This window comes from Salminus brasiliensis, chromosome 13, assembly GCF_030463535.1.
Source record: "Salminus brasiliensis chromosome 13, fSalBra1.hap2, whole genome shotgun sequence".
Classification (NCBI taxonomy): Eukaryota; Metazoa; Chordata; class Actinopteri; order Characiformes; family Bryconidae; genus Salminus; species Salminus brasiliensis.
Genome location: NC_132890.1, coordinates 35608540 through 35680628, shown reverse-complemented (window position 1 = coordinate 35680628; position 72089 = coordinate 35608540). Strand labels below are relative to the sequence as shown.

The following is a 72089-nucleotide window of genomic DNA, read 5'->3' as shown; positions in this document are numbered from 1 at the left end:
GCCCAAACGATGCTACTTAATAGCCAAGCCACATTCAGAAGCCTCTTTTCCACTGTAGGCCACGGAGGGGGATCACATCTGGGAATCAAGAATTGGCATGGTTAACTAACCCAGTGCGGCAGAACTGTTGAGGTGAGACGGCTCAAAAGGGACCTCGTCATTTCTGCATAATAAAATCATCCAGAATATTTCATCACAGGGGTTTGATATGCTCTAGAGCAGTGGTTCTCAACCCTGGTCATGAAGAAACCCTGCTCTGCACATTTTAGGAGCTTCCTGCTCTAACTTGCCACCGTCAACTCAGGAAGGGCTGGTTAGTGTAGCTGATTAGCTGGATCTGGTGTGTTGGAAGGAGGGTGAACACTAAAATAATCAGGCCAGGGGGTTCTCCAGGACCAGGGTTGGAAACCACTGTACAAGGGGAATGTTCTCATTCTCTGAATTGTTCATAGAGGTGGGGATCGGGACCAGATGTCTAAAGTGTCCATGGTTATTAAGGCTTCCTCAAGGAATGTTATTACAGTGGATTGTCGCTAGTATGTTGCCTGAGACACTGTTTTACACTGGTTTTGAAAGATAGTAGCTAAAGTAGCTGATGTAAGCTATCATCAGCATGCAGCATTATGTCTAAAACCTCAGAAGACGTGTGAATGTTTACAGACTGTAATTAAAATGGCTAAGTTTGCGTTGACGACATTGAGACATCTCGTTCCATGCACCACCGCCGTGAACAGATCAGTGTCTACAGTGACATTTCACACCAAACCACATTTAATTACTGTTTATATCTGAATGACTGGATTATGCAGAAATTCGGGGGGTCTGGACGTCTTGCAAAATCAATACAGACACAGTCAGACGGTTGATTGAGCTACACCATCATTCAAAAGTTTGGATTCTCAGTTTTTTAATATAAATCTCTGGGTTTTTTTTTTTTTGCAAAAACACTACAAGTGATCTGGCGAACTTCATTTATAGGGAAAAATTAAGTGTCTAGAATAAAAAACAGATCAGCAGCACGGCATCGCATTCTAAAAAATTGCTTCTCGGGTGGCGCATCATCTCCCATCATCACTCTACCTGCCCGTCCAGGTGTGAGTTAATGGACATTACAGCATTAGCTGTAGCATTAGTAACAGCAGTAGTAGGAGTAGTAGTAGCAGAAGCAGAAGTAGTGCATTAACATAACATGGATGTCCCTAAAACTTGCAATATTGAATACCACAGTGTTATTATAACAGTTATTAATATGACAAGTTGTTCCAAACTTTTGAACAGTGGTGTAAGCATGGTATAATCTAAACTGTAAAATTAATTAACCCTTTCGTAAGTACGGTCCTACCGGTGGGACCTGCTTTGGCTGGTCCCTGGTTAGTATGGTCCCACCCGTGGGATTTGAAAGTTCGGCGTAGATCCAGAGTCAGCTTCTCCAGCAGACAGCGTGCCTCTAAAGCACTGCCCGAAACACAGCGGCACCTGTAATCTGTGCAATCTGAGTAAAGTGACACAAATGTACCTGCCCTGCACATTTAAGCTCCGTGTGTTTTAAGGAAGCATGCTCAAAATACACTCCTGCGATGTCTTACCTTCATTATTCTCTATCAAAACAGCGCAGAAATGTTCCAGCTGGTGGTCCGTGCTCCCATCACATCCCTTTTCTGCCATCAAATTCAAGATTTAGGTCATTTTTGATACTCTAAGCAAACCTGGCTGTACCAACGAGGCCGAAGTTATTTCTTAGCTTCTTACAGTAACTTTCCGTTCCACCTTAAGTGGCGCATAAAGCTGCGGTCACTCTGGGGTTTGTCCGTGAATGTATGCGTGCGAAATTCCAGGCATTTCCATGAGATTCCCCACAACAGACGAAATTCGTGTACATGACAAATTCAAATTACATTTGCGTCCCGACCAATAGCGCTGCTGCTCAGGCTGTGTGACCAATGGCGTGCTCTCCGCCTTGCCTGAGCCAACATGGAGGAAGTGCTGATTGTTGCAGTTTCAAAATAGGACCTCTTATATTTAGAATTAGATGGGAGGATATATTATCCTCTGGGGTTTGTATTAGCTTTGATAGCACATTAGCTAGCTAGCAGTGTGAAACCACGTACACTGCTGATTTCCAGCCCTAGGAGACGCCGCGAAATGCGAAAATCCAGTGTGACCGGGGCTTAAGGCTATGCAGGCACCTGAATGTAACTGCGGAACTAATTTAAGGTGGAACGTCAGGAGCTATGCAGCTATGGGAAGTTGTATGAAACGTCACCTCTTATTAAAAAACAGTTAAATTATGATCTTGTCAGTATGTGTAGATTGCTCTGCAGGTGATGTAGAGCCAATGCTGTGTAAGGGCCGCGACTCCAGCTGAGTGCATGCTAAAGAGCGCTGGATTCTTTACAGACCGCCAGAACTTACTTGCGAAAGGGCTAATCAGTGATCCAGTGGTCAACACTATTACACCCACCGCACATCACATATGGGGTTAAAAAAAAAATAGCCGTCAACAGAATTACATGTTTGGGGTGCCGCCACTGTTTTCCCAAGTCTGCACTGACATGGCTCAGCCCTACCATGGAAAAGAGGCTACAGTGGACCTTTTGATTTTTTTGTTCAGTATATGCATAAAAACATTACTCTTACTTAGGGAAAAACAAAGGTAACTTCACAGCTACAGTGCCTGTAAAGCTGTGGCATAAAAGTGCCTAATTAAAGACATTTATTCTAATTCAAAGAACTAGAATGTGAAAGTATTACAGGAATTTGAACGTGAGCTACCACAGTCAGTAAAGTTTGCACTCAGAAATTACGGATCTCAAGCAGAGAGCAAAACTAGGTGCTACAAAGGATTCTTTCCTAGAAGATGCAATACATCAATGCTGTAGAAAAAGCACTTCCACTTCCCTGAAGAAAAGGAGATTTGTGAGCGTGATGAACCTTTTAAATGTGTAAAGATCCTTCCTGTGATGCTCTGGGTTTAAAATCTGAGGAGCCCCAATCCTGGTCCTGGAGATCCACCAGCCTGGGGTCTTGATTTTAAAGGAGAGCTCAGCAGCGTGAGTCGTGCAGAGTGGTTTGTTGTGAAATGTTAAATGCATTGTAAAGAAATGAACTGACCTCTTTACTGATTTCTTTACAAAGGTGCTGACAGGAACCAGTTGTGATGCCCACAAACCAAGTGCAGGCTTTGGTAGCACTCTGCAGTACCTTATGGGGCCAGCTGGTCCACATTTATAGTAACTTATATATAAACTAATATATCTTATTGGCTACTTACAGTATCTTATTCTACATTATACCTGTCAGCTTCATTAGATATTTCTTAATACAATTCCTTAAGGGCATTAAACTCTATAGTGATCTGGTTCCTATTATCTTCACTGTGAACTTTGCTGAGCAAGTTTTTTTTTACAGTGGAGCGTTTCACACCAATCCACCCTGCACTACTCATCTTAACCATGAAGTCTGCAGATGTTATGAAAATTTAGGACCTCAGATGGTTCACAGGTCACTTTATTTGCTGGATCAGGTCTGTTAAAGATTGGGGTTAAAGGTCAAACTCTGCAGTTGTTGTTGTGGACCACCCAGACCAAGATTGGGCATACAGTAGGTTTAGTGCCACCTGTAAAGAATGCTGCCAGAGTACAGTATGAGTACAAGCATGCAGCCGGTCAGTATTCCTGAAGTACTGGAAGTATCCAGAAAAGTCAAACGGTTGGTTGGTTCTTCAAGGGTTCTTGAAGGTTCTTGAGTAAAGGCAATGGTTTAGTGTACAATCTTGTACAATCTTGACCACTTGTTAATGCATTGGAAATTGGTAGAATATTAAAAAAACAATGGGTTTGCATGGCACCAAAATGGAAACCTGGGAGGAACCCTTTTTCAATACTTAGAGTCTGGCTGTAATTAGTCATCTCATCTTAACATTGCTAGTATGAACCCGGCTCAAGGAGATGGTAGAGATTGGGCTGGAGTTCAGGGCGACTTGAGGGTATATATATCTATATAGGGCAGTGGCGGAGAGGTTTGGGTTATTTGAGGTGTGGAAGGTTCTTCACATACACACATTTTAGGTATACTGTCCAGTACAGGCCTTTTTTATCAGAGTCGGACGTGGTTCATCTGTAGCATCGTGACAAATAACCCTTTCTGGCACCTTTAGTTTTACAAGAGCATATCCAGCATGAACAGTACTGTATACATTCTGCTTGCACTCTAGTTCTCTGAGGCTGGTGCATATTACAGACAATGGTTTTCAGAAGCTCGAAAAAATAAGACTTTTGTTTAGGGACATTTTAGTGATGCTAATACTAATGATGTCGATGCTGGATGTATTTTAAGCACCTTAAATTGATGAGAAATCATCCAACTAAGCAATAATACGAGCCAGTCTTTTTTCAATGTATTACATCACCATTATTAGCTCATCAAGTCCATTATTTAAAAATATCAGAATTTTTACAATGGTTACTTGATGGCAACTTCTCACTGATGTGTGGTGCTACTTGAAGACTACACGGCATTGTCATGTTGATCTCGTGAGAAGTTTTCTTTTGTTTGGGATTGGTATTCTGTGAATCTAGAAACCAGGCCAGCTTTCAGCTCCAAATAGTGAGTTTTCCAGGTTATGATTTAGGTTATGATAATTCAGGTTATGATTTTTTTTAAATTCAGTTAACACCATACGAATGTAAACACTGCTTAGCTACTGTAGGAATACAATGGCTTGTTGTGATATGCTATTCCTATTAAGCTAATTTCTAAATGAATTTAAAGATAGTTTCAGGGAAATTAATTCAAGTTAATTCATTAATAAAGTTAATTTTGATGACTTTATATGCTAAACTTTATATGATAAAGCTTAGAACGTGATGAGACCAGTGTTCCAGTCTGTGTTAAAACATTACGGATTGCACTGTGCTTTCAATGTTCTCATTTATGAACCTCTTTGTTTTTGTGTGTTTATTTTTTACATCTACAAATATATACAGAGTATTCAAATAAAGTATTTAAATCATACAAAACATTTGTGCTTTTTTTTTATGTAATACTGGCAAACTATGTCTTCTAAACTATGTTATTTGAAATGGAAGGAACCATGCAGTATTTGTGAAGTGTAAAATACACAGAAATGTATTTATTTAATTCAATTCAATTCAAATTTGTTGGTACATCACAAAGCAGCTTTACAGAATTCCAGTATTAGGAGAAGATATCAACAAACCATAAAACATTAACACCCCTCCAAAGGGCAATGACTCAGTGTACAATCTTGACCACTTGAAGAACCATTTAAATGGTTCTTTGCCTTGTTAATGCATTGGAAATTGGTAGAAACCCTTTTTATATGGAATATTAAAAACAATGCCTCAGCATGGCCCCAACATTGATTCCTCTCATCAAGAGAAACAAGGGAGGAACCCTTTTTCAATACTAATACCCTAATTAGTCATCTCATCATCTCCAGGGCATGGTCCAACTTATATGAAGGTTATATGAAATATGAAGGTTCTTCATATCCACACACATTTCAGGTATACTGTCCAGTACAGGACTTTTTTATAAAGAAATTTCATTTAATTAATTGAATTCCTTTCGAATTTGTTGGTACATCACAAAGCAGCATTACAGAATTTCAGCAAAAGGACAAGAAGTCAACAAACCATATAACATTAACATCCCTCAGAGCTGGAGGAAGAAACCTTGGGAGGAACCAAGACTCACAAGGGGGACCCGACCCATCTACCCTCCTCTGATCAGGACTATTGATAAATTATTGATAAAAGTTACCAAACCACCTAAACTGCTCGGGTGTCATCATGATACATATATATATATATATATATATATATATATATATATATATATATATATATATATATATATATTTAAATATATATATATATTTAATCACAATAATCATGGTGTAGTATAACTTAACGTGATCACAGTAGTGATGGTTAGAGTAATGAGAGTAATGGTAGTTGATGGTGCAGATCAGAGTGATCCCGGCAAGAGCAAAGCGTGGAGACAAAAGGACCCTCTTTGATCCTACGAGCAGTTCTCTTGGTCTCTTCTAGACCTCAACTTGACCTCCATCATTCCTGTTAACTGACTTTTTTTTTAGCTACATCACTAAGTGAGAAAATCCTGCTTTGTGGACAATCGCCAGAGTGTTCAGCAGCTGCTTGGAGGAGCCCATGGCTGCTGATTGTTGGAACAGTATACAGGAGCTTTTTCCGTAGCTGTAGCTGTAGCTGTAGCCATCACAAGCCAATCAAGGTGTGAGAACTTGGTAAAGTTCAATCTCTTGGGGTGCTTAAACATTTGCATGGTGTTGCTTTCATTTTTTCCTTACTGAAATGGTTTAAAATACATTTAAAAAACATATAATTTTAGCATTTTCCCTTTTCCCTTCTACTCAGCTATTATTTTAGTTCATAAAGGTCATGAAGTGGACAGTAGAAATACAGTCTCAGAGAAATAAGAAACACACACCCAGCTGCAGTAGGATTCTTCTGCCATCATAGTCATAGTGCCTCTGTAAGTGCCTCTGTAATTCTGTAATTCCTTCTTATTGATATGATTTTCCACACAGTTGATTATTGTGGTAAACCCAGGGATTGCGTTAAACTACATACAGTATAATACATAAAATGCTGTGATCTGATTTTACTGTAGTGTGAAACATATTCATAACAGATTGATATTGATATTCATACCAATAGATTTATTTTCTATGTTTTTAGAGCTGCCAATCATAAATCCTTAGAACTGCCATTCTCCCTTCCCGCATCCTTTAGACTAATGCAGTATCCTGATATTCGCTTTATTGATGTATACTGACTGGCCTGACCCATTACAGCTACAGTTGTGGTCAGACATATTGGCATCCCTGCAGTTTATTCATAATAAATAACTGCCCACAAATAACTTGAGTCTGAAATCAAAGGTTTAAAAAGAGCTGATGCTGCTTTTGTGGAGTAACTGTCTCTACTGTCCAGATAAGAAGACTTCTGAGGATTTGATTGCATTCAGCAACAAAGAAGTCTATCATGGAGGTCGGGATGTTGGATGTTCACCACCTCCCCAGTTCATCCCATTCAAAAGTACTGGATGGAGCTCCTCCACCATCATTCCAGAGAACACAGTTCCTCCACTGCTCCACAGCTCCTCAATCCTGGGGGGGCTTTATACCCCTCTAGCCCACACCCGGCATTAGGCAGCATGGTGCAAATAGGTTCATAATGTTGATCTGCTCCAGAGAGTCCTATTTTATTGGCAGTACTTCTCTACAGGGAATGTCCCATCCCCCCACCCCTGTTTTTAGAGCAGACAATATTACATGCTGTATGACCACACAACTTCAGTGCTGGTCGCACTGGAGCCATGAATTCAGATGTCCAGACAGTAAAAACAAGTCATGACATGGCTTGGGCCCACATTTAAACACACACACACACACACACACACACACACACACACACACTTGCTTACCAGACCCTGCAGTCTGGATGGGGGAGCCAAGCCAGCCTTTTAGTCTGCCAGCTGTAGCCGAACAGTCTGAATGGAAAGCAAAAGTTTTTTTCTCATTTTAACCAGAAAACACGCAATATTAACTTTTCTTGTTTATTTTGGCTCAGTCTCACCTTCTGCTCCTTCTCGGAATATCTGCCAATCTCTTCTCTGATATAGAAGATAACAGGATCACTGACATACGGCTTCTCTCAAACCTATACTATATGTCCAAATGTTTGTAGACACTTTTTGCACCATGCATAATGCCAGGCATGAGTTAGAGGGGTTGGCATTGAGCTGTGGAGCAGTGGGAGAGCTGCGTTCTCTGGAATGATGGATGGTGGTGATTCATCCAGTATTCTTGGGATGAGTTGAGGAGTTGGGGATGATGAGGTGGGAAAGTGATCATCATCGTCCAACATCCTGACCTCCTTAACATTCTTGTTGCTGAATGCAATCAAATCCTCACAGCAATGCTCCTCCAAAATCTAGTAGAAATGTCAGAGGAAGCAACGAATGAGCAGGTGTCCCAATACTTTTGTCCATTAATGTGCTTTGATCATTAGCTGTCTGTGGGAGTCCCTCTAGGACAATCTCACTGTCTCAGGACATGTCCTGCTCCCCCAGCTTTCACTGAGGGTTCAAACATCTGTTCTGCTTCCCCACGTTCCCCAGGTTCTGCTCCGGTTCTGACCAACATGCTGGGTCTAGTGATGCCCCTGTTTCCCAGTAAAGACCCCACAGCAGAAACATGTAAACATGACGGCTGTGTCACAGAATAAACAAATGCCTTCCAGGTGCATCAGGCCAGGTGGACTGCAGTTGCATTAACTATATTTGATTAAACTGAATTTGATTAAACAAAAGTTTGTGGACACCTGCTTATCCAGTGTTTAACCCAAAATCCCAGATGTTGAAGTAAACTTCTGCTGCGCTATCTGTCGAGGAACGCTTTCCAGTTTGATTGCAATCAGCCACAAAAGCATTAATGCTGTGAGGTACTAATGTTCTGAACACAAATGCCACTCTCACACCTCATAGCGGAGCTCCATCACTTCAGAGAATGCAGTTCCTCTGCCCCACAGCCCAAAACTGAGGGGCTGTATTACTCTTTAGCTGGAATTGAGCATTATGGGCCATATGGCATGTGTGAGCATCCCATCCCATTGGCAAAACTGGCCTATGAAGATTATACAAGCTGTCTCTTTGGCAGAATTCTGGTTAAATAATAATAATAATAATAACAAAAATGTAATAATAAATGTATCATTAAATAATTAACTTAATTTTGAATAAATTAATAAAATGAAGCATGAATTAAACCCTCGGAGAGATATGCGATCTTGCAGAGGTGAAAAATGTTGAAAATGTTCCAAATAATTGAGAACAGCTCAGCGGAATCATGCACGACTGCTCAAGTGATAATACAAACGAACCGCTCACAGACCTGTACTGTTCTTCCAGACACACACCTGTAGCCGCAACCCAGTATCTCATTATCACACTCCACACTACGCAAACCCTTCCCAACAATTACGCAACAACAGCTCAGGTGTGCACCCCATGCCCCCGAAACACACGATTGTTGAATCGCGCGATGAAAGTGAAACAGTCATCTGTACGTGGGTGAGGATCTTGATTGAGCTGGCGCCCAACAGCTATTACAGATGCTCTTTCATGTCATTCTGTTGTGAAACACTAATGCAAAAACAAAGAGGGGCCTGTTTTCCTCCAAAACAGGTAATGACATAAGAGTTAACAACTATCATAAACATGTCACCTCACCTCTCATCACTCTAAATGAACCAGAATGATTTATGTGTTTATTAGTAAAATTATATACTACGGCTCATGGATGGAAAACTGCCATTCTCCCCTCCCGCATCCTTTAGACTAATGCAGTATCCTGATATTCGCTTTATTGATGTATACTGACTGGCCTGACCCATTACAGCTACAGCCGTGGTCAGAAGGATTGGCATCCCTGCAGTTTATTCATAATAAATAACAGCCCACAAATAACTTGAGTCTGAAATTGAGGTCAGGATGTTGGATGATGATCATCACCACCCCACCTCATCATCCCCAACTCCCCAACTCATCCCATTCAAAAGTACTGGATGGAGCTCCACCTGCATCAATCCAGAGAACACAGTTCCTCCACTGCTCCACAGCTCAATGCTGGGGGGCTTTATTATACCCCTCTACTAGCCCACGTCTGGCATTATTAGGCAGCATGGAGCCAATAGGTTCATGATGTTTATCTGCTACAGAGAGTCCTATTCTATTGGCAGTACTTCTCTACAGGGACTAGACAAGCTGTTTGTGTATGTGTGCATTTGCACATCTGTGCAAAGTAGCTGAATGCATTAGTTAAAAGGGGTGTCCACAAACATTTGGACAGTGTTTGGACAGTTAAGTGTGTTTTCATCTCTTAATGCAGATGACTATGTGGCCACTGATCCCTGACAACGATTAGAGGGCCTACCTGGAGAAGATTAAACACCTGGAGTGGTGCCGAGATAACAGCCTCCTGATTGAGCTGATTGTGGAGAGCAGCGACAGGTTCATCAGAGCTGGAGTAAAAGAGTAGGTCATTTCCAGCAACTCACAGGACATGTGGGATGCTGCAGAACTTCTCAACCTGCATCATCAAAAGCATCTTCCCAGGGAACATCACAGCCAAAACAGCACAAAACAGGGTGGGTGGGCTCTCCTGAAGGTGGTGCATTAGGCTGACTGCATCATTTAGATCAAGCCTTTTGATCTGCAGATCATCTACAGCATGGCCGGAACAACAGGCTCTTATCTCCTGTCTCTGTTAAGGGCCGGGAAGCACTTTCGCTCTTTGAGGGCCAACCCCAAGAGAACGAGAAGGAGCTTCCTCCAGCAGGCTATTCTGGCCCTCAACCAGGACACACAGATACGTATAGCGCTGGACAATATAGTCTATATTTATAAACATTATCAAACATCATCTCCTCCATCGCACACTAAACTGCAATACATCAACCTTCTAAATCTCAATATTTTTAATATTACTCATAATATTTTCTAATCTTGATTTTTTTTATTTATATATTGCTGTTCTCATCTTTCCAATTTTCGTTGGTTTTATAACTGCTCTGATCTGACCTGTTGTCTCAAAACACCACATTTGAATATTAATCCACTGAACATTAATAATAAATAATACAAATATAAGACACCATTATTTCAAAACATTAAATGAATGAAATGTGTGGGAATTGCCCTCCCTGCAATCCCCTTGCACTCCACTAGGGGAGCGCACCTCCCAGTCTGATCTTCTGGTCCTGGAGAACCCCTGTCTCGCATATTATGGTGTGTCCCTGACCGTAAAACTGTGGATATTAATAAATAACAACACAAATATAATAAACATGTGAAGCCCAAACCATTGTAGGGTATCACTGAATCTCAAATCAGCCCCAAATAAATAAATAAATAAACAATTCTGTGTTTTCATTATTGTGTCCACCCCCTGTGTATAACCTGTTACTGCTATGCTTATATTAGCTTATACTTCTGTTGTCCTGTTGCTGGTCACTTTTAATGATTTCTGAGTCCTATTGTCCTGTTACTGGTTACTTTTAATGATTTCTGAGTCCTATTGTCCTGTTACTGGTTACTTTTAATGATTTCTGAGTCCTATTGTCCTGTTGCTGGTCACTTTTAATGATCTTAGAGTCTTATTGTCCTGTTACTGGTCACTTTTAATGATTTCTGAGTCCTATTGTCCTGTTGCTGGTCACGTTTAATGATCTTTCAGTCCTATTGTTTTGTTGTTGGTCACGTTTAATGGTCTTTGAGTCATATTGTCCTGTTACTGGTCATGTTTAATGGTCTTTGAGTCATGTTGTCCTGTTACTGGTCATGTTTAATGGTCTTTGAGTCATATTGTCCTGTCACTGGTCATGTTTAATAATCTTTTAGTCCTATTGCCCTGTTACTGGTCATGTTTAATGATCTTTTAGTCCTATTGTCCTGTTACTGGTCACTTGTAATGATTTCTGAGTCCTATTGTCCTGTTGCTGGTCACTTTTAATGATCTTAGAGTCCTATTGTCCTGTTACTGGTCACTTTTAATGATCTTAGAGTCCTATTGTCCTGTTACTGGTCATGTTTAATGATCTTTTAGTCCTATTGCCCTGTTACTGGTCATGTTTAATGATCTTTTAGTCCTATTGCCCTGTTACTGGTCATGTTTAATGATCTTTTAGTCCTATTGCCCTGTTACTTGTCAAGTTTAATGATCTTTTAGTCCTATTGTCCTGTTGCTGGTCACTTTTAATGATCTTAGAGTCCTATTGTCCTGTTACTGGTCACTTTTAATGATCTTAGAGTCCTATTGTCCTGTTGCTGGTCACTTTTAATGATTTCTGAGTCCTATTGTCCTGTTGCTGGTCACTTTTAATGATTTCTGAGTCCTATTGTACTGTTGCTGGTCACTTTTAATTATCTTTGAGTCCTGTTGTTTTGTTGTTGGTCATTTTTAGGGATCTTTGAGTCCTATTGTCCTGTTACTGGTCATGTTTAATGATCTTTGAGTCATACTGTCCTGTTTCTGACCATATTTAATGATCTTTGAGTCATACTGTCCTGTTTCTGACCATATTTAATGATCTTTGTGTCATCTTTTCTTATTACCGGTCACTTTTAATGATTTTTGAGTCCTATTGTCCTGTTGCTGGTCACTTTTAATGATTTCTGAGTCCTATTGTCCTGTTGCTGGTCACTTTTAATGATCTTTGAGTCCTATTGTCCTGTTGCTGGTCACTTTTAATGATTTTTGAGTCCTATTGTCCTGTTACTGGTCACTTTTAATGATCTTTGAGTCCTATTGTCCTGTTACTGGTCACTTTTAATGATCTTTGAGTCCTATTGTTTTGTTGTTGGTCATTTTTAGGGATCTTTGAGTCCTATTGTACTGTTGCTGGTCACGTTTAATGATCTTTGAGTCATACTGTCCTGTTTCCATATTTAATGATCTTTGTGTCATCTTTTCTTATTACCGGTCACTTTTAATGTTGTACGATTCCAATCTAATGAAGCTAATGTAGTCTAAGAAAACCTTAAATCTTTTGTTACAGGCTAACGCTAAACCAGGATTCCTCTGCTTTTCACTGTGTTCCAGGTTCTGCTCTTTCAGCATCAGCATTCAGTACTCTGAATTATTTTAATTTTGTTGGCAGCAATATGATTGTTTTTGTTTTCCTCCAAAAGGGGGGCGGCATCACTCGGTCGACCGAGAAGTGACATGTGGTTGCTGTCATCCGTTAGATGTGACAAAATTCACAAAGTTCACACAAATACAAAATTCACGGTCAATTTTAAAATTGTTTTAAAATTGTATTTCGCTTGTCTGATGAAATCCGATCACAGAAACGTATTCCACTTATACCACGCGATTCATGAGTGATTTGATCAGATTCTAATCACAGTGTGTCTTGGGGTGTTTATACCAGGCTTTTCATGTGGACACGTGAAATCCGAATGTGATCCGAATGGCGGACACAGGGAATTGTAGCACACTGAGATGCTGGAGCTGTCATCTCGCTGCTTGCACGCGATCACTCAGGTTTGTGGACAGTGGAGCAGATGGACACTAGAGTTTCAGGGTGCTCCCGTGTCTGTGTTACCTTCTGGCTCTCTCCTTTTAATCAGGCTGTTATAGTCAGACCTGCCGGAGTCGTCAGACACTCTCTGATACTGCTCAACATTCTCAGCTCTCCATAAAACCATCTCAGAACTAACTCTCTCTCTTTACTTTCTCTGAGTAAATGGCCACCCAGCCCGACCTGCTGGAAGATTACCTGCTGAGGTCCCCTCTACCTGCGTCAGACCAGCTGCCACCTACCAGTCCGAACATCAGGTCCACCACCCATGTGCCAGACCAGCGGCACAACCTCCTACCACTGCTACCTGTTTAATGACCATGTTAAAACCTAAATGGACTCTTAACTATCTGCATCTATTAATATCCCCACTATTAACTATCATTACTCTGACCATCACTGCCATGACTATATTAAGTTCTACTACACCATGATTATTATATTATGATCAGTTTAACAGTTTAGATGGTTTAATAACTTTTATCAATAATTTATTAATAGTTCTGATCAGAGGAGGATGGGTTTGGTCCCCCTTGTGAGTCTTGGTTCCTCCCAGTTGAGGAAGGAAGGAGTTCAGGGAGAGCATCCATTGCTTGATCTAATCTGAAATCTTAATGAGCTCAGCTTTGACGGAAACACCTTCTGTGCCGTGGGGAAAGAATGTTTCTCCACCCGGTGATGAGAGTCTTGCCCTCAGGACTTAACACACTGAAACACTGGAAACACTTACAGCTGGAAGGTGGTGTCCAAATAACAAACAGAGACTGCTGACATTCCTGACCATGACTGTACAGTTTACCTCTACATGTCTAAAAGTTTGTGGACACCTCTTCTAATGAATGCATTCATGCGCACACACATACACACACAGCTTGTTTAGTCCCTGTAGAGAAGTACTGCCAATAGAATAGGACTCCCTGGAGGAGATAAACCTATGAACCTATTGGCACCATGCTGCCTCATAATGCCAGGCGTGGGCTGGAGCATGGGTATAAAGCCCCCCAGCATTGAGCTGTGGAGCAGTGTAAGAACTGTGTTCTCTGGAATGATGGATGGTGGAGCTTCATTCAATACATTTTGGGCTGAGCTGGGGGGTGATCATTATCCAACATCCTCAAAGCAATCAAATCCTCACAGCAATGTTCCTCCAAAATCTAGTGGAAATCCTTCTTCTCTGAACAGTAAAGACAGTTACTCCAATGAAAGCAGGATAGACTATTTTTAATAACCTTGATTTCAGAAGAAACAGTGAATGAGCAGGTGTCCCAATACTTTTGTCAATAGAGAGCATCAAACAAGACCATATTCTCTTGCTTTTTGGCTGTTGCATTTGGCCACACACAGATGAACGCAAACACAAATATTTTGTGGGTGTATCACGCTTTTTTGAAAGTGTTTCTGTTTGTCCGGAAATGTCAACATATGAAATCTGTGTGGGGTGTATCGGATGTGCTGTGTCTCATCATTCTTGGGTGGTCAGCCATGATTAATGCAGCGTTCCAATTCAGCCAGCATGGCAGATTGTCTGAATACCATGCAGGATATTTCAGCTGGAACTGTTTATTTGACAGTTCCACTAATTCACAGCTCAATGCTGGGGGGCTTTTTTTTTACACAGTGACAGTGAACACACACACACTAGTGATTAAACACACAGTGACAGTGAACACACACACACTAGTGATTAAACACACAGTGACAATGAACACACACACTAGTGATTAAACACACAGTGACAGTGAACACACACACACTAAAGATTAAACACACAGTGACAAGGAACACACACACACTAGTGATTAAACACAGTGACAGTGAACACACACACTAGTGATTAAACACAGTGACAATGAACACACACACTAGTGATTAAACACACAGTGACAATGAACACACACACACTAGTGATTAAACACACAGTGACAATGAACACACACACTAGTGATTAAACACACAGTGACAATGAACACACACACTAGTGATTAAACACACAGTGACAATGAACACACACACACACTAAAGATTAAACACACAGTGACAGTGAACACACACACACTAGTGATTAAACACACAGTGACAGTGAACACACACACACTAGTGATTAAACACACAGTGACAATGAACACACACACACTAAAGATTAAACACACAGTGACAGTGAACACACACTAGTGATTAAACACAGTGACAATGAACACACACACTAGTGATTAAACACACAGTGACAGTGAACACACACACTAGTGATTAAACACAGTGACAATGAACACACACACTAGTGATTAAACACACAGTGACAGTGAACACACACACTAGTGATTAAACACACAGTGACAGTGAACACACACACTAGTGATTAAACACACAGTGACAGTGAACACACACACTAGTGATTAAACACAGTGACAATGAACACACACACTAGTGATTAAACACACAGTGACAATGAACACACACACTAGTGATTTAACACACAGTGACAGTGAACACACACACACACTAGTGATTAAACACACAGTGACAATGAACACACACACTAGTGAATAAACACACAGTGACAATGAACACACACACACACTAAAGATTAAACACACAGTGACAGTGAACACACACACACTAGTGATTAAACACACAGTGACAGTGAACACACACACACTAGTGATTAAACACACAGTGACAATGAACACACACACTAGTGATTAAACACACAGTGACAGTGAACACACACACACTAAAGATTAAACACACAGTGACAGTGAACACACACACACTAAAGATTAAACACACAGTGACAAGGAACACACACACACTAGTGATTAAACACAGTGACAGTGAACACACACACACTAGTGATTAAACACACAGTGACAATGAACACACACACACTAAAGATTAAACACACAGTGACAGTGAACACACACACTAGTGATTAAACACAGTGACAATGAACACACACACTAGTGATTAAACACACAGTGACAATGAACACACACACTAAAGATTAAACACACAGTGACAGTGAACACACACACTAGTGATTTAACACACAGTGACAGTGAACACACACACACTAGTGATTAAACACACAGTGACAATGAACACACACACACTAAAGATTAAACACACAGTGACAGTAAACACACACACTAGTGATTAAACACACAGTGACAATGAACACACACACACTAAAGATTAAACACACAGTGACAGTAAACACACACACTAGTGATTAAACACACAGTGACAATGAACACACACACACTAAAGATTAAACACACAGTGACAGTGAACACACACACACTAAAGATTAAACACACAGTGACAAGGAACACACACACTAGTGATTAAACACACAGTGACAATGAACACACACACACTTAGGATTAAACACACAGTGACAGTGAACACACACACACACACACACACACACACACACAAGTGATTAAACACACAGTGACCTGACAAGACCCTCCAGCGACTAGTGAGGATAGTTGATAAGATCATACGAGCTTCTTTCCCATCCATCATGGAGATTTACACCACCCACTGCATCCGCAAAACATACAACATTGTGGATGACCCCACCCACCCTTCACACAAACCGTTCTCCCTCCCTCTCCTGCCATCGGGAAGAAGGTATTGCAGCATCCGGTCCAACACGACCAGACTCTGCAACAGCTTCTTCCCACAAGCCATCAGACTCCTCAATCCCAGAGCCTAAATGGACGGACTCCTCCAAACACACACACACACACACACACACACACACACACACACACACACACACACACAATGTGAATTCCAGACAGTGTGAAAGCATTGCACTACATACTACCTCACTACATCACTGGACATTCATGTGCATAAATTGCACATTTCCTTTATTTCTAAATAGCTGCTAGAGGAGCGCACTAACCTGCGCTGCACTCCACTGTTTTTAACACAGTATGCACATTTTATTGCACAACCCTACTGATGTCCCACTACTGTCTCAGTCTCAGTCTCTTTATTTACACTTTGTAGTCTGCACTGTGTTGTGTTGTTATGTCTGTCTGCACTGTGCTGTGTTGACCCATGGTCCTGTATACAGCTCAAATGACTAAAAGCCTCTTGACTTGACTTGACTTGAGTAAGAACTTGACTTGCAATAACCTGTAAATAATATTGTTATTGCTTTTTAATTCTTATTTATATTGTGTTTATAGTGTAAATTATTTATCTACTTTTTTTGTAACTGAGTTTCTTGCTATCCCTTTCTGCTGTGACACTGAGAAATCTGTAAATAATATTGTTATTGCTATTTTCTTTTTACTTCTATTATTTATATTGTGTATATGTTGGTAATTTATCTACATGTTTGCATCATTTTGATTGTCTTGCTATCCCTTTCTGCTGTGACACTGAGAATCCCCCCACTGTGGGAAATACTAATAAAGGATTATCTTATCTTATCTAATCTTATAAAGGCCTACGTGGCACCATGGCACTGCTTCAGAAGTTCCACCTTAGCTTAAAAAGTAAGGAAACTTGTGTTTGGTAGATTTAGATGTTTTAACAGTGCTTCTCTCGAACCCACAACCCTGTCATCAATATCCCAGAGCTCTAACTGCTGAGCCACCACGGCCACAGTGCAATACTGTCAATAGAGAGTGTGTATAATGTGTGTGTGTGTGTGTGTGTGTGTGTGTGTGTGTGTGTATAGTATAAGTTAATGTGTAAATATGTGTTCTTCTATTTTTTTTTTCACCACTGTGAGGGACGATGCACCCAAGTTTTGGCCACTTCTGAGAATACATAAACTAAAAATATACATACAAAATATTAATAATAAATAAATGATGTCTGGTTCCTATCACCACTACTGTGAATGACTCTCTAATAAACTATAATAGTGCATTTTACACCAAAACTATTAGAAAAAAACTTTAACAGTAGAAACATTTTTTTTGTTGCAATTTTCTGAAATTTTAAAAAGGCGGTGAACTTCCCCTTTAATGAACGCGAGCTCCGTCCCGTCCCGCGTCACCAGGGCGACAGCGTCAGTGTTTCTATAGCAACCCAGCCAGCTAACAACACAGCGCCGCGGCTCTGCTCTGCTCGCGCTGGATGGAGGCTGCCGCCGCGGAGGACCCCCGGACCCTCACCCCCTAAACTCAGGGCAGGACTGAGGCGACGCAAAGCCGCGTTTACAGACAGTAGAGATAAGTAAGTAATTCTGCTCTAATGGTCAGTTCGCTACTGAAGAGCCACAGAACATGCTAGGTTAGCTAGCTGGCTAGTGCTGGCTAGTGCTGGCTAGTGCTGGCTAGCTAAGTTGTTGACGTGGCAGCTGTTCGCAAACAGGCCGCTGGTCTCGGGCCGGTGGGAGTGCAGTAGATGTGATACGGGGTTTTGGTTGTCTCTCTTTACAGCCAAGCAGGATGACGTCATCCGCGCGACTGTCCGGCAGCGGCAGCAGGGGTCTGCTCTCTCGCCGCTATCGCACGCGCGCGCTCACGTCTCAGGTGGACGAGGCGCTTTTTGCGACGCCCAAACAGGTGGGAACCGAGACCCCCTTTATGCACTTTATAACCCTGCAGGAGTGAAGTTCACTCCTAGAGACACTTTACACTCTCAAAACTCACTCACACCCATCCAACCCCCATCCAACCCCCAACCAACCCCCATCCAACCCCCAACCAACCCCCATCCAACCCCCAACCAACCCCCATCCAACCCCCAACCAACCCCCAACCAACCCCCATCCAACCCACATCTAACTCACATCTAACACACATCTAACCCACATCTAACTCACATCTAACTCACATCTAACTCACATCTAACCCACATCTAACTCACATCTAACTCACATCTAACTCACATCTAACCCACATCTAACACACATCTAACCCACATCTAACTCACATCTAACCCACATCTAACCCACAGCCATCCAACATCTAACTCACAGCCATCCAACATCTAACCCACATCTAACCCACAGCCATCCAACATCTAACTCACAGCCATCCAACATCTAACTCACATCTAACTCACAGCCATCCCACATCTAACCCACATCTAACTCACATCTAACTCACATCTAACTCACAGCCATCCAACATCTAACTCACATCTAACTCACATCTAACTCACAGCCATCCAACATCTAACTCACAGCCATCCAACATCTAACTCACATCTAACTCACAGCCATCCCACATCTAACCCACATCTAACTCACATCTAACTCACATCTAACTCACAGCCATCCAACATCTAACTCACATCTAACTCACATCTAACTCACAGCCATTCAACATCTAACCCACATCTAACCCACATCTAACTCACATCTAACTCACATCTAACTCACAGCCATTCAACATCTAACTCACATCTAACTCACAGCCATCCAACATCTAACTCACATCTAACTCACAGCCATCCCACATCTAACCCACATCTAACTCACATCTAACCCACATCTAACCCACATCTAACCCACATCTAACTCACATCTAACTCACATCTAACTCACATCTAACTCACATCTAACTCACAGCCATCCAACATCTAACTCACATCTAACTCACAGCCATCCAACATCTAACCCACATCTAACTCACATCCAACCCACATCTAACTCACAGCCATCCAACATCTAACTCACATCTAACTCACATCTAACTCACATCTAACCCACATCTAACCCACATCTAACTCACATCTAACCCACATCTAACTCACATCTAACTCACATCTAACTCACATCTAACTCACAGCCATCCAACATCTAACTCACATCTAACTCACAGCCATCCAACATCTAACCCACATCTAACTCACATCCAACCCACATCTAACTCACAGCCATCCAACATCTAACTCACATCTAACTCACATCTAACTCACATCTAACTCACATCTAACCCACATCTAACCCACATCTAACCCACATCTAACTCACATCTAACTCACAGCCATCCAACATCTAACCCACATCTAACTCACATCCAACCCACATCTAACTCACAGCCATCCAACATCTAACCCACATCTAACCCACATCTAACCCACATCTAACCCACATCTAACTCACATCTAACCCACATCTAACCCACATCTAACACACATCTAACCCACATCTAACTCACATCTAACCCACATCTAACCCACATCTAACTCACATCTAACCCCCATCTAACCCACATCTAACCCACATCTAACCCACATCTAACCCACAGCCATCCCACAGCCATCCCACATCTAACCCACATCTAACCCACATCTAACTCACATCTAACTCACATCTAACTCACATCTAACCCACATCTAACTCACATCTAACCCACATCTAACCCACATCTAACCCACATCTAACTCACATCTAACTCACATCTAACCCACATCTAACTCACATCTAACCCACATCTAACTCACAGCCATCCCCCATCTAACCCCCATCTAACTCACATCTAACCCACATCTAACTCACATCTAACCCCCATCTAACCCCCATCTAACCCACATCTAACTCACATCTAACTCACATCCAACCCCCATCTAACCCCCATCTAACCCCCATCTAACCCACATCTAACCCACATCTAACGCACATCTAACGCACATCTAACTCACATCTAACTCACATCTAACTCACATCTAACCCACATCTAACCCACATCTAACTCACATCTAACTCACATCTAACCCACATCTAACCCACATCTAACTCGCATCTAACCCACATCTAACCCACATCTAACCCACATCTAACCCACATCTAACCCCCATCTAACCCACATCTAACTCACAGCCATCCCACATCTAACCCACATCTAACTCACATCTAACTCACATCTAACCCACATCTAACCCACATCTAACTCACAGCCATCCCACAGCCATCCCACATCTAACCCACATCTAACTCACATCTAACCCACATCTAACCCACATCTAACCCACATCTAACCCACATCTAACTCACATCTAACCCACATCTAACTCACATCCAACCCACATCTAACTCACAGCCATCCAACATCTAACTCACATCTAACTCACATCTAACTCACATCTAACCCACATCTAACTCACATCCAACCCACATCTAACTCACAGCCATCCAACATCTAACTCACATCTAACTCACATCTAACTCACATCTAACTCACATCTAACTCACATCTAACCCACATCCAACCCACATCTAACTCACATCCAACCCACATCTAACTCACAGCCATCCAACATCTAACTCACATCTAACCCACATCTAACTCACATCTAACCCACATCTAACTCACATCTAACTCACATCTAACACACATCTAACACACATCTAACACACATCTAACTCACATCTAACCCACATCTAACTCACATCTAACTCACATTCAACCCCCATCTAACCCACATCTAACTCACAGCCATCCCACAGCCATCCCACATCTAACCCACATCTAACCCACATCTAACTCACATCTAACGCACATCTAACGCACATCTAACGCACATCTAACCCACATCTAACCCACATCTAACTCACATCTAACTCACATTCAACCCCCATCTAACCCCCATCTAACCCACATCTAACTCACAGCCATCCCCCATCTAACCCCCATCTAACCCACATCTAACTCACATCTAACCCACATCTAACCCCCATCTAACCCACATCTAACTCACATCTAACTCACATCCAACCCCCATCTAACCCACATCTAACCCACATCTAACGCACATCTAACTCACATCTAACTCACATCTAACTCACATCTAACCCACATCTAACTCACATCTAACTCACATCCAACCCCCATCTAACTCACATCTAACCCACATCTAACCCACATCTAACTCACATCTAACCCACATCCAACCCCCATCTAACTCACATCTAACTCACATCTAACCCACATCTAACTCACATCCAACCCCCATCTAACTCACATCTAACCCACATCTAACCCACATCTAACTCACATCCAACCCCCATCTAACTCACATCTAACCCACATCTAACCCACATCTAACGCACATCCAACCCCCATCCAACCCCCATCTAACTCACATCTAACTCACATCTAACCCACATCTAACTCACATCCAACCCCCATCTAACTCACATCTAACCCACATCTAACCCACATCTAACGCACATCTAACGCACATCTAACGCACATCTAACCCCCATCTAACCCACATCTAACTCACATCTAACTCACAGCCATCCCACATCTAACCCACATCTAACTCACAGCCATCCCACAGCCATCCCACAGCCATCCCACATCTAACCCACATCTAACTCACATCTAACCCACATCTATCCCACAGCCATCCCACATCTAACCCACATCTAACTCACATCTAACTCACAGCCATCCCACATCTAACCCACATCTAACTCACATCTAACCCACATCTATCCCACAGCCATCCCACATCTAACCCACATCTAACCCACATCTAACCCACAGCCATCCCACATCTAACCCACATCTAACTCACATCTAACTCACAGCCATCCCACAGCCATCCCACAGCCATCCCACATCTAACCCACATCTAACCCACATCTAACCCACATCTAACTCACATCTAACTCACAGCCATCCCACATCTAATCCAGAATCAGAATCAGAATCTCTTTATTTCACTAAGTATGTTACACATATAAGGAATTTGTCTTGGTGAGAGCAACACGTATGACAAGTAACAAAAAACACAGAACACAGTCTTAAACTAAAGGAAAATGACACTAAACAATAAATAGGGTAGAGGATAAATTAAAAAAGTAAAAAGTACTAAAGGTAATAAAGAGCTGATATTTACAGAAAAGAACATCTGTACAGTGTGGAAATAGTCAGAGTGCAAATAGTCATAGTGCAAAATAACTGTTCAGTCCGGTTTGGTACAGTTCAGTTGTAAGTTTTGAGGTTTACAGTGGGAGGTGTTCACTGTGGTTGAGGAGCAGAACAGCTCTGGGGAAGAAGCTGTTAGCATGCCGTGTTGTGCTGGTTTTTATGGACCGCAGTCTTCTACCAGAGGGGAGTGTCTGGAAGAGGAGGTGTCCAGGATGTGAGGGGTCAGATGTAATCTTGCCAGCCCGCTTCCTCACCCTGCTGGTGTAGATCTGCTGAAGTGATGGCAGGTTACATCCAGTGATCCTCTCTGCTGTCCTGATGATGCGCTGGAGTTTGGCTCTTTCTTGTGAGGTGGACGAACCAAACCAGATAGTTATGGAGGCTGTGAGAATGGACTCGATGATCGCTGTGTAGAACTGGATCATCAGGGTCTGTGGCAGGTTTTTCTGTGGCAGAAATTTCCTTTCTGTAGGCAGACTCATCACCGTTGGCTATGAGGCCCACCAGAGTGGAGTCATCTGCAAATTTCAGGATCTTTACAGCTGGATCTTTGGAGACACAGTCATTAGTGTAGAGGCTGAAGAGAAGGGGTGAAAGAACACAACCCTGAGGGACTCCAGTACTGAGTGTACTGTGTAACTCACATCTAACCCACAGCCATCCCACAGATCTACTGGAGGACGTCTCTGCAGGCTATAGTGACTGTGTTATGGGATATGCTTCATTTTTGGGGGAATACATTGGTGGTTAAAGTGAAGTGAGTGGTGTGAGCTACAGCAAAGCTCCTCAGGCCCCGAATCATCCTCACAGAGTAAAACTAAACCTGTAGTAGAACAATTTAGGACATGTAGTAGATTTTTATTTACATATACATGAGCTCCTGGAGGTTCCTCTGTGCCTAAATTTCATTATGTTGCTTATATTTCTTACAAAACCACTTTAAAAACCATCAGGGACATGGAATCAATAGATGCCATTAAAATTCATACTAAACCATTCTAGCGTATTCAGATCTGTCCGGGACAGGACCTGATATTTTGGTCTAGTAAAACTCGACTCCTTTCCCTTATGATTGAGCAGTTGAGTAGAAGTGAAATTAGCTTTTCACTTTGCAGAGAAGCAAAGCAGCCGTTGATATTTTGAGGAATTGGATGCATATACTATAGTGCAGTGGTTATCAGTCCTGTTCCCGGAGAACCACCACCCTACTCTGTTCCCAACACACCTGTTCCAACTAGGGCCAGGTTCCCAAAAATATCACATATTGGATTTTAGATAATCTTAACTGGTACAAGGGTGTTTGGTGTCTTTGTGCCATGAAGTGTTCGGGAAATCCAGCCCAAATTGTCAAGCCCTTTCATGTGGTTTAATGTGGGTAGTGCTGCTTCAGGATCAGGATTGAGATGTAGTGGTTGTAGTTTACTGTATTCCTCCACGCATGGTATCGTACTCTCTGCCCCGGGCCATGAAAATGAGACACATGCATCGTTTCTAATCTTATACCTGGTTACGCTTCCCTCATCTTCATTCTACATCAGTCCAAGCAGAACATAACACTAGCATCCCGCATCACTTTCCTGCATTCGTGGGCCAAAATCTGTGCGTGTGATCTGCTCCACAGATAGAAGGAAAAACGGGGGCTTGACCAGCAAAATCACAAGGCCTTAATTCCGGTTCTCAGTCTGGAACTATGTATATATATATATATATATATATATATATATATATATATATATATATATATATAAAACCCATATATATAACCCTAACCCTAACCCTAACCCTCAAAGATGACCACAACACAACTAAAGGCAACTATATTATAGATCATATGTATATGTATTTGATAGTATGTATATTTTCTTTCTAGTAACAAATATATATATATATATATATATATATATATATATATATATATGAAAAAGAACCTGGTTAAAAAACAATTTAGATTAAACCTATTTTTTTAATTAACTAGTAATTTAAATATTAATAATAGTTATCAAACCTCAGTCAGTTCCCACTCCCTGAGTGAACTAAGTAGCTTATGCCCATTCACAACTTATAATGTCCCTGTCCCTGATTCTAGAGATGATGAATATCAGAAAGCTGAAGGTGCGATGAATAGATGATGCAGAGGCTCGGCTCGGCTCGGCTCAGCTCAGTGAGGGTAGTGGAGCAGTCCAGCTCAAATGTAGCTCAACACTGATAATGACCAGCCAGGATCACTCTCTGTGTTATGTGACAAAGCATAATACCGGCGATCGAAGTAAATGTGGGCGAGGGTGGACAGTCTTCTTTAAGAATCTGTTTTTTATTTCCCTAAAATTATTTTCGTAGATCAAAATTATCTAGAGAGTTGCTCTGCTAGACATTGCCAACAATGCCTACGCCAATTGTGGTTATCCATGCAGTGAACACACACACACAGTGACAATGAGCACCCATCACCCACGTGAGCAGCCATCACTGCGGCGCCCGGGGTGCAGGGAGGGTGAAGGGGCCTTCCGGGAATCAACCCCACAATTGTCAGCAATAGCCTGGTGCTCTAACCGCTGAGCCACCAATGCTTGTGTCCAAAGGGACAGCACCGAAGTGTGCCCATGCTGTCAGACCTACACCCCACCAATGTTCAAAGGGACAGCAAGACAGCGTGCTCCTGCCATTCCGTATCAGTGACCTGGGTTGCACGAGGATGAGTAACTAACCTAACCACCTCTCCCACAGCCAATAGTGTGTGTTAGTGAACCCCAGCTGTGTGAGGGACACTTTTTTGAGGGTGTGGGTCTCTGTTTTTTAGGTGTAGCCAAAATCTAACAATCCTTTTTTGAATATCGAGTAATAATAGATAGTGTCCTGATGCAGCTCTGCATTCTTGTAAACATGTCTTTTAAATTCTATGCTATAAGGAATGCGGTAATGACATCTATCTAAAATATCTCAATTATTATTGTTAATATGTGTATTAGTAGTAAAGTAAGCCACTATTATCCTGTAAACACAGGCCTACTATTTCTGATAGGAGTCTATTTTAAAAAAGAAGGTATTTCATTGGTCAATTATATTGAATATATGAATAAATTAAAATACAGTGATATACCATGAAACCACCAAAATCTTGATACTGTGGCTTTTTTTGTCATACAGCCCAGCTCTACATGACAGTAAGCCTGATTTGGTCAATGGAAGTAGCCACTAATTCTTCACGTGTCTTTTTCTTCAGCAGTCTGCTTATGAGCTTAAAGATGAGGCTAAAGGCAGCATGTCAGGATCCAGAAAACTGTCCCGCTCTGCTCCAGCTTCCAAAGCACAAAAGACCGAGACAGTCCGCATCATCACTAAGGACCTCATCAGGGATCTGAGGCAAGATATCTGAGAAGGGCCCTTTTGATATTATTCGACCAGGGGTGTTTATTTATTTTTCTGGATCTTTTTTATTATAAAATGTTTTTTTCTATTTTTAGATATTTGTTAAATGTATCTTTACTTCACATCAATCAAAATATTTGACAATTAAGGGTAACAGTCCTACTCATCAGTAAAAAAAAAAAGCATTTACTTCTCAAATAGGTTTTGCCGTTGTTATCTATATGGCCTCCTTGGAGATATTTTTGTAAAATGTCCAGAAGACTAAACACATGACTCTTGTTGAACTAGGATCCCGAATGCAGACCCGTCTGGGCAGTCCATCATTCTCTGTACAGCTGAAATTGGGCGCATCACTGCTGAGTCTCGTGTCCCCACCAAAGAAGAACAAGATGTGACACTGGAGAGCCTGCGCAAAACTCGGGAAGAGGCCATGGTGAGCAGATCTTACAGTTCTGAAATTAAGTGCTTTCCCAGTTTTGAATTGAGAAAGTCATAGGAAAGCTATACACGTTTAAAATGCACTCAAAACTAGGGATCTGATCTGAGCCGGTGGACCGGGGGCCGATCCAGGATTATTTAATTGGATAAGTTATCCGCTATTTTAGGCTTGAGCCAGTCCCAATCTTTTGTTTTTACCATTCTAGCAGAGCGCCCTCTGGTGTCCTCTGTATGCTTTTAACGGACATTGTTCACAACCTCACATAAGTGCAAAAACCAAAATATTTCATTCGCAGTGTGTACTGCTGGACTGTGCAATAAGATATATATATATATATATATATATATATATATATATATATATATATATATATATATATATATATATATATATATATAGAGAGAGAGAGAGAGAGAGAGCACACTCCCAAAGTCAGCCACTAAGCTATGTCAGTCCAGAATTTGTACATGATCTCAGTTGGTTTGTGCAGTTTACATTATATGCATACCAATAGCACAAAAGGAAAAGGACTGGGGGTAAAAAATAAAGACAATTGATATATCTAAATTAAGTTAGAACATGGACAATTTAAAGCCTTATTCAGACAGGCTTAGTTTTACATGAGGAGGTGGAATTATGTCATTTTACTATAGCATGTCTGTAAAATATATGTAATATTATTCACACGTGATAAGAATTCTCAGCATAAATGACTGAGATGGGAGTGGCTAATCCATTTACCCACTGCTGTCACCTAAAAAAAAAAAATGTGATGACAACCAGTTAAAGCCACTGATAGTAATAATGAGATTTTAGTGTGAGCATTAGCAGCTACATGTTCATAACACATCTGTAGACTATGCTACACAATGACTTGTCTAAAGCTGCCAGCAGCGGCACGCCTCGGGGAATCCTTTGGTTGGTCTTCTGGGCAGGCTGAGATTTGCCACAGACTTGACAAGCCTCCTCGAGCGTCTCCATACTTAATAAAGGTGCAAAAACCCCACATGTAGATTCTCACGAGATTAAAATAACCTGAGAATATTTGAAAGGCTTGTTTTACCAAAGGGAAATGCAGAGCGCAGTCTGTAAAATGAGTGACGTTGCATTCGTACGGGACTAAAATTACTGAGAAACTCTGGTAATAATTACATCACCCCACCTCCCCATGGAACACAAATGTCATCCGAATAGAGCTTAAGAGTGAGCTTAAGTGTGAGGTTGTCGTAAGGTAAATATTAATAATTTAGAGCATATTTTTGTGAAAACCAATAGAAAAATAGATCCTTTCTTAAGTGAAAAGTTAAGAAGATTTAAGCTCATCATGAAAGACTTTCTTTCTTAGGACACTTTTGTGAATTCAGCCTCTGGTCTCCACGCTAAATACTTCAGATCCGTCTCTTAAGAAATTGCCTCCAATTCACAGGCAGCACGTTGAATAAGGTTTCTAAAACTAATATGAATGAATATAAGATTGATTCCCAATTGGTTTCTTACTCTCGCACTTGTCACTAAAGTACTTTTTTAAGGTCCATACATAAAGAGACTTTATTTCCACAGTAATTTTCACCTTTCCAGCTAGTGTCAGAGATTGCGATTACAATACCTGACAGCTGACAACCATATAATACCTGAGCTAAACCACACACACACACACACATATATATATATTTGTTAATATTATACGTATTTTGTTTGTGTGTGTGTGTGTGTGTGTGTGTGTGTTGTAGAACGCTGCAGAGGAGAGGAAGACGCTAATGAGGCAGGCAGATTTGTCCCGTCAGAAGAACCAAGGCCTCAGTGATCTGGAGGCTGAAGCTCGAGAGCGTGCTCAGTACCTTCTCGAGAGGGCTAATGCCCTGAGGATGGAACAAGAGGACGAAGTCAAGAAGCTCAATGAGGTTTGACTTATGATCTCTCTCAAGCCCATCGTGTTCCTGAGTTCTTAACTTTTGATCATTTCTGAACTTTCTGGCTTTTTCTCACACTCAGCTTAAACCTGAAGGCATGCGGTTAACGATGAAGCATTCTTTTCAACATTTTAACCAAGAGTGATACAAAAGATTTGAGTGTAAAATTAACCACCATGCAAAAGCCTGAATCTGTTGGGTCCCCAAAAATGTCCATCACACAACTAAATGGCTAGGGATAATATATTACACGACTTCAACCTGTTACTGAACTAAAATGAACGTGCCCCAACACACCCGCCTTGTGTTACCTATGAGATACATTTTCACACCACCATTTGCACTTCTGACCCAAATTGACGAAATAGTGAAAAACGCTTTTAGATGAGGTGGTGGATGGAAAGACAGAGTCACAATTGTCTGCACAGACTGCAGAGGGAGGTGGGGAGAGCACATACTAGAGGCTACTCTACATTATTATTATTTTTTTATGAATCTCCGTTCCGTTCCGTTTCCACTGCAGTATTGGAAATGTATAGGCAACAGAATGCAGCTGCTGCATTATTTAAGGTGGAACATAAAACTATAGTAAGAAACTGCCTAAAAAATTTGCACTTTTTGTGCTCAATTTTCATTGGCTGTTGACAGGACCCCGCCGTTACCCGGCCGCTACACTCACGCACATCTCCATGACTAGGCTGTGGTCACTCATTCTCCAGTGCTTCTTCTGCTTGGCACCTCTGAAAGAGAAGCTATATGAAGGTAGCGTGTTTGATCAGTGTTCTCGTGTGTTTGTGGGTTTATCTACGTCCACAGTGGATCCTGGCGGCTCAGTGCCATGCAGTGCGAGACACTCAGATCCTGGAGAAGAAGCAAATTCTTTCTGAGTTACAGGAGGAAGAGAGGAGGCTGGATGCTATGATGGAAGTAGATCGCCGCCGGGCGCTGGAGATGCAGGAACAGATCGACCAGCTGCGCAAACAGCAGCGGATTCAGTGAGGGCACTTATCATTTCACAGTTGTTTCACATTCTGTCTGTGTGTATACCGAGCACGTTGTGTGCATGTGTTTGTGGAATCAGGGGGAAGACATGCATCCTAAAACAGATTGAGGATCGCCTTGAAGAGCGCATGCTACTGGACGAGGTCAAGGAACAGGAAGGGCAGCAGATGTTGGAGAACTTGGAGAGGATGCAGATGGAGGAGCTGGAGGTACAAACTTAGTATCAGAACTGGCTGAAATTCACAGCTTGTCACTTGATTACGTAATTGTTTGAAGGCATTGCCCTTCAGTTGTTTTTTTTGCTTCTGGAAAGCTAGTCTGTTAATGACCTGTATAACCCATAAGCTGTGTGACTGATAGGAAGAGACTTATACACACACACCACTTCTAATGAATGCCTTCAGCTACTCTAAATTGCTTTTGCTGACACAGATGTGCAAATACACACACACACACACACACACACACACAGCTTGTATAATAGGACATGAACGTATTGCCACCATGCTGCTCAGTGCCAGGCATGGGCTACAGGGGTATAAAGCCCCCCCCAGCATTGAGGTGTGGAGCAGTGGAAGAACTGTGTTCTCTAGAACGATGGATGGTAGAGCTTCATCCAAAACTTTTGGGATGAGGTGAGGTGATGATCATCCAACACCCTGACCTCGCTAATGCTCTTGTCTCTGAATGCAGAAGAAACATTGAACAAGAAGTGTCCAAATATTTTTGTCCATATAGTAACTACTGGTAGTGTACCCAATGTTACAGATGGATTACAGTAGTACAGCTTATCTAACTGCAGTTTACACTCTTGTAATTAATTAGGGTGGTTGTAATTAGAAAAGCAGTATTTATAGTAATTATAATGTAATTACAATGTAAATTGTATATAATTACATAAGAGAGAGCATTCGGTACTAGCTGTTGAGAGACACTCAGCTCTAAATATAATCAATTGCTACATTTGATACTACATTGTTAATGTATGTTTATGGAATATTTGTAATTTATTTATCTGCTTTGTTTATATTTTGTGCATATATATATATATATACATACATATATATATATACATATATATATGAGCACTAGTAATTAATATACATGAGCTCATTAACATTCGATTTTTGTAGCTTTCTACTAAAGTTGCATGTGAAATGTGCATCTGAGCACCTGTATGCTAACTTTATGAATTGAACTTGCCATGCCGCATATTTTGCATTGCATAGCAAGTATTATCTTATTATCTTAATCATAAATAATGCACAAAATGAGTCAGATTTATTTTAGTTCATTTAATTTTAATAGCTTGACGTTTGGAATCACTTTTTTTAATAGTGATTTTTTTATTCACATTTCATCCCAGGTTCAAGATATGAACTCCAGATTGTGTGATTCAGGCGTGTACAGCTTTTTGATTGGATGCTTGGTTTCCACATGGCAATGGATTCTTGTGGATTTTCCTCCCATAGTTTTGACAGCCTACAACTTTCACAGTTGTACAAGTACAGTAGTAACACCCAGTAATAACACATGGGTTACCACGGCAACCACTTGTAAGTGCCTGGGCAACCAGCATGGACACCATAGTAAACATCTCTGGGACCATAGCAACTCTTTTAATAAGTACCACCGGGCAGCTAGAAATGTTTCCAGTAATTTGCTGAAAAGGTTTTGAGCAGCAAGTTATTTTAGGAATAGCCAGAATAAGCAGGGCTGTGGGAGATTCTGACATGAGAAGCTTCCCGAGTTTGGCACCGAGAAAGATGTTGAAAATACAAGGAGAAAAGTCGTTTAGTGGAGATTATGTAATTGCTTTGCTATGCTGAGAGCAACGTCCATAAAGAGCTTCGTAAGGCATGTGTGAGTCAGTAGTTTGGATTTAACTTTCTTTAACAGTCCAGATTCATCTAAAATTGTTTGTATGATTGTGCATGTACACTGCATGGGCAAAAGTATTGAGACACCTGCTCGTTCATCATTACTTCAGAGCCAGGGACTCTGGAATAAAATCTGTAACAGTGGGTACACCACCAGTAGTTGCACTATATATACCCAAAAGTATTGGGACACTTGCTCATTCAGTGCTTCTTCTGAAATCAAGGGTATTAAAAAAGTTGATCCTGCTTTTATTGGTGTTTTTTTAGTCTCTACTGTCCAGGGAAGAAGGCTTTCTACTAGATTTTGGAGCAGCATTGCTGTGAGGATTTGATCGCATTCAGCCACAAGAGTGCTAGTGAGGTCAGGATGTTGGATAATGATGATGATAATATTGATGATCACCACCCCACCTCATCATCCCCATCTCCCCAACTCATCCCAAAAGTATTAGATGAAGCATCATCCATGATTCCAGAGAACACAGTTCTTCCACTGCTCCACAGCTCAATGCTGAGGGGCTTTATACCTCTCTACTAGCTCACGCTTGGCGTCATAAGGGAGCATGGTGCCGATAGGTTCATGTCTATCTGCCCCTGATATTGCATGAGATTGGCAGTACTTCTCTACAAGGACTAGACAAGTTGTGTGTGTGTGTGTGTGTGTGTGTGTGTGTGCTTTTGCACATATGTGTCAGCAATGGGTGCAACTTAAAGTAGCTTAATGCATTCATTAATCCACGAATATTTGGACATTCAGCTGAAGTGCTGTGTATGCAGGGGCATGAAGTGGTGGGGGAGTCCTGCATGAATGATAGCAGTATTAAGTTTTTTACATTTACATTACATTTGTATTGAATTACACTGACACGTGTGTGTGTGTGTGTGTGTGTGTGTGTGTGTGTGTGTGTGTGTGTGGCTTTAGGCTATGGAAAGAAAGAAAGCAGAGCAGAGAAGGCTACTGATTGAGATTCAGAAGATCAATGAGGAGAATCTACTCACAAAGGAGCGCAGAAAGGAGGAGGAGAGACTGGAGGACCTTCGTGCTCTGGAGTACACACGCAAGAAACTGGTGAGTGAAGTGTGCTTCAGTAGCCTGGGTGTTAAGTCGTGGTGTTTGGTAATTATGGTTGCGCATTGTGAAGCGCTGTATCGATGTCCAATTTATTTGGAGTGCATTTTGTCCCAGGTTCAAGATATGAACTCTGTTCCAACTCCAGATTGTTGGGTCTGATTGTGTGATTCAGGCGTGTACAGCTTTCTGATTGGATGCATGGTTTCCACATAGCAATGAAAATGACAGCCTTCCTGTCTATGGTACAAGTAGATTAATATCACCCATCTGTTCACATGGGTTACCACAGCATCCACTTGCAAGTGCCTGAGCAACCAGCAGAGACACCATAATAAAATCTCCGGTACCATAGCAACTGCCTAGCAACCACTGAGCAACATCCTTAGAAACAGACTTCCACTGTCACAATTGTACAATAAAATAAAATAAAATTATAAGAATTTTTTTTATTAAAAATAAAATACAATTATAATACAGTATCTTTTTATTCTTTTATAACAACAATGAATGAACGGAACTAGCAAAACGAAGTGAAGCCACCCATCTGATGTTCTTTCACTCATGTGCTTTGTAGCGGTTCCTTCCAGTTATCTGCTGTTTTTATGAGACTGAAGGAAATGTCTAAACAATGATGATTATCCAGTGCACTTGTGAAATGGTTCACCACTGTATGAAACGTCCATACGAAGTGTGTTGTGCAGTCCCATCAGATTAGGAAATATGCCTCTGAAACTACTGGAAGACCAAGCTTTCCCAGCTCACATAACTGACCAATTACAACTCCAATTACAAAGCAGTATTAAACAAACACCTTCTGCTGTTCTGACCTGCTGCAAACGTGAGGCACTGGAGCCAGGCTCCAGCTTCTGTCGGCGTTCCTCAGGAATCTCAACCCGTTCCTCGTGGGCAGGGGCCTCCAGTTCTCTAATATTCTTGGGTTTGCTGTTGCTGCAGCCGCCTTCTTCAAATCCTACTGAAGGTTTTCTGTGAGGTTCAAGTCAGGCAGCTGTAGAGGTCAGGCCACTCCATCACCTTCCAGGACCTCTTCTGAAACTTTGAGGTACTCTTGGGAGAACTGTGCTGGTGGTCCAATGATGCTCAAGCTTCAGCTTCCTCACTGGAGGATTTCCTGATACAGCCCCCTGAGCATACAACCCCTTGCAAACAGCTGAACATTTGTACATTTTACTAATAGACCTAATTCACTAATTCACGTGAATTATTTCGACATCTTACCTCCACAGATATGAAAGGTCAAAACCAAGTATGGGACAGGCTACCACTATATGACAGTTATATTAGGCCAAGCAAACTCTACTAGATGCTCATAAACCTCATGAACCTGCAGCAAAGATCCCATAAGTAAGGGGGAGGCAGGGTACGATGTAATTCAGCCAACACACACATGGAATTGTATTCCAGCACTAGGTGTTCAGCACTGACCGAAGCAGGTAGGATGGTAACAGATGGGGAGACTGGTAAATTAATGAAAACACAATTATTTAACAATTCCAATGCCAGATTATTGCAAAGTCCCAAGTAAAATATTGTGTAAAAAATGTCAAATTGATTATAAAAGTCTTAATTTCATAACATCTGCAGTACATTTCTGATAAATCTGACTGTATTTAGGACTTCTCTCAGTGCTTATCTGGGGAGGCTCTGGGGAGTTTGTAAACTGACCCCACAGTGTGGAGTCTGTACTTCAGCCTGGCCAGCTGTGAGTTATCTGCATGCTTTAAAACTGTGCCATGGTAAATACCCCAATATAGGTTTATTAGAAGGTAGGGTGGGGGTACATTGAGGTACAGTATGTGGGGAGTCTGTTTAGTTCCAGAGCGTGGAGAAGTCCAAGGGCCTGGGGGAAGAAGCTCAGTCCGGTAGTGGTGATCCGGATGCTCTGGGGAAAAGAGCTTGTTTAATGGATGTGTGGAGTCATCCACAAGGCTGTTGGCTCTGCGGAGGCAGTTTGTGGTGTAAATATCCAAGACCTTAAAGATATCTGCTTCCCACACAATCTGCCTTAGTTATCCGGTACGTCAGACAGGAAGTTGAATTCAGCAGTCAGATTTGTCCTGCATTGTCCAAAGGCTTTAAAGGTGATCTGAACAGGATTAACAACCACCGTTTCCACTCTTATGTATCTCCTCTCTTCTTGTCTTTTCTATATACAACACATTCCTTATCCCAGCGGTTCTCATTAGATTGTCCCATGAACCCCCTTGCTGGGCTCATCTTTCTTATTGAAATGTTGTGATAGTTGTGAGTGGGAGAGTTCTCACAGTAGAATCTCTCCGATCAGGATTACATCATGTCAGCCAATTATACACGGATGGCTTGTTTGAAAAACATGATGTCATGGTCATGAGTAAACCAGAGAAATGCCCCGGCAGAGACACTTGGCAAGCTGCCTTCTAACTAACTGCCTTAAGAAAAAAGCCTTATCCCTGCTTGGACAGTGTTTGTAAGACCCAGATCATCGCCTTCATCACGCTAACCCTGTTTAGATTGTTTATGGCAGCATTTTATGCCTTATTAAAAATCCCGGTCTCAAACGTAACTGTTTTGGATTTCTCAGACATGACCGATCTAATCAGTCCACAGATGGGAAAATCTTCTCAGTGAATCTTACTCAGCGCTCTGTGTTTTGTTCTGGTGGTTGTCGCTGTTGTAATTACTGGATTTAATGTACATTTACATTTAAGGCATTTAGCAGATGCTCTTCTCCAGAGCAACTTACAAAAGTGCTTTACTGTTTACTCAAGAAAAACCTCAGCTAGTTTAAATGGGCTAAAAATGTAAAGATTCCTCTAATCTTAGACTCTACTACACAAGTCAATAAGGAGACCATAATACTCTTCTCTTCGCCTGAGTACTCTCAGAAGAGGAGGGTCTTCAGTCTGGGTTTGAAGACAGCGAGCGTTGGACTCTGCTGTTCGGACACCCAGGGGAAGTTTGTTCCACCACTTCGGTGCGCGACAAAAAACATATGCATGGCTGTCAAGGTTACATTGTTGTCTGATTTTAGGTGATAGAGAACATATAAATACACTGTATGCGGACGGACAAAAGTTTTGGGACACTCATTCATTATTTCTTCCAAACTCACAGGTATTAAAAATGTTTATACCTGTCTCTAATGGTACCAGAGTAGCTGTTTTCACTGCTACTTAAAGCAGACCTCACCATGGCTGGATGCAGGGAATCCCCACTCCTAAGTCAAATAGCCAACCTTTATGTTTACAGATATTCTGATTTGATGTCCTTTTGATGACATTCTGATCTATGTTCTGTTTCAGTGTTTTAATCTCCATGACCTTTGGATGTGTTTAGCTTAAACTGTGTCTTAGCCATAATATATGTTTGTATATAAAGCTTCCATTCATTTAAACCCTGTTATCTCCTCACGTTGCAGAAGATGTAGAAGTTTTTTGTTTACCCTGTTTCTGATACACAGGGAGGCCGAGATACGAAACTGCAGACCTTTTGTCTCCAGTAACAGACGTTTCTTTGTTTTTAGGAGAGGGACGCAGAGTATGAGGCTGAGCAGAGGCGAATAAAGAAAGAGAAGGAAAAAGAGGTCGCACGACTCCGGGCTCTCCAGGAAAGGGACCGAGACCACAAGGCTGAGCAGGTACAACAGCATCCACTCTTCTGCTGGTCTCTGAGCAGGTCAGTTAGCAGCAGTACGTTTGTCTCTGTAATGATCAGCAGTGTCACCTGCTTAATTAACCCTTCGGAAGCTACAAGCGCGCCAGCACATCAAATTGGATGTTTCTGGATATTTACATTAATATATTTACTAAATACAGCACAGAATTGCATATCTAACATTTCCAGAATCTGTAGAGTCCACTCTTTCTAAGGAATCTTCCATTGCCAGTAAGGCAAGTGACCAGTCTCTGCCTCTTGTCCCATCTAACTGATGGATTTGAGTGTCCATCATCTGACTCTCATCTGTAAATGGTGGATTTGTGTGCCATGGTTTTGTGTGAAACTGACCTATGGACACTCAGAAACTCGTCTTCTGCTTCTGCAAGTGCCTAAAGATGATTTTAAGCATATATGCAGAAATTGAGGGTTAAATCCAGAGGTTTAAAACCATGCATTACTTAAATATCGTCGCTGTCCAGCAGAAACCATGCATCCTTGTTTTTGCTGCTTCTCACATTTTGATGTAATGTGAATCTGGCAGGTGTTCTTATTATTAAATCAGAATTTTATGATAAATGGGCCAACAGAAATGCTCCAAAATGATTTGGAATGAAATATTTTACACTGACATCCATTGAAAGTAAAAAATGTGTTTTCTCTCTCCTGCAAAGATTCAGTTTTGGAGAAACACATGGAGTTTGCGTGACAGTGATGATATATTGTCCGTGTCACAACAAGTAAAGGGGAATCCTTTCTTATTGCCTCACTGTTTCCATACAGAAATAAGGGCAGTGTGAAGTGTTTTACAGCTTTTATGGAATTTAGGACAAGATCCAGTGGAATGATTTTCAGTTCTGATCTTGCCCGGCATAGTTTGGTGTATCCCACTGTGTAACACACCCTGTTCAGCTCAGGAAGAGTTTGTTAATCTTACCTGTCATCTTGTTCTTAGAGACTCATTAAAATGTACCTGCATAGGCTAGTAGTTGGCCCTCGTGTATTTATGTGTGTATGGAAGTGGAGCTTTGTCTTCTACCTGGTTTTCTGTGACTGTAACAGAAGTATGGTTCTGCCTTTATCGTTGGATTTACTTTAGTAGTTTATCAATCGTGGATTCAGAGTGCCTCTGCAGTCTAATGTGCTAACTCAGTGACCTGGGGGTTGCCAGTTCAAATCCTGAGGCATGCCACTTTGCCATCAGCAGACGGAGTCAGAGAGAGCGCAACTGGTTGAGCTCTCTTCGAGTGGGTAGAGAGTTCACTCTTCAATGTTGGCAGTCACAGGGTTAAACGATTTAATAAAAATGTCTTTACCTGCTTACCAAACGTATTGGGACACCACTCTTAATCATTGAATTCAGGCATTTCATTCAGTACCATTGCCACCACAGGTGTTTAAAATCAAGCCCTGCAGTCGGCCTTTCTTCCACACATTAGTGAAAGATCGGGAGGTTCTAAAGAGCTCCCTGAACTCCAGCGTGGTTCTGTATGTAATAGAAGACACCGCTGCACCAACAACAACAAGTCAGCTGGTGAAATGGTGTAATTCCCTCCCTCCTAGATCTTCCTCCATCAGCTGTGAGTGGTTTTATTATTGAACAGTGGAAGAGTTTAGGAGGAACAGCTCACAGAGAGCAGCTCAGCCACAGAGTGTCTGTCAGACCATGTAAAGCTACAGAGCGGGGTCAGGGCCGAGTGCTGAGCTCAGAGCAGAGTGCAGAAAAGCCTCCAACTGACTCAGCAACTGCAGCAGAGCTCCTGACCTGCTCTGGCTTCAACATCAGCACAGAAACTCCACTGTCTGGCAGTCTGATGGAGAAATCTGGGTTTGGAGAATGTCAGGAGAACACCACCTGCTTGACTATGCTGTGCCAACTGTAGTTGAAGTTTGGTGGAGGAGGGATTATGCTATGGGGGTGTTTTTCAGGCCATTTTGGACACCTCTTCCACCTCTGTGCTCTTTTCTGCTCCAGTGTGACTGTCAATGAAGGCAGAGTTTGATGAGTTTGGTGTGGTGGAACTTGACTGGCCCACACAGAGCCCTGATCTCAACCTCACTGAACAACTTTGGGACCTAGAACGGAGGTTGCAAGCCAGGCCTGCTCGTCCAACATCAGTGTCTGACCTCACAAATGCTCTTCTGGATGAATAGGCAAAACTGCCAATACACACACTCTAAAAACTAGCAGCAAGCCTTTACAGAAGAGCGGAAGCTGTTATAGCTGCCAATGAGAAACCAACTCCAAATTAATGTCTAAACGCTCCTGTAGGTGTGAGGTGTAGGTGTGCAAAATACTTTTGTCCATAAAGTGTATCTGTTTATCAACCATCTCCTAGGATGAGCTCAGGGCCCGTAGGAACCAGGAGGCTGCGGAGAGGGAATGGAGACGGAAAGAAAAAGAGCAGACCAAGAAGAAGCTGGAGGAGGAGGAAAGGCTGAAGGCTGCCCGTCTGGAGCAAGTCATCCACAGAGAACACATGCTGTCCATTGAGGCCGGCAGAGAGAGAGCAGAATTTGAGAGGGTGTTGAGGTACGTTACACATGCATCTTCTGTTAGTTATTTTTTTTTATCATATTACTATGCACCATTAATAGACCTGATCCTCAGCTGCTGCAGACGGACTTAATTTTTTTTTTAAAATTCATCTGTGTGATTATTTCAGTGAGTAAAACCAATCAGAGCTTTATTAGAACTGATAAAAGTGGCGACGTTACCAGTTAGCAGCCAGAACAAAAGCTCTAATGCTAACTATCCATTCCACCTTAAATAGCGCCGCAGTTACAGTGTGTACATTCCAACAACAGAGCAGAACTACTGCGTTATTTAAGGTGGAATGGAAAGTTCGGAAAAGAGGAAAACTTTAGCTTAGCTTTAGCTCAGAGCCTCGCTGTAAAGGAGACGCAGCAACAGCAGACGGCCACAGAGCAGCAGGTGAAGAGTGAGTTAGCTAATCTATCAGAAGAGGAGGATCTCAACTCTTAACTCTTCCACAAAACATTTGTTGATTTTTCAATATATTACTCCATTATCTCCATTTAGGAAGATATAATGTCCCTCCCATCCCGTCTTTACTCCTGAATCACGCCTGGTTAAAAACTAGTGGTCAAACTATGGTGGAGATCCTCTAATGTTCTACCAGCTTTGAACGGCACATTCAGAACCGAGGAGGTGACTAAAGCTAAAGCTAATGCTAATGCTAATGCGCAAACACTGAGTGATCAGACCCAGAGTTGTAAAGGAGCTGGGAGCTGAGTGGTCAGGTGGGTCAGTCAGACTGGACTGTAAGATATTAAACACTAACAGTTGATTAAAAAATTGCTCCAAACAAAGTAAATCAGATTTAGAATTTAGTCAGATTTTAGAAACCAGTACTAAAAAAGTGATTTTACTGCTGGTTACTGTTGATGATTAGCACAGCTTAGCCACTAAGTTCTGTTGCTCTATTATTCATATTAGTCAAATTTATTTATAGAAAAGCAAAAGTTGGATGGGTATCGGCCGATAGTCAGCATTAAGAGACTTGGATCGAACTTGAAAAAATGTGATCGGGACATTCCTAATCAGAATTACTTACAAAGCATGCTTTCCTACATAGGAACATGTCTCCGCAAGAGCACCTGGAGCTTTTCTGTGTGTTTAGCATTACCTGTGCACGCACTCTGAATGTTCAGATCACCACAGGCTTCTGAACGATGCAAAAAAAGTAGCAATACAAAGCTGTATACTTTCTTACACATTTTGTTTGGTCAGGTTGCCATGCATGTAAAAGTAAATGTGGCAACAGCTCTGACTAAGCTCATGTTGTTCAAAGTGGGAAAAGTGCAAAAGGTGAGGCATTCCAGAGGTCAAGAAGCAACATCTACACCCTCATTGCCTGCAGTAGTATTCAACATTACCATTAAATTAAGGAATTTCTGGAATGCCCATAGAATGAAAGCATGCATTCCACTGAAGAAACGTCAAAGGGCACAGATGGTGTTTATAGAAGTGTGGAATGTCGGCAGGAACACAGGAGCCATTTGGATTGCTGCTGGGAAAATGCACACCCACACTAGCTTATTTGTTAAACCTTGTTCCAGCAGTTTCCCTTCACATGGATGACTTTTGGTTCACATTTGGAATTATATTTTAGGCTTAGGTGAATGCAGTGTTTTGGGCCATGGAGACACAAGATTCAACAGCAATTTAGAGCATGCAATGCGGGTGTGGTGTTTAGCCCGTAAATGGTGTGGGTGGGTTAAGGGTGTTCCCTGAACATACCAGCAACTGTATAAACACAATAATTAAATGTCAGCCTAAGTGTCCGAAGTTCAGTATTTTTCGACTGGAATGACAAACATTGGTCACTACAGTGAGTTTTGGTGCAGATACTGTTAATCTGTTCCTGGAGTCATACACTTGCTGTTGACTTTCTTGGGTATTAGAAACCTAAACACAACTAAAATGAAACCATATTTCTATATTTCTATAACCTAATTCACAAAATGACTTTAAAATTTGCATTTATTCACATATTTAGTGGCTGACATACATTTTCATTGTAAAACATCCCACTGTCACTTCCCAGCAGAGCCCATTTCTTCACTGGTGGGAGTGGGGGGCGGGTGGTTTTTGATGAGTGGTCTCCGTTCTCCAATTAATAATTAAATAGATAAATGTAAATATTTCTAATTGTTCTTAGCAGGCACAATTAAAAGCCAATTTAATGTCAGGCTTAGGCCACGCCCACTTCTAATTAAAATGTACACATACAGCTACACTATTTTAAGCACTAAACAGACCCTATTAGGCATTCCATTAGATACATTTACCTTGTCCCTGCAATCATTGGACAGGTTATCAGATATACAGACCAAATCGGTGTTCTTCAAGTATCCAGTCACTAGATATGTTTTCATCTACTTTTAAATTGCAAGTGACAAAATGAAAACCCAGATTTTTGTTTGCCATTTTTTCCATCAAACTGACTGAAAAATACCATTGCAGCCTTATTTATTATTAACCTCCATTGCAAATTAGGGTTATTAGCAAAATGGACAAACTTCCAACTGTTTGCAATTAACCAATCAAACAAGACCAATTTAAATATCTCAACCCAACCAATATAATAAGTGCTTTCTCCACATTCAACCCAAAATACCACTTTTAATGAAGACTCCGGTCTCAGAATCATTTAACACCTTCATAACAAGCGTATTTATGCTTACATATGCTTCATTCTTCCTCCGCTGATACCGCTGATCCTGAGACCCATAAAGGTCCAGTTTTGGTTCATCGCTCCACAGAACAAAATCTCAGAACTATTTAAAAATAGTTCTCAGGTGTGCTGATTTAATCTATACTGGTAGGTTTGAAGTCTTACCAAAGCAACTCAGGGCTTTGACTCGGTCCCTCCACTTGGCCAACACATTCACATTTGCTTCTTATCGTTATTTCATATCACTGTTTTGCTTCATAATAAGATTATGTCTCAGCTGCTGTTCATGGACAGATTCTTTGATATAGGGCAGATTTCATGATTCCCATAACAATAACAAGTCCAGTTTCATAAGCAGGAATACATCCTCACACCGTCCCAATACCGCCACCATGTGCACACAGATACGCCAACCTCTCCATTCTTCCACTGACTGTTGTCTCAGCAGTTCCTCTCCTCTGCTGTCTAAGCACACCTTTTAACGCATGAAAGACATTCAATCTGACCGCTCACATTCGAATATCGAATGTCCACAGATCGGATACCTATCCTGTTCACACAGACTCAGATCTGTGTCACATTAAGGCAAAAATCAGATTTAAGTCACTTCGAATAACTTTAAATGAATCATGCAAGATGGCGCCGGCGAAGCAGGCTACCATTCCGACTGCTCTGACCCAATTTGCCAATTTTTTTAAATAGATTTTTCCCGAATTTTCAGAGACCTCTTTCTCTTCTCCATGTCTTGCATCAGTTGGGAAACGTCCTGGAGGTGACTTTTCCCAATAAAACCCACATATTAATAAATATAAACCCCTGATATTATTATAGGGGTTATAATATTATTATTACAATAATAATTTCTACTTATTTTTCTACTTATTAATAATTTCCACATTTTTTTAGAGACCTCTTTCCTTTCTCCATGTCTCGCATCAGTTACGATAGAAACACTCCACCCAATGCCTCTGGTTGGGGAAACGTCCTGGCATTTATATTAATAAATATAAACCCCTGATATTATTATAGGGGTTATAATATTATTATTACAAGAATCATTTCTACCTCCCGCTCAGTCGCACAACTTATATTGCACCAGCACTTTTAACCACTTTAAAGCCGTTCACTTGCTAGTTGCTAGTTGGACCACTGTGTATGTGAGGAATAAAAGCCTGGCTGCTTTACCGACTGATAAGTTGACATGAGGATGTGAGCATTTCATAGCGAGTTTAAAAAAGTCAGTAACGACTTGACTTAACGATTTGACTTGAAATGTGAGGCAGAATTGAATCGTTCATACTAGCGCTAGACTCAATATTATCATCGTTACCAATAGATCACCATATCAGAGGCTATTTAAGATGAAGCACCCTGGTACTGCTGATGTTCTGTGCTGATAAAAGGTCTTGCAAATGTGATCTAGTCATGGGAAAAACACAAAAGCTGTGTTGGGAATCGCTCCCTATTACTAAGTTTAAAATCTCAACGGGACATTTCACTTCCTGTTGGGGTTGGAGCGGTAGGAGACTTTCATGGTATTTACAGTCTCTGTAAATATGGGTGTATGGGATCACAGTGTACAGTATTTCACAGTTGTTGTTCTTCTTCTTCTTCCCTGAGTCTTAAAGGAATTTAGTTTTTTGGTTGGAAAAAGCTGGATTACAATTAAAGCTTAAAACTATTTATTAATGAAAGTTACCTGTCTCTCTTTTGAAAAATAATGTCACGTCCGTCCTGGTTTTACCACGTTTGTTCTAGTTTTCGCCTCATTTGTCCCAGTTTTGTCTCATCTATTCCAGTTTTGCTGTGTCTGTTCTGGTTTTACTAGGCCTGTTTTATTTCTAGTTAGGCCTGTTTTAGTTTCTCCTCAGTTCTGGCCCCTCCTATGCCTCAGTGTTCACACCTGTACCTCGTTCCTTGCCATGCCCTCTAGTTCCCTTTAGGTGTCCCTCGTCCGTTCTTGTATTTATACCCCTGTGTTTCAAGCTTGCATGGTGCATGTGTTTGTGTTCCTGTCTTTGACATGTTCTTGTCAGTCAGCGGTTTTGTAAAATCAGTGTCCAGTTGTTACCTTGCTCATCAGGTGTTTATCTAGTCAAGGCCCAGTTGTTACCTCGCTTGGTTTGTGTCCTTAGGAGTCTGCTCATCACCTCATTCGGTCAACCTCCTGGGTTTGTCTGGTCTGGTTTCTTTGTATCCTGTCTTGCCTTGTTTCCACGTATCTTTTTAAAGAAATTACCTGAAAGTACGTCCGTTTCTGCCTCCTGCCTCAGCAAGCCGCATGACAAATAATAATAATACTAAGAAAGCGAGCTGGAGAAGCTCTTTTCAAACCATACTGGTATTATAAAAAAATATAATTGAACAAACAATTCCACCAATTGCTTACTATTTATTAATCAATCAATTCATGAAGAAAATAATGACATTTATTTACAAACAGAATTCCAAAAAAGTTGGGACACTAAACAAATTGTGAATAAAAACTGCAATGATGTGGAGATGGCAAATGTCAATATTTTATTCGTAATAGAACATAGATGACAGATCAAAAGTTTAATCTGAGTAAATGTAACATTTTAAAGGAGAAAAATGTTGATTCAAAATTTCACAGTGTTAACAAATCCCAAAAAAGTTGGGACAAGTAGCAATAAGTGGCTGGAAAAAGGAAATTGAGCATATAACGAACAGCTGGAAGACCAATTAACACTAATTAGGTCAATTGACAACATGATTGGGTATAAAAAGAGCTTCTCAGAGTGTCAGTGTCTCTCTGAAGCCAAGATGGTAAGAGGATCACCAATTCCAAATATAGTGCAGCAATACCAGAATGGTGTTACCCAGCGTAAAATAGCAAAGACTTTTAAGTTATTATCATCAACCGTGCTTAACATCATCAAAAGATTCAGAGAATCTGGAACAATCGCTGTGCGTAAGGGTCAAGGCCGTAAAACTCTACTGGATGCTCGTGATCTCCGGGCCCTTAAACTTCACTGCACCGCAAACAGAAATAACAGAATGGGCTCAGGAATACTTCCAGAAATCATTGTCAGTGATTACAATCCACCGTGCCATCCGCCGTTGCCAGCTGAAACTCTACAGTGCAAAGAGGAAGCCATTTCTAAGCAAGCTCCACAAGCTCAGACGTTTGCACTGGGCCAGGGGTCTTTTAAAATGGAGTGTGGCAAAATGGAAGACTGTTCTGTGGTCAGATGAGTCACGATTTGAAGTTCTTTATGGAACACTGGAACACACCCATCCAGACGTCATCACTTTCAGGGAAGACCCTGCATTTTTCAACAAGATAATGCCAGACCACATTCTGCAGCAATCACAACATCATGGCTACGTAGGAGAAGGATCCAGGTACTGAAATGGCCAGCCTGCAGTCCAGATCTTTCACCTATAGAGAACATTTGGCGCATCATAAGGAGGAAGGTGCGACAAAGAAGGCCCAAGACGATTGAACAGTTAGAGGCCTGTATTAGACCTGAATGGGAGAGCATTCCTATTTCTAAACTTGAGAAACTGGTCTCCTCTGTACCCAGACGTCTGTTGAGTGTTGTAAGAAGAAGGGGGGATGCCACACAGTGGTAAAAATGGCCTTGTCCCAACTGTTTTGGGATTTGTTGACGCCATGAAATTTTTAAAAAACATATTTTTCCCTTAAAATGATACATTCTCTCAGTTTAAACTTTTGATCTGTGATTTGTGTTCTATTCTATTCTATTCTATTCTATTCATTGCATTCAGTTTTTATTCACAATTAGTTTAGTGTCCCAACTTAGCTGACGCTCTTATCCAGAGCGACTTACAAGGTGACTTGTATTACACAGGCAGGCCAATGTAGTGTTAGGAGTCTTGCCCAGGGACTGGTGTAGCGCAGCATAGTCCCCCAGACTGGGAATTAATAATAAATCCATAATGAGAATAATTAGCTGGTATAAAAAGATAGAAAAAAACTATACTTTTTCCACCTAATTATTTCCATTATGGATTTATCTGCTGATTACTTTCTTCATGAATCGATTGTTAAATTGATTAATAAATAGTAAGCAATTATCTGTTCAATTGCATTGCACTGTTCAGCAGCATGATAACTGTGGATATATACAGAATATCATCCTAAATCTATAAATGGGAAGAGACCAAAGTGCTGGAAACAGATTTATTTGACATATTTAAATCACTGATAAAATCCAGATTAAATGTATGAATAGTTTCTAGTGTTCGACTCAATAATGCATAAAATACTGATATTTTTGGCTTGTTCTGTCTACTGTGCCTATGCAAATCTCCACTTCGAGGGAGGCTTCCCCACGAGCATGTTGTCCCTCCTTCGTAACCAAGAAGCTTTTCGCTGAAGGACGGGACTTTATCTGTAAACAGACGCCATGCTGAGCGTTATGAGAACTCCCATCCCTATTTCAACCAGTATCAGCTCTCCTCATTAGTAACATCTCTGGTCAAACCTACTACCTGAGTATTATATGGGGATATTTATTTATTTTAATATATAACAATGTTTATATTAGTGAATTTACAGTGCCTACTTATTTAACCCTTTAGAATGTCAACCAGTGGGGCGCTGCCACTATGATCCGAGGATCGCTGGTTCAAATCCCAGGTCACTGCTTGCCATCGGCACAATTGGCGCTCTCTCAGGGATGGGTTGATGGCACTTCCTCTCCACATCACTCCTAGTGTGACGTTAGTCAGCACCTGTTGTATCGGTTGGGGATACAACAGGTGCTGAGGAGCCACGCTGTCTTCTGAGTGCGCTGGCTACCTAGCGATGCTGCATCTGGAGACATGCTAGGGGGGATTGTGTTATTGGCCTTCCAAATTGACTAGAAAGTAAGGTAAAATGGTCAGCCAATCAAAAAAATTAAGCTTTAATTATTAATCAAAGGTTAGAGAAGTAGCCTCGCGACCTGAAGGTTACCGGTTTGATCCCCTGAACCGACAATCGACAGGACATGACTGAAGTACCCCTGACCGAGGCACGAACCCCAACCTGGGTGCCGCAGCTAGGGCATCCCACCACTCAGGGCACGCTTGCTCACTGTCCCCCTAGAGTGTGCGTTTGCACCCCCTAGTGCATGTGTATGTGTGCGTGTTCACTGCACGGGTGGGTTACAGACTTTGTGTGTAACACATATGGTAATATTGGGTGGTCCTTCTAACCTGGCAGGAGCCACATCTTTACAAAGGAACCTTTTGGAGTGTTTTGAGCAGAGTACAGTATAAGTATCGTCCTGCAGTGCCAGCATCTGCCCAGAGTGTGAGTTTGTCCTCTCCCTCTCTCTCTACACGACAGGACACAGCAGGAGCTGATAGCACGGGAGAAGCAAAAAGAGCAGCTGTATCGGCAGCAGGTCCTCCGCCATGCTGAGGGTGTCCGGCAGCAAGTCCGCGAGCGCGAGATGCTGGCCGTCACTCGGCGGAGGGAGCTGTTCCGTGAGGGGGAGAGACTGGACGAGGAGGCGCGTAGCCGCAGAGCCCGACTGGAGGAGATCAAGGAGAAGAAACTGAAGGAGCTGAAGTAAGTCCTAAATGGTTAAATGTTGATGGTTAGTTGACATCTATAATATATATATATTCTGTAACCAAATTGACCCGTCTGGCTTTTGCCAGTCCTGGCTATTCAGGAATTAATTGTATGGCTGAACTGGACTCATGAATTAGCTTTATCAGTGACAAGATAATAACAAAAGTGAGTTTGAAGCTATTGTTGTAATTAACTTTAGACTCTCAGCATTGGAATTTGTGCAGCTGATTCATTACGTCACATAACAGCACATTCATTACGTCTCCACCTTTGAAAACTATCAACAGTGGACAGACCCAATTGATTACGCCACTTTCACTGCCGCTGCTTCTTGCTTTATCCTTCTGGAGAGAAGTGTCAACTGACACATTACTATTCCTTATTGATTGTAAACACTCATGACTTAAAGCTTGTACTGCCTCTGAGCCTTTATAAAGTGTGCTGAGGATTAAAAACATGATGGTGGTGGGATATAACATAAGTAAAATAGGATTGTAGCTTAAAAAGACAATACAGGTCTAGTGATAGTTCCCTCGCACAACACAGTTTTCAAATAAAGCTTTAGCCTCGTATATAGATGTAGCTAGTCAGTCAGTGCAAGCTGCATGCCAGTGCCTGTTAGATCCCACGCTGTGGCTAATAGCATTTAAATTGATGATTTAATGAGTAATTTATTGATATTTTATGACATATCATTTTGTACTCTGATAGTTTGGTAAACAATGCAGATACACAATACAGACAGAAGTATTGGGACATCTATCACCTAGAGGAGCTTTTCTGACATCCAATTCTAAACCCATAGGTATTAATATGGAGCTGGTCCCTCTTTGCAGCAGCAGGTCTGGAGCTCTGCAGTTATTGAGTCAGTTGGAGGCTTTTCTGCACTCTGCTCTGAGCTCAGCACTCGGCCCTGACCCCGCTCTGTAACTTTACGTGGTCTGACAGACACTCGGTGTCTGAGCTGCTCTCTGTGAGCTGTTCCTCCTAAACTCTTCCACTGTTCAGTAATAACACCACTCACAGCTGATGGAGGAAGATCTAGGAGGGAGGAGATTTCACCAGCTGACTTGTTGTTGTTGGTGCAGCGGTGTCTCCTATTACATACAGAACCACGCTGGAGTTCAGTGAGCTCTTCAGAACCTCCCGTTCTTTCACTAATGTGTGGAAGAAAGGCCGACTGCAGGGCTAGGGGCTGGATTGAAAACACCTGTAAGTGATATAGAGGTGTGTCCCAATGCTTGATTAATTGCTATATTTCTTGAACTCAAACAAATAGCAGAAATATTATAAATATTATATAAATAATATATATTTTTTGTTTATTCAGTTAAAAAAGAAACATTTTGTGTAATACCATTTTAATCCCATGCTAAAGGTTCGATTTGGACAGATTTTACATGATAAATGATATATATTTTTTGATTATTTTTAAAAAAAAAGAAAAATTCTGTGTAATACCATTTGAATTCCATGTTAAAGGTTTGATTTGGATTTGGACAGATTTTACATGATACTGTTTTGTGCTCACCAGTTTAGTCTGTACTGATAAGATAAGATAATCCTCTATTAGTCCCACAGTGGGGAAATTCTGTGAGTGGTTTTGGTTGTATTGGGAGCGGTTTCGGTTGTATTGGGAGGGGGTTTGGTTGTACTGGGAGGGGGTCTGGTGGTACTGGGAGGGGTTTCGGTTAAAGAATGTGTGTTGGAGAGACAGATGTGTTTACACTACTGTAACGTGGCTCAAATGTGTCTCGGATATGTCCCTCTCCTGAAGTGGTTTGAGTGATGGGATTTGGATCTGGTTTACACATGGGTGCATTTTTATGTAGCTTGTCCTTAATAATCCTAATACTATATCTGACGCATGAAGTGACCATAGGGACAGACCATGTGTAAGTGTAAATGTACATGGTTAAAATCTAATCAGGAAAGGTGTAAACAAGGCTTTGCCATGACTATGATGATCTGCAGGAGAAAGAATCAGTTATTCTTGCTGATATGCCCCGGGCACTGCTCCCAGCCTGCCATAGTAATGTACTCGCATGCACCTGCTTAAACCTGCCTTAATAGCGTAATCTAACAACTGTGAATGTCAGTAATTCCATGGTTTCAGGGTGATGAAATATGAAGAGTCTTGTTTTTAATGTTCCAACCATCTGATCTCCAGCAGCACCACCGCCATTAATCATTTAAAACTGTTGAGTATGAATGTTTTACCTCTTTGTCAGCCTGTTGACGTCATGAGCCATTAGGTGCTTTGCTCAGTACTACAGGAAAGGTAGAAGGGCACTTAATACAGTAGTAAAGCTAAGAAGGCTGTGTTCCGATTGTACTGCCTCTCTTTCCTAGCGATACTATGGTCATCATCGCCTAGGAGTCCACGTGGGCATAGTTGGCTATTCCTCTGCGTGACCCTGTCGAGCAAACCAGTCAATCATGAGTGTCTAATCAATCACATACTGTTCCCTGCATGAGTATTTAACCCACTTAAGTCATCGGATTCATCTGGATATTGGTTTTATGTAGAAAAATGTTGTTACTGTTCCTATTCAACCCCCCCCAACTCTCCCTTTAATGCAAGTACCACTGGCCAGACAATCTGATGAAAGCTGTGATACTAAAGACTGAAAAGTTCTGAAGTGTCTAAAGTAAGATACTTAAGATAGAAAAAGGCTATAAACTAATAATAAGAGCTGGGATATCCCAGTGAACGCTGGAGTTCAGTGAGCTCTTTAGGACCACCCATTCTTTCACTGATGTGTGGAAGAAAGGCCGACTGCAGGGCTAGGGGCTGGATTGAAAACACCTGTAATCAGTGATATAGAGGTGTGTCCCAATACTTGATTAATTGTTATATTTCTTGAACTCAAACAAATAGCAGAAATATTATAAATATTATATAAATAATATATATTTTTTGTTTATTCAGTTAAAAAAGAAACATTTTGTGTAATACCATTTTAATCCCATGCTAAAGGTTTGATTTGGATTTGGACAGATTTTACATGATAGTGTTTTGTGCTCACCAGTTTAGTCTGTACTGATAAGATAAGATAATCCTCTATTAGTCCCACAGTGGGGAAATTCTTAGTGTCACAGCAGTAAAGGGATAGCAAGACATACCAATGCAAAAATGTAGATAAATTACCAATATATACACAATAAAAATAATAGAAGTAAAAAAGCAATAACAATATTATTTACAGATTATTTACATATAATTGCAAATTGACGCTTACAGCTATAATATTTTAAAATATGACAGCAAATTCCCAGTGAACAGTGTTGGGTCAGCTGGGAGGAAATGGAAGACACTCAGGCACTGCTTAGGCACTAGATAAGACCTTCCCTGAAAACAAGCATCTGGGATTTCTGACTTCTTGAGCGTCAGAGACTCTACATTGGATTCTCAAGTGGATGTGTTGGTGCTAAGGAAGCAGGGGATATTCCAGGACTAAGGTTAGGAATCTGTGGGTTAGGCTTGTTAAAAAAGATAAGAAAGGTAACAAAGTCGGACCCTTATGAAAAGAAGAAGGAAGCTGTTTAGACAATTTGCTTAAAAGCAACTCTTGCAGAGGTGAAGTAGCTGAGCCATGACACTGCAGCAAAGGGAGCTTTTCTTGTGATGTGGGAGCTCTTGATAGTTAATGCGATTAGTTAAGTGGATGAAAACCACAATCCACTATCAGAAAGTTGGCTGACTGCAATGCCTCCTTTCATTTAGCAGCTGTATGCTTGGAAATGTAGAGCCTTAGCCTCAGCCTTGTGGTGAGTAACCCCGTCTTACTTTGAAGTCAAGTCATGTAAAGTTGCTGATGCTGAGGTCACCATTAACCTTTGAAGTAGGATGTCGGAAAGAGGAATGACCTCACACTCGAGTTGGCTGTGTTCCAGTTTTCACATTTCGATAACTGTACACTACATTGTATATTTCCAAAACAGCTAAAGACTTGGAGTTTACCACAACTGGTTTACCGGTGCTTAATGGCAAATAAAGAAAAAGGTGTACGTATTTGTCACTGCACTGTGTACAGCAAAATGTGTCCTCCACATTTGACCCATATGTGGTAGTGAACACACACACCCAACACACACACACACTAGTGAACTAGGGTCAGTGAACACACACACACCCAGAGCGGTGGGCAGCCAACTCCAGCGCCCGGGGAGCAGAGAGAGAGGGTGAAGGGTCTTGCTCAAGGGCCCAACAGTGGCAGCCTGCTGAGCCTGGGTATCGAACCCACAACTCTGTCATCAATAGCCCAGAGCTCTAACTGCTGAGCCACCAAAATATGTCCAAAATAGGTCCCACTTTTTATGGGTTAAGCATAAAAAGTTAGCATTGTCGGCATTGTGCCAGGTTAGCATCCATATTGTATTGATGCCCTTTGATAACAGTGCATTATACAGTATTTGCATGTCCCAACGTCATGGAAACATGTCCACAGATAGAAGTTGGACAGCACCACAGCTTTTACTACTGTTGATGTGTGGATCGGCCATCTTGGATTTTGAACTTTGGGTTGGTGAGGCTATCCCAACTTTCCAAGTAGGAAATTCAGCTTGTGGGGGCGTTCCAGTTGAAATGTCTTACTTTGAACTAGGAAAATCAGACACAATCTGAAAGGCCTCCAACTCCCAATGTTCCAAAACTTCAACAGGTTAGAGAGAGAGAGCGAACCAGAGAGGGAGGTGGTGGCGTTGATTGTGCCGAGAGTGACAGAGGGGCAGTGTGAGGAGGATCTGTGGTACAGGCCAGAAAGAGGGACAGGGGGTAAGAGTTAAACATGAGCAAACAGCTAAAGGGGGAATTCCCAATTCCGGAGTCGGAGTACGGGAAAGTGGGAGAGGAGGCGGTCAGCGGCATGAGGTCGGGAAAATCAACTGGACGAGGAAGCAGATCCGATCAAGACAGCAGGTACGCAGAGAACAGAGCGTTCAGGGGTCCATGTGGAGAGGAGAAGAGGAGGTACACGGTGTGAGGAAGTGGAAGAGCGCACAGCTTTGGTGTCTTCATACTTAGCTTGTGTTAGTAATAATGGCTTTAGTAAGAGTCTGTGCAGGGGTGGAAGAGATCATGGCTGTAGGTGTGAGGCAAAAGGAGCCACTTCTAACCTAGCTCATAGTTCAGATCAAGGCAGCATCATCCAGGGTAGCAGGGATGCGTAGAGAATGGACTTAGTTTCGAATATTGGGTGGAATGAATTCGCTGATGGCGCAGGCAGACTGCTAGGAGCCTTCAGGAGTCCATGTGGAGAGGAGAAGAGGAGGTAAGCGACGTGAGGAGGTGGAAAAGCTCAGTGGTACAAAACACTGGCAGGATTGGTCTCTTCACAGCTGGGACTGGACAACTCCCCAAGACTAAGTGGACAGTGGTGGCTCAGCGGTTAGAGCTCCAGGCTGTTGATGACTTGAGGGTTGTGGGTTTGATACCCAGGCTCCGCAAGCTGCCACTGTTTGGCCCTTGAGCAAAACCCTTTTCCCCCTCAATGCTCCTGAACTAACTGGAGTTAGTTTACCACCATTCTGGGTGTGTGTGTGCTCACTGCCCCTAGTTCACTAGAGTGTGTGTGTGTGTTCACTACCACAGATGGGTGAAATGCGGAGGACACCAGATTGTGGACAGTTGTGTTGCATATGGCAGCATGGCAGGGTCATGGGATTTCCTCAACCCAAATGGATGTAATGCAGAGAAACGCTGTTAGCTGCTTGTGGGAGTTTGTTGGCAGTTAGTGGTTTGCCTTATTAGCTGTGAGTTAGAGTTGGCATGGTGAAGTGAATGCCCTGTTTGTTGACTCCCAACGTTTCACAATTTCATGAGATAAGAGAGAGAGCGAACCGAGGAGGGAGGTGGTGGCATCGATTGTGCCGAGAGCGACTTTTCTGAGCAGAGGAGGCAGAGTGAGGAGGATCTGTGGTACAGGCCAGAAAGGGGTGGGGGAAAGCAAGAAGAGTTGAACATGAGCAAACAGCTAAAGGGGGAATTCAGAATTCAGAAGTCGGAGTACGGAAAGGTGGGAGAGGAGGCGGTCAGCGGCGTGAGGTGGGGAAACTCCTCTGTCCGAGCAAGCAGATCCAGTCAAGAGATGTCTTCATACTTAGCTTGTGTTAGTAATAATGGCTTTAGTAAGAGTCTGTGCAGGGGTGGAAGAGATCATGGCTGTAGGTGTGAGGCAAAAGGAGCCACTTCTAACCTAGCTCATAGTTCAGATCAAGGCAGCATCATCCAGGGTAGCAGGGATGCGTAGAGAATGGACTTAGTTTCGAATATTGGGTGGAATGAATTCGCTGATGGCGCAGGCAGACTGCTAGGAGCCTTCAGGAGTCCATGTGGAGAGGAGAAGAGGAGGTAAGCGACGTGAGGAGGTGGAAAAGCTCAGTGGTACAAAACACTGGCAGGATTGGTCTCTTCACAGCTGGGACTGGACAACTCCCCAAGACTAAGTGGACAGTGGTGGCTCAGCGGTTAGAGCTCCAGGCTGTTGATGACTTGAGGGTTGTGGGTTTGATACCCAGGCTCCGCAAGCTGCCACTGTTTGGCCCTTGAGCAAAACCCTTTTCCCCCTCAATGCTCCTGAACTAACTGGAGTTAGTTTACCACCATTCTGGGTGTGTGTGTGCTCACTGCCCCTAGTTCACTAGAGTGTGTGTGTGTGTTCACTACCACAGATGGGTGAAATGCGGAGGACACCAGATTGTGGACAGTTGTGTTGCATATGGCAGCATGGCAGGGTCATGGGATTTCCTCAACCCAAATGGATGTAATGCAGAGAAACGCTGTTAGCTGCTTGTGGGAGTTTGTTGGCAGTTAGTGGTTTGCCTTATTAGCTGTGAGTTAGAGTTGGCATGGTGAAGTGAATGCCCTGTTTGTTGACTCCCAACGTTTCACAATTTCATGAGATAAGAGAGAGAGCGAACCGAGGAGGGAGGTGGTGGCATCGATTGTGCCGAGAGCGACTTTTCTGAGCAGAGGAGGCAGAGTGAGGAGGATCTGTGGTACAGGCCAGAAAGGGGTGGGGGAAAGCAAGAAGAGTTGAACATGAGCAAACAGCTAAAGGGGGAATTCAGAATTCAGAAGTCGGAGTACGGAAAGGTGGGAGAGGAGGCGGTCAGCGGCGTGAGGTGGGGAAACTCCTCTGTCCGAGCAAGCAGATCCAGTCAAGAGAGCACCAGCCGGGGTAGCAGATACGCAGAGAACTTCATTTTGGATATTGGGTGGAATGATTCCGCTGATGCTGCTGAGGCTGACTGACTGGAACCTTCAGCGGTTCATGTGCAGAGGAGAAGAGGAGGTAGACAGTGTGATCATACCTGGTGCAGGAACATCTGTGCTGACATAGGAATCGGAGGGCAGAGATGCAGATGTGTAGAACATGAGATTGGGAAGAGTCAGTTACTTCATAATTCCATGTACTTCTTTCTTATAAAAAGGTCATAGAAGGAACAAAATAACATGGGGAAAACCCTCACAATGCAATCGGTCAGTTACAATTTAGATTAGATTAAACTTTATTGTCATTACGCATGGACAAGTACAAGGCAATGAAATGCAGTTTAGCATCTAACCAGAAGTGCAATAAGCAACAAGTGCAGAATGTACAATAAATACAATATATAGGCAGAGATATGGACAAATGTACATGTGAAAATAATGTAGAGGAATAGAATATACTATAGACATGATATACAGATGGATTAGAATAAACTATACACATGATATACAGATGCAGTAGAATATACTGTACACATGATATACAGATGCAGACATGATATTCTATTCCATACAGACGGAATAGAATATACTATAGACATACTATAGGCATGATATACAGATGGAAGAGAATAAACTATAGACATGATATACAGATGGAATAGAATAAACTATAGACATGATATACAGATGGAATAGAATAAACTATAGACCTGATATACAGATGGAATAGAATATACTATAGACATACTATAGACATGATATACAGACGGAATAGAATATGCTATAGATATACAGATATATGATATACAGATGGAATAATTTACAGGTTAAATAACAATGGAAGGGTTGGTTATATGTATATTAAATGTATATACAGAACATATGCAGAATATGTAGAAATGATGATAATATACAATTTATGTACAATGTAATAATTATACAGAAAATTTAGTGCAGTCAATAACCAGAATAAATGTGTGTGAGGGTTACCGGTGGACAGAGTTCAGTAAAGAGACAGCTCTGGGGGAAATACCCGTTCCTTAATCTGCTTGTCTTGGTCCGGTGGCTCCTGAAGCGCAAGCCAGAGGGCAAAAGGGCAAAAAGACTATGAGCCAGGTGGGAGGAGTCCTTAAGATTGCTGCGAGCTCGACCACATTTCTTCTTCTGGACGTCCTCAACCAATGGAAGTGTAGTCCCTGTGATCTCCTGGCCGTTTTCACCACTCGCTATAGTGTTTTTTTGCGATGTGCGACAGTGCTGTTTTCATACCAGATACAGCTGGACAGGATACTCTCAATACCACACCGATAGACGTTCACAATGATGAGTGAAACAGGTGTTGTCTCCTTAGTGTCCTCAGAAAAAAGAGGTGCTTCTTGACCAGGCTGGAGGTGTTGGTGGTCCAGAACAGGTCCTCCAATATGTGTGTCCACGGGGACTTAGCTGGTAAATGTTCAACAGTCGTCCCACTGATGTAGACGGGGTTGTGTGTGTCTCCTTTCTCCTTCCTGAATTAATGATGAGCTCTTTTGTTTTGTTGGTGTTGTTAAGGAGCAGGCTACTGTCTGCACACCACATGACCAGATGCTTCACTTCCTCCCTGTAGGCTGTCTCATCATTGTTGCTAATGAGGCCAGTCGCTGTGGTGTCATCAGCAAACTTCATCATGGAGTTAGATTTATGAACAGTCCTGCAGTCTGGAGTGAAGAGGGAGTAGAGAAATGGACTCAATGGCACACAGCCCTGTGGTACACCTGTGTTGAGTGAGATGGTGGTGGAGTAGATATGGCCTGACTTAACATGCTGTGGCTTGTAGCAATTGCAAGTAATATCAGACCAGCATTACAGTTGTCTGATGTCTAACATTAAGGATCATTATATCCAAACTAGACAAAAAGGGCCGAATGTTAAACTGATCCCTGAATTGTTGTTTTTCTGTTTTTTAAAATTTTATAGAATTTTATTTATAGAATAGTGTTAGGTATGGTGTTGGGTATGACAGTCAAGTGTCATCAGACTTCACTGAGCAACTCTAAAGGACTTCTAGGGTAATTCTCTAAAGCAGAGGTCTTAAAATCCATGAACTTCAAAATGCACTGTGAATCCAGTTTCCCATCCCAGCCTTTGCAATCCTTTCAAGTCCTGATCAATTACATGAACTGTTCCAGCAACAACATCCAGGACTGGAAACTGCTTTCAGGGTCCAGATTTGAAGGCCTGGCTTCTAAGGTGTTGAAGTAGGCCATTGTCCAACATCTATTGCCATACATTGCCATGTAACCCCTGATGGCTTTTTCTTCAGGTTGTACCTTGATTTTCTTGAAATTTGCATCCAAATCTGGCCCAAGTCTTGTTTACATGGGACCTTTGAAAACCATGGATCTTCCAGTATCAGTTCTCTGTGTTCACCCTTTGCATTGAAACAAAAACAGACCTCATGCTTACACCCTGTTCTCCCTGCGTCACCTAGCACAGATGCAGCAGAGGACAGGTCCAAAACATCCATGTTTTTTGCCATACATCTCCTGATAAACAGTACCACCCTACACATCATCTGAGAGCTCCAGACCTAAATACATAGGCCAACACATTTTCAGGAGACAGGCCTGACCGAATATTGTTGTATGATTATAGCCTCAGAGACCTGGGAAATTTCTAGTGCGTCAGAGCTCTAAACAGCAGCATGAGAAAAGTTGGCAAAAGTCACACAAGTGAGGACGTGCAGGACTGGATGATGAAACATGTTGTAAGTAGGGAAAAGGTCATATTATCAGGCCAACAACTTCAAGCCACTTACTCTTCAGTGAGAAACAGACCAATGGTGTTTTTTTTTATTATTATTCCCAAAGAAAAAGTTCTGTTTATTTGTTTAAGGAGAAGTTTTTTGGCACACATGTGAAACAGCACAATGGATTTTACGTTTGGCACAAGAAGAAGGTTCTGAACCACCAAGATGTTAAATGAAAAGCTTATTGTTTAGCTGTTTAACTGAAAAGGGGTCAGTTATCCCAGGTGTGATTATATTATCATTTTTTGCCTCTATTTTGATGTCCAGTATCCAATATCAATAACAGATGGCAAGTGATATCTCTATCAGAGCAAAACATGTTATTGAGGTCTTGTCACAAATGCATTTGGCAGTGATCAACATGCCACCGCTTGCCATTATCTGGAGTTTCTCAAGTCACATACCTCAAAAGTGATTCATAGAAGCGAAACCAAATCTATTTATCAATAAAATAACAATAAAAATAAAAAATAAAACTACATGAGTGCAGTATGTACATTATGCTGTTTGGGCAAATCGTATAAAATGACACCTATATAAAATATATTTTTTAAATCATTGCATTTAGAATTACAAGACAAATAGCTGGTTGGTGCAGCCCAATGGTTAACACCACTACCTGCCATTGAGCAACCACACCATGTAGGGAACTGTGATTTGGGTGACTAAATCATGGTGCAGCCTGAGGAAATAGCCATCAGGGGTTACATGGCAATGAATCAGGACATTGGACATTGGCCTACTCCACACCTTAGAGGTCAGGCCTTCAAATCTGGACCCTAAATATAGTTTCCAGTCCTGGATGTTGTTGCTGGAACAGTTCATGTAATTGGTCAGGACTGGAAAGGACTGCAAAGGCTGGGATGGGAAACTGGATTCACAGTGCATTTTGAAGTTCATGGATTTTAAGACCTCTGCTTTAGAGAATTACCCTAGAAGTCCTTTAGAGTTGCTCAGTGAAGTCTGACACTTGACTGTCATACCTAACACTATTGGGAATTTCACTGGAATAACACTGGGAATTTCCCCACTGCGGGACTAATAAAGGACTATCTTATCTTATTCTATAAATAAAATTCTATAAAATTTTAAAAAACAGAAAAACAACAATTCAGGGATCAGTTTAACATTCAGCCCTTTTTGTCTAGTTTGGATATAATGGTCTTTAATGTTAGTCATTTGACAACTGTAATGCTGGTCTGACCAATATTACTTGCAATTGCTACAAGCCACAGCATGTTAAGTCAGGCCATATCTACTCCACCACCATCTCACTCAACACAGGTGTACCACAGGGCTGTGTGCCATTGAGTCCATTTCTCTACTCCCTCTTCACACCTGCAGGACTGTTCATAAATCTAACTCCATGATGAAGTTTGCTGATGACACCACAGAGATTGACTTCATTAGCAACAATGATGAGACAGCCTACAAGGAGGAAGTGGAGCATCTGGCCATTTGCTGACACAGATGTGCAAATGCACGCACACACACAGCTTGTCTAGTCCCTGTAGAGAAGTACTGCCAGTAGAATAGGACTCTCTGGAGCAGATAAACATCATGACTCTATTGGCACCATGCTGCCTAATGCCAGGCGTGGGCTCGAGTGTTTTAGAGAGTATGCATTTGGCATCACAGGTGGCGGGAATCACTGCAGACACGCCCACTGAGTGGCAAAAAGACAGACTGAGTGGCAGCATTAGCGTTCAGTGTGAATGGCGCAAAATACAACACAAATAAAAGAACAAACATGAACAAGCAGATTCAGCAGGAAATCAGAGCTTCCCTTCTGCAGACTGCTGGGCGCTAAAGAGATGAGAAGCTAATAAATTGTTGCAATTCGCTGAAACAACAGGACTCCAGGCAATGAAACGTGTGGGAGCTCACTGAGTGGTGAAGTCATGCTCTGACAGGCTTGTTAAAAGGGAAAGCAAGCAAAGCATATGAACCAGCCTATTACATGAGCCTGAAAACAGTGGAAACACTCCTAAGACCATTCACTCTCAGCTTTATCCTCTAAACGGGTGTGAATGGCCTTCACTTCTCTTGTTGCTTAATCTGGACAGTAGAGACAGTAACTCTCTCTAGCTCTTCTTAATACCCTTTTTGTACCCGATGGGTTTTAGTCACACGGTCACATGCAGACAACACCCCCTTTTCCCACCTCTTCAAAGGTTGTACTACTCAGCCAACATTGACATCCTGTAAAAAAAGGACCAGAGCCAGCTCTGTCCAGCTGTTTTTTTCTATACTGCAGTGTGCTGGAGAGGAAGCATGAAAAGGAAGGACGAGATGCGATTCAAAAGGCTGGTCAGATGTGCTGGGTGGGGTAGAACTGGACTCTGTGGTTAAGGTGGGAGAAAGTTGGACACTGTACACACTGCTTTCCTTCATGGATGATGATGGTCACCCACTGCTCTCCATCATTATGGACCAAAGGTGCTCAGTTCAGTGTGAGGTTGCTGTCACAGAGGTCTAATCGGCACTGTTTACACATCCTGTACATCTGCATTTACTTAAATACTAATATGTACATGTTTACTCAGTATTGTATTTTATCTGCTGAAACCTTGCTGCTCCTGCACATTTTATTTATCTTATTTTTTATTACTGCACTGCTTCTCATCTCTGGTTAGGTTCAAATACATATTTTTTAATTTAATTATATTTATTGTTATTAGTTTATTGTACTGTAGTACCGTGTTGTATTTTGTAACTGCTACTGGCTGCTAAATTTCCTTGGGGATCAATAAAAGAATCCATCCGTCCATCGCTTTTTGTTGTCGGTATAATGGCAGGAATAAGAAGAGACCAGGATTCTCATAACGTGGCTTTGTTTATCATTCCATGTGGCGCCACACCCCCGAGCACTGAATCGCTGCGAAGGGCTGGAGCTGGATTTGCCCTGAAAATCAAGGTCCCAATGGAATAGGCCGACAAAGCTTTCTCTCATTCTCTCAGTGTCTCACGGTGTCTCCCGCCCTTCATCCAGAGCCAACACAAACTCAAGCTTCACTTAAGGTCAAAAGAAGTCCCTCTGCTGACGTCTTTCACTGTCGATGCCTCCCTCTTCTCTCGTCTCTGCTCCAGCTTTAGGGAGCCAGCTCTGATTAAAACCAGCGGATGCTAATAAATGAGAGTCAGGGTGTGGGAAGGCCCGGAGAAGAGGGAGGCATCAGCAGTGAGGCAGAGACGTCATTAGAAGGGCGGAAGCGTCAAACTGGAGTTGGTGGAGTTTCAGAGAATGAATAAAATGAATTTACTGCTCTCTGCAACCCTACCTTCTTCATCCCAGGGTGGCTGAACCAGAGCTCTTGTATATCTTTGCACTGTCCAAAACCCAGCACCTCATGGAATTAGCCAATGTTGCTCTAAAGGCTCATAAGCTTGAAATTAGCTTCTATTACATTAGGAATAGCAATGTTGTTGCCTACGTATGAATTCCCAGCATGGATCTCAGATGCTCACATGCACATCATCCCAGGCATCTCCTCAGGAAGCTGCTTGAGATGATGAGAAATGCTGGAAAATAAGGAATCTGTACCGGCACTCCTCTGAAGTGTTCACCACTCCATAACAGTGTGATGCAAAAGTTTGGTGCCGCTTAGTGCCCCTTCTTCAGCTGGGAGTAGGGCTGGACTATGGGGGTGGGTACAGACAGGCCTGCAGGTCTGCTACACTGAAAGTTTTTGTGAGGATCTTAGTAAATAACTGACGTTAGCCTATTCCTCTGTGGACTAGGCCAACAGAGTCCGCCCACCTTTTTACTGAATAATTTGATGAAATACCATCATCCTTTTTTAATCAGTCACAGGCCCCTAGGATTGTCCTAACTCTTTACCCACCCACCATACGAGCGCCCCGCCTGTGCCTTACACAGGACCACGAGACTCCATGTCAACCAGTGACAAATAACAGGGAAAGCCTGAGTCACTGGACCGGAGCAGTAAAACTTGGTTCCACACAGCAGTGTAGTTAACATCTTTCCATGTTTCGGAGTGTGAAGCAGACCCACATGATTTGGATTTAATTGTGGATCTAACTGGCTGTGAATGTTGATGGCTGCATGCTATAAACAGCTGCGCAGTGTCTCAATACTTGTCAGTGTGGTCAGTGTGTCCTGTGACTCAGCAGCAGCGTCTGTGTTCAGCTATATGGAAGTACGTGAGGTGACCAGGCTGGAAATCCAGGAAGAACACTCTGTCCACAGCAATAAAGAGAGCTCCAGCTCTGTAACTTACGGCTCACGACCAGCTTCTTGCCTCTGTGTTACACCATTAGGCTGTTTTTTGTTGTTAAAACATCACATATCTACACCACCTCATACCTACATCACCTACACCACCTCATACCTACATCACCTACATCACCACATACATACATCACCTACACCACCACTTACCTACACTACATACACCACTACTTACCTACACTACATACACCACCACATACATACATCACCTACACCACCACATACCTACATCACCTACACCACCACATACATACACCACCTACACCACCACATACATACATCACCTACACCACCACTTACCTACACTACATACATACACCACCTACACCATCACTTACCTACACCACATACACTACCACATGCATACACCACCACTTACCTACATCACCACATACCTACATCACCACATACATACACTACATACACCACCACATACATACACCACCTACACCACCTCATACCTACATCACCTACACCACCACATACAGTACTACATACATACACCACCTACACCACCACATACATACATCACTTACACCACCACTTACCTACACTACATACACTACCACATACATACACCACCACTTACCTACACCACATACACTACCACATACATACACCACCACTTACCTACACCACATACACTACCACATACCTACACCACCTCATACCTACATCACCTACATCACCACATACATACACCACATACACTACCACATACATACACCACCACTTACCTACACCACATACACTACCACATACATACACCACCACTTACCTACACCACATACACTACCACATACCTACACCACCTCATACCTACATCACCTACATCACCACATACATACACCACATACACTACCACATACATACACCACCACTTACCTACACCACATACACTACCACAGACCTACACCACCACTTACCTACACCACCTACACCACCACATATCTACACCAACACATACATACACCAACTACACCGCCACATATCTACACCAACACATACATACTATTACTATTAGACTGCATTTTATTAGTGTGTGTGTGTGTGTGTGTGTGTGTGTGTGTGTGATATAGATTCATTTGCAGTGTTAAGATCAGTAGTGTTTCCGGTGAGGTTTGCTCTACCTTTTAACACAGATATTAATTTAATTCAGCTAACTGCATATTTGGCCAATTTAAATGAAACCTGTATATTTATTTATTTTATTATAGCTGTGAGGGGCCGTATGAAGCTGCCTGAGAGTTTGAGACCCCTGATTTACAGTTCACTTTTCTCCTGCGAGAACCAAAGCATGTTTAATCTGGTATTTTATCACATTTCAGGCCAAGCATGACCAAAGGGAAGCTCCTGCATCATGATGCTAATCACGTTTCTCCAGTGCTTGGGTCTTTCCCACTTCCCCAGCTATCTGTCGTCCTCTCTGTCCTCCAGCCAGAGCGGATGTCCCCACATCAGACTAAACTAACGAGATGCTTCCTAGAGATGCTTTAGAGTCCGTATCTCTCTTCAGATAAAACACTGCAGCTCAGTGAAACACGTCCAGCAGTTCTCTAACTGAAGGGTTTCTGCTCTGTTTCAGGGCCGCCGGCCTTCCAGAAAAGTACTGCAGTGAAGTGGAGCAGAAAGTCCACACCTTACCCACGCTGGTGCGCTGAACAAGGCAGGGAAACCAAGACTGCGTTCATCCCTGCACCACCTACACCACCACATACCTACACCGCCACATACCTACACCACCTACACCACCACATACCTGCACCACCACATACCTACACCGCCACATACCTACACCACCTACACCACCACATACCTGCACCACCTACATCACCACATCCCTACACCACCACATACCTGCACCACCACATACCTGCACCACCACATACCTACACCACCACATACATACATCACCACATCCCTACACCACCACATACCTACACCACCACAAACCTACACCACCACACACCTACACCGCCACACACCTACACCACCACATACATACATACATCACCACATACATGCACCACCTACACCACCACTTACCTACACCACCTACACCACCACATACCTACACCACCACATACCTACATCACCACATACCTACACCACCACATACCTACATCACCACATACCTACATCACCACATACATACATATATCACCACATACCTGCACCACCTATATCACCACATTTATACATCACCTACACAACCTACATTACCATCTACACCACCACATACCTACATCACCACATACATATACCACATACCTACACCACCACATACCTACACCACCAGATACCTACACCACCAGATACCTACACCACATCAAAGAAATGTAGAGAAACACTTGAAAAAGTCTTGTCTTTTATTAATGCAAATAAAAATGTTCAAAACAAGCTTGTTTTTCTGAACATTTCTACTGGATCCTCTAAGCTCAGGCAAGTGTGGTGTAGAGGTTGAGTGTCTTGCCTGTTGCTCTTTGGGCACTTTTTTCCCTGCCTTTGCAAGTTGTTTTTTTTTTTTTTTCCAGAACAGAAATGGAGACCGCTTCAGTGGTCTGGCACGACAGTGGAGTTGGAACAGAGAGTTTGCTGCGTAATGGTGTTTTGAAACCCGACTTGGTCCAAAACTGTGCTTGCATCACTTCCTCCGGAGGCCAGATTCTGCAGTCATAAAGCCAAACATTAAGACCACCTGTTTACCTGTGGTTTTGGCTTCCTGCAGGACACCAGAACTGCTCCCTGTTTAAGACCCTAGTTTTTACAGCAGGTTCTTATTATGCCTATATACTAGCACCGGGAAACTGTAGGAATTAGACACTGGAGATGGAAACACAGTTTAGGAAGGAAGACGTTGCGCTGTTCTTGATTTTTTTTGCAGTCATTGGAAGGTACACACCACAGCTGACCATGAGCCTTGCCATTTCAGAGATGCTCTAGTTCAGCAAGCAACTTTCACACACAACACAAACAGTAGTAAAACCACTCAACCCACTGCAGCAGTCTGTACGAAACCAGCTGTTTTAGAGTAAACAAGCCACTCCGAACTCTGATTCTGCCTCCTTTCTGCACAAAACACAGGTTTTCTCACTGCACTGTTTACAACAGCGACTTTTCCTCATGCAGTTGGTGGTTCAGTGAGTGTGAAACACATGTGGAGGAGAGTTTAACAGGCGTCAGAGCTAACAGTATTTAAGGCTAGCTGTCCTGCTCTATCAATATTTCACTGTTGTCTTTTGTGATGAGGCCAAACTCTCTGTAGGCTTCATTTACCTTGTAAAACTGTTTATAAAACTGATTACATGTGTTATATAATAATAGAATATAATAATAGAATCATAAGTACATATTTTCATGTCACTTTTTCTGTATGACGAGATATTACACTGGGCCTCCCAACAATTCTGCCAAAATACTCCACATTAATATATTTTTTAGGGCCCCTGTCAGTCCAAGGCCCTTAGAACCGCCCTAACTGCCCCCACCCCCCATATTGAGCCCCTGATAATAACTGTTAGAACTAACTAGTGTATCTAAAGATTTTGTAAAGACTTGACTCACAAACTTAATAATGAACATCAACCAAGTCCAGGAATGTACTATTGCTTTTATTTTTCCTTTCCTAATTTAATTCAGTTTAATTTAACTTTCTTTTAAATATATTGATTAATCTAGTTGCAGTAATCTGGGAGTAAAGAGTGTCAGACTTTAGTCTTTTAAAAAGATTTTCAGGGTTTTTTAAGTCTTCTAATGTACGATTTGCATAAAACTACAGCAGAGCTGCAGAGAACTACATGTGTACTGTTTGCACATTCTTTTAATGAATCTGACATTAATCAGCTTCCAAAAGGCCAGTAAATAATTATAATGGCACACGATAAACATACAAAACAATAATACAAGATCAAGATAAAGATAAAGATCCTTTTTTTAGGAACCTAAAGACGCTTACAACTAGAAGTATACAGAGCTTCGAAAATAAACAGGTCATAAAGAATCAGAAAGGACCACAGGGAAGACCTGCTGCAGTAGTTTTGGTTTTAGGAATGTTTTAAGGTTAGATATGAAGTATTATCTAAAATAATAACAGAATAAAATCTCAGAATTACCCTTCCAACCAGACAATGGGTGACAGACTTATCACTGGCTCCTATAGATGATTTCTGGATTCCGTTGTGGTAGAATAATCACTACATAGCCAGCAGCGCTACCCTAGAACTCGACCCAGACATGAGCCCATCTATAGAGTACATTACACCACACAAGATGTTTGAAATGGGATTTACAGGCTCAGCAATATAAACACCTGCACCCAAAACAACAGCCCTATCCAGCCATCTCTGCTCATCTCTGTTAGGAGACATCTCAACAAACAATCTGATAAATGATGACAACAGGAAACCAGAAGAGTCATCATTATACAGACCACTGAACTGAAAATAGAAACGTTGAAATCCCATCACTCACTGGAACCAATTATTAATGGTCTCAAACTCTCAATGGAAAAACTGTCAGGATCCACAAACCCAGTCTGGAGCCTCTCATTACTTCAATAAGTACCTGAATCAGCAAGTCCTAAACCCCCCGAGCCAAACCACATCATAAAAAGCCTTTCTATAAATAAAAAGGTTAGATATTAATAAAAAAAAGTTTGAATGTTAGAAAGGGATGGAGAGAAATTTTGAGAGATGATGAGAAAAATCTAGGAGATGTTCCATCATCACAGCCATGAGGGTTGGGTGGAGGACAAAGGTGTCAAAAGTATTCCCATTCATTCCTCAGGTAGAAGTGAGTGGAGATATGAGGGTTTAACAGACTTCTATAGAAGCTGAAGTATCAACTTAAGCTTTTTACTCCAGTAAAAGTGTAAAAGTACTGGTTTCAGAACGACTTCAAGTAGAAAAGTAAAAGTAATGGAAGGAAAACAAAGGCAGAAAGCTTAGGCCGCTCCACAGGGGTCTATAGTGCACTACCCCCCCCCCCCCAACCCCCACAAAAAAAACCATTTCTCTAAAAGCAAATTAAAGTGTTGTCCTAAGGCTCAAAAATGGTCGGGTACAGCGAACTTTCAGTCAAGGCCATGTTTCTCTTTCTGTAATGCTGGGCTTGGGTTTGCTCTAGGAAAAGTCATTAAATTTCAAGCTGAAATTTAGATCATTTAGGGGTTTTCTGTTCTGAACTACTGTTAAACTTAGAGAACTTAGAACCAGGGGCGCCTTATAAGGGGGATTTTAACAATTAAAAGGGTCTGTGACTGACAGGGGCCTTAAAAATGTATTAATTTCATATTTCAGAATTGTGGGGTTGTGGAGCCCAGTCTAATCTTTCTATCTTTTCACGGGGCCTAAAAATCCCTGGCAACACCCCTGCTTAGAGCAACATGGTGGTTCACAGTTAGAGAGGTGTTCTTTCATAAATTGCCAAATATAAAGAGATATTAGTGATCTAAGTTCCAGACTGCTGTTGATTTTTGCAATTTTAAATATTATTCAAATTATTATAATTAATTATGAAGTGCAGAACAAGTAGCTACAGTGCTTTCAGGATGTTGAAATAGCCCAGAGTCCGTTTTCTGGCAGTGTTAATAAGACTGGAATGCTAGGTTGAGCATAACTGTGTCATCTGTGTAGGAGGATAAGTGCTGCTTATTAGCTTCAGCAGGAACTGAGGAGCGATGTCAAGATATTTAGTGAGGTCAAGATGTTAGATAATCACCAGCCCACCTCATTTCCAACTCATTACCAACCCTAAATTCCACATCATTCCAGAGAACACAGCTCTTCCACTGCTCCACAGCTCAATACTGGGGGGCTTTATACCCCTCTACTAGCCCACGCCTGGCATTATTAGGCAGCATGGTGACAGTAGGTTATTATATATTTATCCCCTCTAGAGAGTCACAGTCCATTGACTGTCCACAAACATGTGCACATATAGTGTATATCCAAGGGAGAGTGTGTAGACAATGAACTAGAGAGGTCCCAGGATTAAGCCTTGTGGAACCCCTGCAGTGACAATATAAGTAGCATAGCCGGAGAAGGTAAAGCACAGCTTTTTGTTAAGTAGGTAAAACGTTTGTACTGGCATATGTTAACGAGGCGGGTAGACATAGCTGTAAAGTGTCTCTGTTTATATATTTAGATAAGTGCTGTTTATTAGCTTCTGCATGAAAACCGAGGGCTTATATTTGTTGTGAAGAAGTGCATCCCAATCCACACATTTTTAGCTTCAGTGATTTTCATAAGGTCCTCTTATTCCCAGATGTGTCCAATTTTTCCCAGATGTGTCCCTTTTTGGGAATCTAAACAACGCGTCCGGCTGGGAATTCTCTAATGAGTGTAATGTCTGGGAATTCGCTATGATTTTACATCAGTGTTCACTTTTACAGTCTGCTCTATATGTACCTGCATCTACACTAACATTGTATGCTCAAACGTCCCGAGAGACAGCTGCAGCCTAACCAACTGCAGCCTAAACATCAATGTAAAATCATCACTGTCCTTCAAAAACCTTGTATCTCCAAGACAGCAGCTTTACAGGAGAAGAAAAAATTCTTAACTTTCAATGGAAGCCAATATAAAAGAATTTTTCTAATTATTCTAAGCCATAATGAAGCATTTAAATGGATCCGCTCACCATTAACTTCTACCATAATATTAAGAACAACTGCCAGATTTAAAAGATGCCAAACAGTAAAAAAGACTAAATACACCAAGTGGACCAAATATTTATGACTATGCAAATCAATAATCAGATCAATCCATTTCAAACTCAGTTTAACTGAAAAGTGTTCAGTGAAATAGTGTTTTTTTAAGGTTGTAGGCTGATTTTATTTGATTTATAATTTATTTTATTTATGTATTTTATACATAGTAAGGTAATTAAGGTTATTTCCTGGTCTTGGTAAATGAGTATGTTAATGTACTTAATGGATGCATGTATTTAAGTGAGGGTAGTCACACCCCCTGTCCTACAACTCAGGCCTACTTAAGAAACCCCCCTCGAGCACATCATCCTGACCACGGTGGAAGCCTGTGTGTGGTCAACCTAAGTAAAGATCACATTAGTGGAAGCTAGTTCAAATCCTGCTTCCTCATGATGTGGTTTTCTTCTCTATGTTGGGGCTTTAGAAAGGTAGTACAGCCAGAAGGAACCGATTCTGGGAATTGAGACTGCGAGCCACTGTACTCGATGAAATGCCTGGTCTATGCTGCAGCCAGAAGTGTGGGGCTGTTTGTATTTTGTTAGTAATGTGATAGGAGGTCTGCGGTGTTCTTATGTGAGTAGGGCTGACGTGGTTGGCAGAGCAAAGACATAATTGATATACTCATTTTTCTGCAGAATCCGCAGGCTTCTTATTCCCTGTGACATATTTAGACCTTACTCCTCCTGATCCTCACGAAACCACGAAACCAGCAACACTGCATCTTTTATAAGATTGGAAAGGCAGCCAGTTAATTATACAACTGGGATGAATAAACACACTCAGATGCTTTTTACTGCTTTTCAGTCTGCCGATTTGGCTCAGTCCTATCTTACATAACCGTAGTATGTATGTTTAGGGTTAGGTTTAGGATATGTTTAGGGTTAGGTTTAGGATATGTTTAGGATTAGGGTTAAGTATAGGATATGTTTAGTATATGTTTAGGGTTAGGGCTAAGTTTAGGATATATTTAGGGTTAGGTTTAGGATATGTTTAGGATATGTTTAGGGTTAGGTTTAGGATATGTTTAGGATATGTTTAGGGTTAGGTTTAGGATATGTTTAGGGTTAGGTTTAGGATATGTTTAGGATATGTTTAGGGTTAGGTTTAGGATATGTTTAGGATATGTTTAGGGTTAGGTTTAGGATATGTTTAGGGTTAGGTTTAAGTTTAGGATATGTTTAGGATATGTTTAGGGTTAGGGCTAAGTTTAGGATATGTTTAGGGTTAGGTTTAAGTTTAGGATTAGGGTTAAGTTTAGGATATGTTTAGGGTTAGGTTTAAGTTTAGGATATGTTTAGGATTAGGGTTAAGTATAGGATATGTTTAGTATATGTTTAGGGTTAGGGCTAAGTTTAGGATATGTTTAGGGTTAGGGTTAAGTTTAGTATATGTTTAGGGTTAGGGTTAAGTTTAGGATATGTTTAGGGTTAGGGCTAAGTTTAGGATATATTTAGGGTTAGGTTTAAGTTTAGGATATGTTTAGTATATGTTTAGGGTTAGGGCTAAGTTTAGGATATGTTTAGGATTAAGGTTAAGTATAGGATATGTTTAGAGTTAGGGTTAAGTTTAGGATATGTTTAGGGTTAGGTTTAAGTTTAGGATATGTTTAGGATTAGGGCTAAGTTTAGGATATGTTTAGGGTTAGGGCTAAGTTTAGGATATGTTTAGGGTTAGGGTTAAGTTTAGGATATGTTTAGGATATGTTTAGGGTTAGGGCTAAGTTTAGGATATGTTTAGGGTTAGGGTTAAGTTTAGGATATGTTTAGGATATGTTTAGGGTTAGGGTTAAGTTTAGGATATGTTTAGGATTAGGGTTAAGTTTAGGATATGTTTAGGGTTAGGTTTAAGTTTAGGATATGTTTAGGATTAGGGTTAAGTTTAGGATATGTTTAGGGTTAGGGCTAAGTTTAGGATATGTTTAGGGTTAGGTTTAGGATATATTTAGGATATGTTTAGGGTTAGGGCTAAGTTTAAGATATGTTTAGGGTTAGGGTTAAGTTTAGGATATGTTTAGGGTTAGGGTTAAGTTTAGGATATGTTTAGGGTTAGGGCTAAGTTTAGGATATGTTTAGGGTTAGGGTTAAGTTTAGGATATGTTTAGTATATGTTTAGGGTTAGGGTTAAGTTTAGGATATGTTTAGGATTAGGGTTAAGTTTAGGATATGTTTAGGGTTAGGTTTATGTTTAGGATATGTTTAGGGTTAGGGCTAAGTTTAGGATATGTTTAGGGTTAGGGCTAAGTTTAGGATATGTTTAGTATATGTTTAGGGTTAGGGTTAAGTTTAGGATATGTTTAGGATTAGGGTTAAGTTTAGGATATGTTTAGGGTTAGGTTTATGTTTAGGATATGTTTAGGGTTAGGGCTAAGTTTAGGATATGTTTAGGGTTAGGGTTAAGTTTAGGATATGTTTAGGATATGTTTAGGGTTAGGGCTAAGTTTAGGATATGTTTAGGGTTAGGGTTAGGTTTAGGATATGTTTAGGATATGTTTAGGGTTAGGGTTAAGTTTAGGATATGTTTAGGATTAGGGTTAAGTTTAGGATATGTTTAGGGTTAGGTTTATGTTTAGGATATGTTTAGGGTTAGGGCTAAGTTTAGGATATGTTTAGGGTTAGGGTTAAGTTTAAGATATGTTTAGGGTTAGGGTTAAGTTTAGGATATGTTTAGGATATGTTTAGGGTTAGGGCTAAGTTTAGGATATGTTTAGGGTTAGGGCTAAGTTTAGGATATGTTTAGGGTTAGGGTTAAGTTTAGGATATGTTTAGTATATGTTTAGGGTTAGGGTTAAGTTTAGGATATGTTTAGGGTTAGGGTTAAGTTTAGGATATGTTTAGGGTTAGGGTTAAGTTTAGGATATGTTTAAGGATAGGGTTAGGGTTAAGTTAAGAAAGGTTTGAACTGGATTGATGTGGAAATTAAGGACATACTTGACAAAACATCACATTTTCTCAAAATCCTACTCCATCCTCCCGCCCACCCACCAACCCTCAACCCACCCACCAAGATAATAGTCTTGTATTTCAGTTCACTTAGTTCCTCTTTAAATATCTAATACTTAGTCAGATTAACCAGCTGCTTGCGCTCTCAGCTGTATAACCACACAGCCATTCTGACGCCTTCTGTCCGACTACATACATGACGAGACACAGTGCCTTTGATCTGTTAATGACCTTCAGTGTCAGTGTCACCTTCTTCATCCTCTAACATATCTGGAGGTTTTCTTGGTATGTCCTGATTCACAATTGTGGTGAAATGACCACAATTAACAGGGTGTAGACTTTGAAGTACCAGATCAAAGTTTACATCAAAGGGCTCAGCCTAAAAGTGTCTAATGATCCAAAATGCTTTTGAGTTTAGCTTTAATGTGTTTGTACAGTGCAGACCAAAGACTCATTTAAGTGACTCTCAAGTCCAGCCAGCATCTGCATCTCCCAGGACTGTGGTTATGATCAGTGCCCACAGTTGTAGTGCTTGGCCATGTCCCTGTTTGTATTTTGTTGGTTAAGCAATTCTTCCATTTCCTGATTTGTATCTAATGCTAAATTACAACCTGTGACATATTTAAATATATACTATAAATATATAATATATACCCGGATTCTGGTAATGCTTCATAATTCTGTTTCATAGATAATAGGAAATTATGAGGGGACTAAGCCTTTCCACCACAAACACCACTATTCATTAGTTATGGTTAATTACTCAGTAGGTAATGGTGGACTAATGGTTAAGGTAGTTCACAATTAGCTAAATGATAATTATGATAATAATAAATCAAATAAATAAATACAATAATTACTGAGTTATTGAGAATAATTATTCATTCTTCTGTAGAACGACCTGATCAGTCTGAACTCAGCAGGTAATCTAAAACCTACTACACCTTAACCTACACCTAACCTACTACACCTTACCCTACACCTAAACCTTAATCTACTACACCTCAACCTACACCTAACCTACTACACCTTAACCTACACCTTAAGGAACCTAAGCTTAACTTACTACTGCTCAGTCCACACCTAGGAGATGTGAGACCGATTA

At 41.6% G+C, this 72089-nt stretch overlaps 2 protein-coding genes across 3 annotated transcripts in view; both read left to right on the top strand.

Moving 5' to 3' along the window:
* LOC140575319 (uncharacterized) overlaps window positions 1-5005 on the top strand; it is a 29397-nt gene extending 24392 nt beyond the window's left edge. The window contains exon 12 of the mRNA XM_072695585.1: window positions 1-5005. This exon is cut by the window's left edge and continues 267 nt beyond it. Coding sequence (XP_072551686.1) covers window positions 1-20 — 20 coding nt within the window. The 3' untranslated portion in view covers window positions 21-5005.
* A 13202-nt stretch (window positions 5006-18207) lies between these two features.
* cfap45 (cilia and flagella associated protein 45) lies at window positions 18208-63736 on the top strand. Of its 2 annotated transcripts, none has more exons than XM_072695417.1 (12): window positions 18208-18353; window positions 18560-18685; window positions 26232-26368; window positions 26663-26807; window positions 28544-28714; window positions 29540-29718; window positions 29805-29934; window positions 32528-32674; window positions 36198-36311; window positions 38668-38861; window positions 46850-47074; window positions 62922-63736. In XM_072695417.1, exons 2-12 carry the CDS (start codon window positions 18569-18571, stop codon window positions 62995-62997), a joined length of 1635 nt encoding a protein of 544 aa, XP_072551518.1. In that variant the 5' UTR covers window positions 18208-18353; window positions 18560-18568; the 3' UTR covers window positions 62998-63736. The 2 variants fall into 2 exon arrangements, with proteins under 2 accessions (XP_072551518.1, XP_072551517.1); XM_072695416.1 differs by having other exon boundaries at window positions 26229-26368.
* The last annotated feature ends 8353 nt before the right edge of the window (window positions 63737-72089 follow it).

Bases quoted from the DNA above. Each gene is read 5' to 3' on its own strand.
- cfap45 (XM_072695416.1), top strand. From the start codon at position 18,569: ATGACGTCATCCGCGCGACTGTCCGGCAGCGGCAGCAGGGGTCTGCTC. The intron at 28,715-29,539 runs GTTTGACTTATG...CTACGTCCACAG, and splicing joins AAGTCAAGAAGCTCAATGAG to TGGATCCTGGCGGCTCAGTG. The intron at 32,675-36,197 runs GTGAGTGAAGTG...CTTTGTTTTTAG, and splicing joins AGTACACACGCAAGAAACTG to GAGAGGGACGCAGAGTATGA.